Source organism: Cryptomeria japonica, chromosome 7, assembly GCF_030272615.1.
Source record: "Cryptomeria japonica chromosome 7, Sugi_1.0, whole genome shotgun sequence".
NCBI lineage: Eukaryota > Viridiplantae > Streptophyta > Pinopsida > Cupressales > Cupressaceae > Cryptomeria > Cryptomeria japonica.
In genome coordinates, this window is record NC_081411.1 from 675,734,567 (window position 1) to 675,806,655 (window position 72,089).

The 72,089-nt window shown below is 36.5% G+C and overlaps 2 non-coding genes across 2 annotated transcripts; one reads left to right on the plus strand and one right to left on the minus strand.

Moving 5' to 3' along the window:
• The first annotated feature begins 36,642 nt into the window (after positions 1-36,642).
• On the plus strand, positions 36,643-36,715 carry TRNAA-AGC (transfer RNA alanine (anticodon AGC)). The gene has a single exon. It is a non-coding gene; the product is annotated as a tRNA-Ala (tRNA).
• A 149-nt stretch (positions 36,716-36,864) lies between these two features.
• Positions 36,865-36,936, minus strand: TRNAW-CCA (transfer RNA tryptophan (anticodon CCA)). Its single transcript has one exon. It is a non-coding gene; the product is annotated as a tRNA-Trp (tRNA).
• Between the last annotated feature and the right edge of the window lie 35,153 nt (positions 36,937-72,089).

A 72,089-nucleotide genomic window follows, 5' to 3' on the forward strand; every position in this document is an offset into this window, starting at 1 on the left:
CCTATTAAAGCTACCCGGTAAAGGGATTTTCCAACTGTTGAAATGATTAGAAGACAATAGGTAAAACTTCTGATCTGATAATAACACTACATGCCACGGCAGATCCTTTTCATTTCCTCTACTCTGCAATCACACTCTGCAATTTTCCTCTTACTAGTCTGGAAAGTATCTCATCGCTCGGATACACACAACTTTTGCCAACAACTTTACAATAACAAACATCATCGACCTTATAGACAACAATCAGGTCGGTAGCATAAACCCTAAACCCTAAGCATCTTGTTGGCATTTTTGATGTTTATGTTGTGATTATCATTGATGGACACACACTTATATTGAGATCCCCTTTATATGTATGAGCTCATGCTCAACCGGTATTTCTTCCAACCGGTATGTAGTATTCTAGTCTTTAGACTAGTGGTGATTTTGTAGAATGTGTTTCCCGGTCTGAAGTGGCATGTCGACCCCAAGCGATTCGTAGATCACAAGCGGTACGAGGGAGCAAAGCGGCACAACACATTCTTACCAATCTTCATTTTTGTCAAACCGGCAATCGGTATTTTGTATGAACCGGTAATACTCTATGATGAGTTACCAACCAACATTTGTGATGAGTTACCAATCCACCGATTGTTTGATGGTGCCAACACATTGACGGTGCTTTTTGTGTTGTGTTACTAAGTATGTCTAGATTCATTGAACCTAGGAAATTGTAATGTAATCCTATTGGATTGACATGAAATCAGATTCCTTTAAAAGGACATCATGTCTAGGGTTTTGAGTTGTTGAAGAAGTTGTTGTTGTTGCTAGGGTTTAAGGTGGATGTTGAGTTGTTGTAAGAGCGATCTTATCTGAGAAGATCGAGTTGTAACTGTGAGAGAGATAGAGGAGAGTGAAGTAATGCTGGAATGCATTAACTATGAGCAATATTGGATCTAATCAAGCAGTTTGTGCAATTAGATAGATCAAACACTTGTTGATTACTCACATCTTCGACAAGTCTGTAGCCCTTAACTAGGTAGGCCTCAAAGCCTTTGTAAAATCCTCTAACAAGGTGGTTCACACATGTGAATCTAAAATCCTCTAACAAGGTAGTCTTTAATCGGACTTATCTCCTAACAGAGATTGAGATTCCTAACAGGATCTGTTCTAGTGAAGAACATTGTAAGACCTTAACCGGTCTGGTTTCTATTCTACAGATAGTGACGTGTGAGTTCCATCTCACCGTGGTTTTTCCTAGTTGGGTTTCCACGTCAAATATCTTGTGTTATGGTTGTATTGCTTTTGTGGGTGAATGCTTTATTCGCATTTTGGTTTGCATGTGTGGTAACCAGTTTGACTGTTAGACTACTTTACCGGTTTATCTTTAGACCATGTAAGTGTTTTAGTGCAGAGATTTTTGGCATACTAATTCACCCCCCCTCTTAGTATTCATCAATTGGTATCAGAGCCAACTTTTCTATAAGTTTAACCACTCAGAAAGAGATATGGGGGAATACACCTTGAGGGAACTTACTCAATAGCTCACTCAGTCTGAGCAAGCCTATGATGATCTTATGGTCAAATACAAGGCATCTCAAGCAAAAAGGAGAGAACATGCAAAAAAGCTGATGGAACTATCTGAAAGTAGTTCTGAAGATGAAGCTAATATGGAAGCCATGATAGCAGAAGTAAATAAGCTAAATGAATCAAACTCCAACCTGAGAAAGGAGTTGGAAGGACTGACTATCCAGTTTAGTCAAGAGCTTAAGAACCGGAGAAAAGCTGAAGATCGGATAAAGGATAGAGATCATGAGATCTCCAAGTTGAAACAAGAGATTAGTGCACTGACTGCTCACCTTCATGATAGCATAATGGAAAAGTAAGACATGCAAGGTGAACTAAACATAGCCATCACTGGAAATGCAAGTCTAATGGAGACAAACACTACTATTTCCAAAGAACTCTTTGAGTCAAAGGAAATACTTGCTAAGTTTGGCAAAAGCACTGTCAAGCTAGAGCAAAAGCTTGAGTCATCTAGACTAGCAAAGAATACCAATGGTCTTGGTTTTTCTGGACATGAGGAAGGAGAATCCTCAGGAACAAATGTTGAAGCATCAAATAAGCAATCGGCACTCAAAGGAAAAGGTAAGTAAAAATTCAAACCTGTTTTCTTTAACTGTCTTAAAGAAGGACACACTGCCAATGTATGTAGGAGCAAAGCCTACAATAATTTTTCTTATTTTATCAACAATGTACCTAGATCCAATAAGCTCAATGGCCATTGTTATGCATGCAACAAGTTTGGGCATAAAGAATTTGAATGTAGGTCTATAATGGATAACACTGGAAGATATCCTCAGAGGACCCAAGGAACTGGTCCTGAACCTTTTATGAATCGGAACCACAACCAGTTTAATGTCTTCAATCATCAATCGAGAAGCGGTGGTCATCAAGCGGCAATCAGATGGAGAGAAAGCTGTATGATCTATCATGGTCATGGTCACACTGCTGCAACATGTAGAAGGAAGAATGGAAACATGTACAATGGACCTTGGAGAGCACCTGGACTTGTTTGCTATCACTGCAACAAACCGAGTCACATTGCAAGATTCTGCAGAAGAAAAAAAAGTATATCTAATGATATACCGGTCACTCAGGAAGGAGAAATCGATGTTGAAAAGGTTAAAGGGGACATGAATAAAACATGGAGGAAGAAACCAATAATGTCAGAAGAGGAACCGGTTTCTGCACCTAGTGTGGAAATATCAGAACCAGCAAACTAAGCCTTAAAGGCTTAGAGGGAGCAAACGGTGAAATGCTTTCAAACCCCCGGTTTATATCGGTAAAAGACCTTAACTGGTATGCGATACATGTCACTTGGTAGAAGACTGGAAATGGTAAAAAGGCAAGTTAGGGTTTACACCCTAATAGAGGAGCATTAATGATGGTAGGTGAGAGACATGTATAAATGCATTTTTCAAATCATTTCTCACTATCTATTTTCGAGCTCAGAAAAGTTTTTAAGTGCAAAGCGAAGAAAAGGCAATTTGAGCTTAGATTTCAAGAAATTGAATAACCTTGAAAGATATTCAAATCCAATTTGCAAGCAGTAGTGGAGAACACAAAGCGGTGATTTGGCAACCGATGGAGAGTGGAGTGAAGCAGAATCAGGAAGCCCTAAATTTGTGTTTGAAAGGTATTTTTCGTGTTCTTGAAATACTCTACAATGGCTTCCGCATCTCATACCAGTTCGAGTACATCCATAGAGTCAGAAAGTTTTATTCAAAGGAAGTCTAAATATAATGCTTTATCACAAGTTCTAGCTGAAGTCATAGTTGAAGAAGGAATTTCTGATTATATTGATTGCAAAATAGAAGAGCTAGGGTCTTTAGCTATTCACACTCAATTAGGTCTATTTTGTGGCAAGGAAAAAAAGATCAAACTGGAGTTCAGTATCTTAGAGAAGAAGAAACTCCATAATGCAACATATTTTCTGGAAGACTTCATAGAGGATCACATCAAGATCATCTTGAGCAGAGTCCATGGTGACAAGATGTACCTAGAGAGGACGCATGATATCATGCCTCAGGCAATTCATGTAGTCACTGGTTTTTGCAACACAGGGGAAGTACCAGCCCTAAGAATGGTAAGCAAAACGGAAATGACCAAGCTCACTAGTTCGACAAGTGATTCACGAGGTATGACAGTTAATCCTATCAAGGATGATCTGGTGAAATACGCCTGTCTGGTGATAGGCTACAGAACATTCTCAGCCAGCAGGATCAATTTTGTATCTATTGCAGCGGTAAATGTCGCTTACCGGATGATTAAATAGGATAAATCATTTGACCTATGCACTGGTATGCAGAGGCAACTCCTGTTAAATCTAAAGGCAATCAAAAAGGACAATTCACTGAGGTTTAAGTTTGGACAACTACTAATAGGGTTGTTCTTCTATTTCCAAGGCTACTTTCTTGGAGTAGGAGATGTCCAGTGGTCTCCTGACCAACCGGTAACTAAGTAGATCAAGGAAAGCATACAAGCCATTGGAACCGGCTACCCTGATGTGTTGAACAAATATTTTGATGAGTTCAGAAGAAAGATGAGTCAAAGGGTAAGAATCTCAGGTGACATAGTGAAGAAATATGAAGATGACATATGTTTCACCATTCAGGTGGACAAATGTTTAATGGAGGCTGTTGAGCCTAGAATGGAGGAAGTAGAGCCAATGGGCTATGAAGTTATGTATGACATGCTGGAAGGGTATGCCTCAACCCTTATTGCCTCGCCTCTTGATCCAAAGGCTACGAGGACTGGAACCTACTTAGAGAGAATTGCACCGGTTGAAGAACCATCGGTGAAGAAGGGAAAATAACCAACAGCTAAGAAAGCTAAGGCAGTGCCTGCAGCATCAGCACAGGCTACCACTGCAACTCCAAGAGTGACCAAGCGGTCACTGGCGAAGAAGAAATCGGAGGTAACACTGACAGATGTCTTCGAAAGAAAGAGGAAGACTAAGGCAAATGAACCAGACTTTGAAGAAACTGAGTTTGATGAATAGCCAAAGAAGGCAAAACAGACAAAGAAGATGAAGAAGAATGAACCAGCAGCATCCGCACCGGTAAATATAGATATCTCCTCATACAAACCTTTGACACATTGTCAAAGAATAGTAAAAAATACTAGGAGAAAGTTACTTCATGATTTAGTAGACTATTATGATGAATTTAATAGTGAGGAAAAAGATGAAGTACTATAGGAAATCATTCTTTATTTATGTAAAAATGATCGGTCACCATCAGAGATTAAATCTCAGCCACCAGATTCATTATTTAAAGCATTAGATAATAAATGGCACATTGCCATTGAAAAGGAACAGGAGATTAGGGAGAAAGTCTTTGCATAGTACTTTCACGATCTCTCAAATTCAGAATTGTTTGATGTGTTGGATCAAAATAAAGGTCTCTAGAAGACTCTGGTTGTTGGAGGGAAGAGTTGATGATGTTGAAAAAGATACTCATCAGCATATGGCTCATGCTATTAGCTCTCACAAAGCACGAATGGCCAACCTCCAAGCAGAAAAAGAATCAGTTATTTGCAAACCGGATGAGGTCTTTGATGAGGAAGGAAACCTGGTGGAAGAACCAATTGACACTATCGATGTCGATGCCCTAGATGTAGAAGATGTCACTCAGGACATACCTTCTGAGGGAACTGAACAGGGGCAACAGGCCGATCAGGGTGGTGAACAAGCTGAGGACACACAGCAAGCGACAAAGGAATGGGAAGAGAAAAGGAAGAAGGATAAGGAAGAGAAGAAGAAGAAGGAAGAGGAAGAATAGAAGAAGAAGGAAGCGGAAGAGAAGAAGAAGAAGGAAGAGGAAGAACAGAAGAAGAAGGAAGAGGAAGCACAAAAGAAGAAGGAAGAAGAAGCAAAGAAGAAGGTACAAGAAGAGCAGAAGTAGAAAGAAGAAGAAGACAAGAAGAAGATGGAAGAGGAAGAGAAGAAAAAGAGAGAAGAAAAAGAGAAGGAAGAGAAGGAAGAGAAGGAGAGGAAAAAGAAGGAAGAAGCAGACAAGACAATTGAAGCAATGAAGACCACACATATGGAAACTCCTAAGGCAACCGGGAGCCAAGCCAAACCGACTGCTATCTTGAGTCCTATTGATCTCCAATCTGCAAGTGAGTCTGAGCTTATGCAGAGCATCAAGGTTGCCCAAGAGCACCTTGAGGTCATTCACAGGAAAAAGGAACAGGATATTATTCACGCGGTTGTAGACACACTTACCGATTTAATCCCCAGTACTAATCTTCCTGACACTGAATCATCACTTGCATGACTCAAACTACTATGTACAGTAGTGGATGATCAGGTGCAGAGTCTAGAAGAAGCAGTAGAGGCCAATGTAAAGAAAGAGCAGCAAAAGACTCTTAATGTTGCTCTAGTAAGATGAATGAGCTTAGGACTAAATTGTTGAAAGATCAAAAGGACATAAGGAATGCCTTGGATGAGGGAAACTTGCTACTCAGCAAAATCTATCAACCTCATCTATTTTGTGATGATGTGCTAGCCAAGAAGCAACAGCTTCAAAAGGACTTATAGTCCTACTTGGGCACATTCAAGACACCTTATGATTCCTTTGCAGCATATGGGCAAACCGTTCACTGGTTCCAGATCTAGTCAGCCAAGATGGAGCAAGAGATCAGCACATGGTCTAGGGATTTGCAGGATTTTCAACTGGTATTACTTCCATGACTGCAAATTCTTCAGAAGTGTTATCTGAACCTAGATGCCCTAATAGTCACATAGGAACTGAGCATAGTAGATGCCATGGAGGAACAGGTATCCCAGATGCAGATAGAGAAGGAAGTGGCAACCTCCTTACTTGAGTCCTGGTCCCTATCCATGAAACAATTTTTACAGGACTATAAATCAGTTTTTGACAAGTATTATTCATTATTGTCATAAACTTATATATATATATATATGGAAACAGGGTTAGTCAGCGGTACTTTGTCATTGTTGGCAAAGGGGGAGAAGTATATCTGGTTTTTGGTTGTAAAATTTTGATCTTCTAACACAGGGGGAGAAGTATCTATTTTGAAATTTTGATATATGTTGTGATATATGCTATATGCTCTGATGATTATGCTCTGTATGCAAAATTGCTATACACTGTGTTGATTAAGGGATAGTGTATATGCCTAGGGGCAGCAATTTTGTTAATGGCAAGTTTTTGTTGTAAAACACTTAGATGTCAAAATTTTATTTTCCTAAGTGTTGCCATCAATGCCAAAGGGGGAGATTGTCCGTGTTTTTGATGTTTATGTTGTGATTGTCACTGATGGACACACACTTGTATTGAGATCCCCTTTATATGTATGAGCTCATGCTCAACCGGTGTTTGTTCCAACTGATATGTTGTATTCTAGTCTTTAGACTAGTGACGATTTTGCAGAATGTGTTTCCTGGTCTGAAGCGGCATGTCGACCCCAAGTGGTTCATAGATCACAAGCGATACAAGGGAGAAAAGTGGCACAACACATTCTTACCAGTCTTCATTTTTGTCAAACTGGCAACCGGTATTTTGTATGAACCGGTAATACTCTATGATGAGTTACCAACCAACATTTGTGATGAGTTACCAATCCACCGATTGTTTGACGATGTTGACACATTGACGGTGCTTTTTGTGTCTTGTTACTGAATATGTCTAGATTCATTGAACCTAGGAAATTGTAATGTAATCCTATTGGACCGACATGAAATCAGATTCCTTTAAAAGGACATCATGTCTAGGGTTTTGAGTTGTTGAAGAAGCTATTGTTGTTGCTAGGGTTTAAGGTGGATGTTGAGTTGTTGTAAGAGCGATCGTCTCTGAGAAGATCGAGTTGTAACTATGAGAGAGATAGAGGAGAGTGAAGTAATGCTAGAATGCATTAACTATGAGCAATATTGGATCTAATCAAGCAGTTTGTGCTATTAGATAGATCAAACACTTGTTGATTACTCACATCTTCGACAAGTCTGTAGCCCTTAACCAGGTAGGCCTCAAATCCTTTGTAAAATCCTCTAACAAGGTGGTTCACACATGTGAATCTAAAATCCTCTAACAAGCTAGTCTTTAATCAGACTTATCTCCTAATAGAGATTGAGATTCCTAACAGGATCTGTTCTGGTGAAGAACATTGTAAGACCTTAACCGGTCTGGTTTCTATTCTGCAGATAGTGACTTGTGAGTTCCATCTCACCGTGGTTTTTCCCAATTGGATTTCCATGTCAAATATCTTGTGTTATGGTTGTATTTCTTTTGTGGGTGAATGTTTTATTTGCATTTTGGTTTGCATGTGTGGTAACCGGTTTGACTATTAGACTGCTTTACCGGTTTATCTTTAGACTGTGTAAGTGTTTTAGTGCAGAGATTTTTGGCATACTAATTCACCCTCCCTCTTAGTATTCATCACATCTTAGGTTTACAACACAAGTGGTCCAATCCTGACCGTCCAAATACATTGCATAGAGTATTACAATTTCAAACAGATCACAAGACAATTTGCATCGTTCATTCATCACCACTCATGAGAATCAGTAACCCATCACACTTTCTTCTCATACCACTAAGAAGAATGATCATTCCCAAGGTAGACTTCAAACGCAATCGATCTTCTCATACCTCAATCCTTCACATGCACAAAGCTGATGTGGCACCTTGATCTTACTCATATCTCTTAGCTAACTCATCATAGAGTATCACCGGTTGCATCGCACAAGCTGGATCACCAAACCAATAACCCTAGAGATGAGACTACCAACCGGTAGTCACACTTAGTGAAATCCTGACACTAGTTCACTGTATCTCTTCCTACCTCTTCATACTGGTTCACTTGAACTTATTAACATCAATGACAACATACATTATCATCATATCAACATGTCAGTTCATCAAATGCCAATGATATCCAACAATCATATAATATCTAAGTGGATTTAGTAGTTAAGCAATTAACCATAGAAAACATAACCACAAAAACATTCACCACTTGACACAATGATTTTGACATGGAAACCCAAATGAGAAAACCCATGTTGGGGATGAATACCCATAAGTATTCTGAACTCTTCTTAAGTTCACCCTGTTAGGAGCCAAGCCTGTTAAAGCTTTACAATAAGTCTTATTAAGAACATATCTTGTTAGGGACCACCCGGTTAAGGGATTGACTATAATGCCCTATTAGAAGCAATACCCTATTAGGAGTAACCTCGGTAGAGGATTTGAAATCCAAGCTAATGGATCACCTGGTTAGAGGATTTAGATAACACTAATCTTGTTAGAGCTTACCCAGTTAAGGGATTTGACTATTGTAATTGTTAGAGAACAACAAGGGTTTGTTGATCTGGTGAATAGAACTACTCTACTTGATCAAATCCTTTTCATGCTCCTATCTGCCTTTACACATACTATGGATACATCATCTGGTTCGACAACCAATCAATCTTACATTCAACCAAAATTTCCAACACTACAACAAAACAACTCATCGACCTTATAAACAACAATAGGTTGGTAACACATCACAAACCTAAGATCTCATAGAGATTACAAACAAATCAATTCAAGTATGAACATTGGATTACATAGCAATCATTGCACACCATTCAAGACAACCTCAACCACTCTTTGATCACCGCTTCATCGATCTATGTAACTCATCACGCAATTTCCATTACATGCAATGAACTTGCTCATATCTCTACGCGCCAAAAACCATTTGAAACTTATCTCATACAACATGCATATGTGGCATAATCATTACCACTCATCATTTGATCATAAACCAATACAATTGATTCACCAAGCTCCATCAGTTAGGGTTTATCATATCAACAAGTAGGGTTTACCGGTTGATCTCACTTCTTCTTTAGTAATACTAGTTTCCTTCACAAGCTCTCCTACCAGTTGCAAAACAACATTATTACAACATCATTACCAGTTATAATTAACATCAATGCAATCTTCATGCAAATGCCAACAATCTCCCCCTTTGGCATTGATGGAAATACAAGTATCAATATCCTCGATTGCTATGATTGTGAATAGGAATCCTGGTTTATATTTTCCCATGTATTCTCCTGAAGCTTTATAATAAGTCCTATTAAGAATAGATCTTGTTAGGGACCACCCGATTAAGGGATTGACTATAATGCCCTATTAGAAGCAATACCCTATTAGGAGTAACCTTGGTAGAGGATTTCAAATCCAAGCTAATGGATCACCCGGTTAGAGGATTTAGATAACACTAAGCTTGTTAGAGCTTACCCGGTTAAGGGATTTGACTATTGTAATTGTTAGAGAATAACAGGGGTTTGTTGATCTGGTGAATAACACTAATCTTCTTGATCAGATCCTTTTCATGCTCATATCTGCCTTTACACATACTGCAGATACATCATCTGGTTCGGCAACCAATCACTCTTACATTCAACCAAAATTGTCAACACTACAACAAAACAATAGGTTAGTAACACGTCACAAACCTAAGATCTCATAGAGATTACAAACAAATCGGTTCAAGTATGACCATTAGATTATATAACAATCATTGCACATCATTCAAGACAACCTCAACCGCTCCTTGATCACTACTTCATTGATCTTTGTAACTCATCATGTGGTTTCCATTACATGCAATGAACTTGCTCATTCCCAAGATAAAACCGTTATCTCTATGCGCCAAAAACCATTTGAAACTTATCTCATACAACATGCATATGTGGCATAATCATTACCGCTCATCATTTGATCATAAACCAATACAATCGATTCACCAAGCTCCATCGGTTAAGGTTTAGCATATCAACAACTAGGGTTTACCGGTTGATCTCACTTCTTCTCTAGTAATACCAGCTTCCTTCACAAGCTCTCCTACCGGTTGCAAAACAACATTATTACAACATCATTACTGGTTATAATTGACATCAATGACAACATAAAAGTTCATCAATTCAATCTTCATGCAAATGCCAACACTTCCTCCTTAGAATTCTTACCCATTTTTTATTTCTCCTAACTATGGTCCATCCCAAGTTTGCACCCATGGAGTGGTTCATTGTGCTAAGCTATTTAATGCCAACCCCTCCAGCTCCTGATGGTTTGCATATTTTCTCCCATGATATCAATGGGATATTTTCATTTTCATTTGTTCCATTCCAAAAAAAACTCCTCATAATGTGTGTTATCATACTTTTAACAACTCCTGGGATCTTCATGCATGACATTGAGTAAATCGACATAGTTGCCAGCACTATCTCTATTAGTAGAATCTTCCCAATCAAGGTCAACCACTTCCCTTTCCAAGATTCCATCTTTCTTTTGCAATTGCTAAATAGATTATCCCAATACCCTTTCTTGTTTGTTTCAACAAATAAAGACATTCCCAGAAATCTTTCAGAAAATTTGTCACTCTAAGATCCAAAATTCATGTAATCTCTCTTTGCAAGCTAGCTTGTGTTGGATTGGTTGAATGGACCGAAATACTGAGAGGGGGGTGAATCAATATTCTCACATATTCTAAAACATTCTCACAAGTTCTAAACCTTCCACTGATATATCAATTTTATTAGTTAAGCTCATCAACATGAAATAACAAATGCATAATAAACAAGAAACAAAGCCACAAATGGAACACTAGATTTAATACGTGGAAAACCCAAATAGGAAAAACCATAGAGAGTGTTAGCTTTCAAGATAATATAACTAGTTATATGGTTTTTAAAAAAGGAGTAGCTCAGATCCAGATTACAAAAGCGGCTCACTACCAGAATGCTCACTACAATATATATATATAAATGAACTAAGGAAAGTTGTATCTCCAAATGCATGAAATTAGTTCTAGATTAAACTTGGATCACAACTCACATAACCTAAGTAGATCCGAAAAAGTATCTTTGTACCTCTATCCACAAACACCTACAACAGATCTGGTAGAGGATTACTGCAATGTTGTCTGCACTCTGACTCTACTCCAACTACTTTGTTGTCCATAACTCGCACTACACGTGCTCTGCACTCTTTCATCTACCACTTCTCATCTTACATCTCACACTCTACAACTCTTCTTCATATATACCAGAAAACTTATACACTAGGATAATATGTCAGCCAAGCACAAACAATATGTTGCTTGAAACAACACGTTATCCAATAAATCCTTAACCAAAAACATGATAACAAAGTCGGCCTCCACAAGATCTCCACACACTTCCTTCACATATTTTATTTACCGATACATATACCTTAATTACTAAAATAGAACAGGGGTCAACCGAACCCATAGATACAGAGCCATAAGCACATAACTCTAAGCACAACATCTCCAAACTCCAAGATACAGATATCACACATGCCACAGATGCTAGAACATAAAATATCATATATACAACTGATATAACTAACATGACAAATGTTGGAACACACAACTGATACCAAGACATAATATAAACCAAAATAAGCATAACTCAAGATTCTAGAGATGAAGATCTTCCGGAAATAACTCTAGTAGATCATATCTCACTACATCACCTCTCGTACATACCTATCTTCCATCAATACAAAAAATTGCAATACCAACACTACAAGATCAACATCATACACCATCTGGTCCAAACCAGGTTTGACATCAATGTAACAATGACAATATTCACACATCTGACAATCTCTCACTTTGTCATTAATGGAAAAACATCTAAAAGAAACATATCTGCATATGACCCCCCCTAACTCATATATATCCTTATTTCTCCTACTACATTACCTTTCTCCTATTCCATTTACCTTTCTCCTCCTTTGACATCAAGGACAAATGATTCCCTTGATGAAAAAGAAAAGAAAGAAAGAAAATGAATACATTCAAATGCAAAAAGAATATCAAGATTGTGTACTAACCCAAAAGGATTTTCAATTGCTCTTCTTCTGAAATATTAGCTTGTACTTTTACTTCAGTTCCAGAAGAAGAATCTCCAAAGAGTGCGTAGCTAATTTAATGCTAACTAATAAACTTCTACATTCTACCAACAAATCAACAACATGAGAAAAGTTATTGGGAGCAAACAGTTTATGCTCATACTCAACTACACTATCAAGCAATGCCGAGAAATGTTCCAGTTTTGCTTCGACAATATCTTTCTCTTACCAGAAAACATTCACAAAATCTTCTCTTTGCCTTTGGAAAACCAATAATTGAACCTGAAGAGAATTTGTCTTTTTCCTCTGCTCTCCATACTTGCCACTCAGAAAGTCAAATGATTTACCTAAGGAGCTCAATTCATCTTCAACAACATCAATCTTTTCTTTATGTTTCACTGCAACTGCTAGCCAAGATCTGCTATCAATGGTGATATAATCTCTCATCTCATATATGCATACGGACATGGCTCTTTGTGCATCATTACACTTCTTTAGCATACTATGCATATCATCGTCATTTTCTTCTGAATCTTTTGCATCGACAAGTTAGTCAATTTTTCTTTTACAATCTCAAATAGGGATTCCGGAAGCACATTATTAACATCTTAAATCTTGATATTGTTATGGACCAAATGTCCATCAGGACACTCTCAATTCTATCTTCCTCAACTAAAGTCAACCACATCCTTCCAATCATCCTTATCCCATCTACACTGCCAATGATCTCCAGCAAATCAGACTCATCATCAGATTCGGATACCTTTTCTCTTTGTTCTCAAATAATCAACTCTCCCTTAGACATAGGAGATTTCAGATTTTGAATTACAACAATTTATTTCTCCTTATGATCCTTCTTGCTCCTCTTAGATTCTAAGGCACTAGAAGGCACAGACTCTCTCCTTTTCCTCTTTCAGGAGGAAGAACCTTCTCTATTATAACCACATATCTAGAAAATATTTGAAATAAACATTGCATGCATCCTATCTCTTGTCCAACTCGTTCAAATATCTAAAGATTTACCTCGTAACCAGGACTCTAGATTCCCATATCACATTATCCTTAGTCGGAAGGGATCCCAAACAATACCTAGACAAACAAACAATCAATGATCCAAACCAGAAGGGGTGACCTTTCTCTTTTGACATCTTGATATTTTATATCAATAAATCCCTTAGCAATTCACACAAGTTGAACACTCTATCTTCCATAACAAGCATATGTGCCATATATACAACAATAGCTAAAGTATAACCTTTCCTATTTTTAAAATAAATATTGTAATAAATTCCATATGCAACGTACCTCACCATCAGATTGATAATTCTGTCTATAATCAACACTCTTTGATTGCCCGTTACACCGGTTAGGGTTTCAACTTCTTTATTCTTTATAGATTTCTTAACCAGAACGGATCCACTATCACATAAACTAGTAGCAACCAAAATAATCTCCTCTTTGATTGGATAGGACTTATCCAACATGATGAAATCATCCTACACATGACTAATAATTACTCTGATCACCTCATCATCATCAAACTAGGGAAATTCAGTCCATAGATTGAGTCTTTTATGCTCTAATTTCTTGATCTTTTGTAAATCTACATCATTCAATCTCTTTTCCACTTTTTGGATCTTATCAGGATTAAAGTCATCTTGAAATACCTTCTCCACAATCTAAAAGTCTCTGGTGCTAGATTCTCTGACGATCATCTTGGCTTCCATGATTACTCACTCTGCTCTACGACTCTACAATTGTTCACAATCTCCTTAAGTATTATTAACATGATAAATAAAAATGATTTCAAACATCGATACTTATCTTGCAAAAAATATCCTTTAGGGTTTTGTCGCCAAAAAGTGTCTTGCCAATGATGTCAACACAAACCTCTAATTACCGGATAGCCTCTCTAACATAGTCATGTTGGACTGGTGACATGATCCACTTAGAAGGGGGGAAACAAATATTTTCTTCAAGAACTCCACCTGGGCCAAATAAATATGCTCAATTATCGGAGGAAGAGGTACCCGCACCAGTTTTTGGTACACCATACTCGCTTCCATTGTTCACTTCCTTATTTCTCCAAACCAAGATTTTTTGTTTCTTTGATCTATTAACCTTTACAACATTCTTCTCAGTAGACTTCACTTCTCCATATTTTCATTTACGCACTGATTAACATAATATCTGGATTGCTCGAACCTATAACAACTGATGTTCTTCTACATTGAGTTTATTTAATGTGTTCTAAATCTGCACTAACCAACTTTTTTACCATAACCATTGCATAGATGACAATATCCATGAAAGTTATTGTTCACCTTATTTGCTCTAACTAGATTATGATTCTGATAGCAATTAGCTTTATGACCAAACCTCTTGCAATTGTAACATTGAATGCTTCTACAGTTTATAGCCTTATGACCAAATTTATTGCATAAAAACAATAGCCATTAAATGATGGGTACCTTTGTGCATTTAGTTGACAAACTGGTAGCCTCCTTGCATTAGTACTTTGATTTTGGGTCTTTCTTGCATCTTATGATTTCTTCTCCCCTTCTGCCTTAACTTCTTTGCTTTTGTCTTTATCATTCTGATTTGAACATTCTTCAAGATGAAATCCAAGTCCAGTCTTATCTAAATGAGCTTTCTCCATGTTGATGAATTCTTTCAAGAGCTTACTTTTATCAAGGACCTTATTCTCTGCCTTCATCTTCTTCACTTCTTGTTCTAGCTTCTTACATTCTTCAGTATTTAGCTTGATTGATTTCTTTAGGATTTCCTCTATCTTATTCTTCTCAATTTTTTGCTTAAGATCTTTAACAGTCTCATTTTCTTGCTTTAACTGATTGTTAACTTCCTTATGCCTCAGTTTGAATTTTTGAATTTTCTCTCTCAGCTTCTGCACACATTCATTCACTACCTTCACTTTCTCTTTCAATTTCTCATTCTCATATTCAACACTTTCCAAATCTTCAAGGGTTGTCTGCAATTATTCATACATCTGAAATTCTTCGGTCATACTTATCGGTGCCATGATTCAACCAACAAGGATCTCCCTTAAGTGGTTAAGCTTTCAGGCAAGGGACCAAAGCTCTAATACCAATTGTTGGATTGGTTGAATGGACCAGAATATTGAGAGGGGGGGTGAATAAATATATATATATATAAATATATATATATATATAAATATATATATATATATATATATATTTCATTAATTAAGCTCATCAACATGAAATAAAAAATGCATAATAAACAAGAAAGATGATTGGAACACCAGATTTTATACATGGAAAACCCAAATGGGAAAAACCACATAAAGTGTTACCTCTCAAGATAATATAACTAGTTATATGGTGTTTACAAAAGGAAAGGCTCACTATTGAATGGCTCATTACTAGATTACAAAAGCAACTCACTATAGGAATGCTCACTACAATAGAGATAAATGAACTAAGGAAAGTTGCATCTCCAAATGCATGAAATCAGTTCCAGATTAAGCTCAGATCACAACTCACATAACATATAGTAAATCTAGAAAAGGACCTTTTTACCTCAATCCACAAACACCTACAACAGATCTAGTAAAGGATTACTGTAATGTTCTCCACACTCTGACTCTACTCCAACTGATTTGATATCCACAACTCACACTACACACTTTGCACCCCTTTCATCTACTACTTCTCATCATACATATCACACTCTACAACTCTTCTTCATATATACCAAAAATTTTAGACAATGGGATAATATGTTGGCCAAGAACAAGCAAGATGATACTCGGAACATGTTATCCAATAAAGCCTTAACCAAAAACATGATAAAAAAAGTCAGCCTCCACAAGATCTCCACACACTTCCTTCACAAATTTTATTTATTGATGCATATACCTTAATTACTGAAACATAACAGGGGTCAACTAGACCCATAGATACGGATCCATAAGCACAAAAATCTAAGAACAACAACTCCAAACTCCAAGATACAAATATCATGGATACTATAGGTGTCAAAACACACAACTGATACCGAGACAGAATATAAACCAAAATAAACATAACTCGGAATTTTGGAGATGAGGATCTTTCAGAAATAACTCCAGTAGATCATATCTCATTGCATCACCTCTCATGCATACCTATCTTCCAACAATACCAAAAACTACAATACCAAAACTGCAACATCAACATCATACACCATCTGGTCTAAACCAGGTTTGACATCAATGACAACAATGAAAATATTCACACTAGTTTGACTAGTTGTACATTTAGAAAGAAAACTTCTAAATTCCTCTAGTTTATACTCTGCCCTAACACCTCGTTCTATCTATCCAGTAAAATTTTGATCATCCTTGCTTCACTCCTGATGGCATTGGAAAAAATAATCATATCGTCTGCAAATTGTTGATGAGTTACAACTTCAATATCTAAGGTGACACTCATTCCTCTCCAGCATCCTTTAGACCTCTTTTGCACAATGCTTCTCCCTAGAGCTTCAACCATGATTATGAATGGAAAAGGAGAAAGGGGGTCCACTTGCCTAATTCCCCTTGATGAATCAAAGAAGCCTTGTGAGACACCATTGAACAGTACCAAAAATTTAGGATTTTTGATGCAACTTCCTATCCATTCCACGCATTTATCTCCAAAACCAGACTTAGTCATCACAGATTGGAGAAATTTCTTATCAACTAGGTCACAAGTCTTCAAAATTTCCAAATTTATGACCATACTGGGAGCCCTTAGTTTTCTTGATGAATGAATTATTTCATGGGCCAAAATCTTGACCTCCACAATAGATCTACCTTAAGAAAAAACCCTTTGTTCCTTTGAGATGATTCTGTTGAGCACTTTTTTCAGTCTATTGGCTATCACTTTTGTGACAATTTTATATGTTGTATTGCATAGAGCAATTGGTCGATAGTCTCCCATACTCCTTGCTTCCTTCTTTTTTGGAATTAGTGCTAGAAAAGTATGGTTGACTGCCCCTAGCATGATTTTCATTCTTCTTGATTCCTCCATGACAGTGGTTAGGTCCACCTTTATGTTCTCCCAGAATACATGATAAAATTTAGTTGGGAAGCGATTAGGCCTTGGAGCTTTGTCAGGGTTTAGTTGAAATGCAACCTTCTTTAATTGTTCCATGGATATTGGTTTGTATAGCTCTAGATTATCTACCTCACTGATAATATTCAGGATATCTCTTAAAAAATATTCCCTTTCCTCTCTATGGTCTTGTGTAGCTTGGTTCAATATAGTTTCAAAATACCCGATTGCCTCCTTATTTGCCTCTTCTATTGTTTGTGTCACATTTCCACCCCCCTTCTCTATTTCTACAATTCTCTTATTGCACCAATTGACATTTGTTGATCTATAAAAAAAACTCCCGTCTTTGAACCAAAACTCTCTTGATTTTTACCTCCAGTAGCATTCCTCCCTCACCATTAACTCAACCAATTCATTCTTTAGTTATTTTTCCATTTCTGCCAGTTGAATGCCTCTCTCAATGACTAAATTGTTCAAATTCTATAATTCTTCTTTCACCCTTTCCCATTCCTCAAAAATATTCTTGAAATGATCTCAATTCCAATCCTTCAATCTACACTTTATATGGGATACATTTTTATTGAAAATGAATTAGAGTGGTTTTCCAGTTTTATTTCATCCTGCCAAGTTTTCATTAGTTCTGCCAATTTTTGGTCTCTCAGCCACATATTTTCAAAGCGAAAGGGGGAACCTCCTTTGAGGTCATTTGAGTTGATTGTCAACTAAATTGGGAAATGATCTAAACCTGAAAATGGTAAAATTCTGGAGTCGTAGAAGTTTGTTGTCTTCTGTCGATCCCCACACAAGAAAAATTGAATCCATCCTTTCTACAATGTTTACAAACCCTTTTCCTTGATTGGTCCATGTATAGATCCTATTCCTTGTCTGCATATCCCAAAGATGGTTTTCATCTACAATTTTTTGAAAATCTAGCTCGACCCTTGTCAGACTTTGAAGACCCCCCCTGTTTTTCTATATTATCTAAAGTAGCATTGAAATATCCTCCAATGATGACTTTATCTTCCTTGTGGGGTTGCATCCATAAAGTCAATTCTTTCCATAACTCTCTTTTGCTTATTATTTATGTGGGACAATAGACATTAATTATCACAAATTTTCTAATTTGATGAAGAGATTACATCTTACTGCCATCCAATTCCGATTTTTTACTGACATATTGCAATTGATTGATAGAGGGTTCCAAATGACTCCCATACCTCCTGAGGCTCCATTAGCCTCTTTCAAGACTCCATTCCATTTTCTCCACGTGTTCATTCTAATCTAATATTCCTCCTTACTCCATTTTGTTTCTTGCATGCGAGCTATATCGACTTTGCTAGCATCCAATTGATGTTTGAATAGACATCATTTTCTAGGGGCATTTATGCCCCTATAATTCCAATATATTAGCCTCATGGCTCCTTGGGGATGAGATTATCCTTCCCTTGAAATAGTTTCCTCTACCCTTTGGCATTCCCTGCAATGGCCAATTTGGATTTGTTGGATTTTCTCCCCCTTTTTTTTCTCTTTTTCGATGAAACGGTTTCTCAATTTTGATTTTTTTTTCTTGATGGTTCTTTCCATAACTATGTTTTCTATGTCCTCTTCATAGTTACCATTTGCCTCAAAGTCAGAATCAAGGAACTCCCAATTTGAAAAATTAGGTCCATCCTCATTCTCAGAGAGTCCAACATCGATCTCTTTCCCTTCCTCAATATTGTGTTCCTAATTTTCATCTCTCCTTGTTGAATTCTCATGGTTTTCCTTTAGAACAAATTCCCTACATTCTTGTTGTCTGCTAGTTCTTTTGTCCAATGATTTGAGCGTTTAGTCCCCTTCTTTCCCTTACCTGTCTATATGATTTCATCACCAATATTTATTGTAGGTTTCCTACGCTCTGTGCTTTCCATTTTATTTTCCCCAATCTTGTCTACTTCGTTGTGCCATTCAATTGCCAAAGTCTCACCTTTTGAGAGCCAAAATATGATATGATTTTCAATTTCTTCTTGCAGAGATTTTGTATCATCTAATAATCTTCTAAGATCTTCTTTTCCTCATTCTTTATCGGTTTGATTGTTGCATGTCCCTAAAGGGAGATTTGCATCATCCACATTCTTTGCCCCCTCAGTATGTTGTATTTTCCTCTTTTTTTGGAGTCTGCCTATTGGGGGAAATAGTATTGTTGTTTCTCTATGTGTTTTCCTTCCTAGGGCTTTTGTGTAGGGGCCTTCCTATAGTTGCCATAAAATTTAACTCCAACCCATCCTCAAGCCTAAAAAAATTGAAGGGAGATGCCACATATCCTTTCCCCAAAATGAAATTACTTCCCATTTTCTTGGTGTTGAAAGATCCACCTTTTGTCTCTATACTCCACTGCCGGTTATTATTTCAAGATCCTCTATATTTTTTACATCATTATCCACTTCCACCAAAATTCTAGGGACTGCATCTGACTTTCCAAAAAAGAAATCTTCATCTATTATGATGAATACACCTATCTCTTCTATCTCTTCTCCTATTTTGGTGATGATTTCCATGGACCAATATTATGCTCGAAAGTTTTCTAACTTGAACCACTTAAGAGATCTAGATATTGTATATTTTTAGGGATCAAAATTTTCTTTCCAATCCAAAATGTGAAGAGTATATCACTCAAAAAAATAAGGAGCTCCCCCGATAATAGCTTTCTTCAGACACTTGTCATGCATTCTATAATGAAAAAACCTAGAGAGAGTGTTTTGACACTTACCAGGCCTTCAAAAATATTTTTCCACCATTCTATAATTTATTCCATTGGGAAAGTTGGTCCATGCCATTTGACAAAATAGGTGCATCTCTTTAGATGCTCCCAAACCAGAATCATTGTATTTCTTAGGATGATAAATGCTTTGAATTTGGGATCCAACTCTCTTTCCCCTTATCCTACACATTGAAATTTTCTGCCATTCTTGGTTATTGAGGATCTTGCGGATTAGGGTTTTTTGCAACCCATTTCTCTTTCTTTTTCCATGGCCTACTAGTTCTTCCGCATGATCTCCTCTAGCCATTTCTACTTCTTCAGTTGCTTTCTTGATCTGTTTCCTATGCATTATTTTCCCCAAACATCCCACTCCTATAATTTTTTGTCAGGCCACAGTTGCTTTCTCCTTGACACCCCCATTTATCCCTTTTAAAACCTTTGTGGCCATCGGTCCTTTGATTCTATGAGTTCCCATTCTCCTTACCTCTAGCCTCCCTGCTTCACCTGAATTCATCATGTTTCCACCAAGCCTTGTCCACCCATTTACCTCCTACATAGACCCATTGTGATCTATAGTCTTCATAACCTTTGTTTTTCCCTGGTTCTACTCTTTCCTCTACATCGAATTTGACTTCACTCCATCCCAAACCCTTCAGGTCACCTACGTTTTTTGCCCCTACTACAGGTCGAACTTCATTTTTTTGCTCCTTATATTTATATATGGTAAATAATCATAATTAATTAAATAACAAAATTATTTAATTAATTTTAGAAGAAGAATGGTTAAATGATTAGATGATTAAGAAAGAAATCTGAATAATTATTTAATGATGAAAAAGAAGATTATTAACTTGGAAGAATGAAATTAGATTAATTAATAGAAGAATAATTAGCGATGTTAGTAATGGGACAATTTTAAGTGTCTACACATGAGCATAAAACTAAGTCCACATACAAAAGTATGAGATGCAAACAACTAGATGGGAGGGGCATTACATGAAACTCCATAGGATTAAATAAAACTTTAGACGGAGTATCCTTCTTACCCATGAAAATGCTAACAAAAAAAACAACATTTCTTCACCTTCTAGGAGATCAAATGAAGTCATTTGAAAAACTCATTTTTTAGTAATTTTGTTATTTTCTAGTGGTTTATGCCTAGTCTTAGAAGCTAATGGGGGGATACCCATGCTAAGGGCTTGTTGTACCATATGACCATAATTTTTCATCTTTTTGTGCCCATGAATGCATTTAGGGTTTAGAAAGACTTATACTCTCTTATTTCAAATATGTCATATGGTATTTTGAGCCCACAACCTCCAATATTAAAAATATCCTTAGTTTTTTCATGTAGACTATGAATGATCTTAAATTTGAATAAAAGATTATAAAATTTCTATGACATAATGGATACTTGTAAAATAATGAGGATTGATCAATTCTTTACATTAACCTAGATCTTATTTTCAATGGCGTGTTATACTTATCAAAGCATGATTTAGTCTACAAATTTGTAGGTGTTAAAATATCTCAATCTTTCTTGGTGAATTGGGCCCATCAAGTCTATTAACCCAAAGGTTTCATGGAGCCTATTCTAGCAATGAATGGATATAGAATGGTTGGTTGTAGAATGGACTTGAAAGAAGGCCCTTATTTCTACAATCAATTAGGTGCATTCATAAACCATGTCATGTGGGTTTTGACCTTGTGGAAGAGCTAACTTCCCCAATTCATATCTAGATCTATCTTGTTTAGTTACCAATGGAGTTTTGAGACATAAAATTCTTCAATCAATTACTATTTTCCTTGGGAAACCCATGAGTTCATTGCATATCACACTGGAAAGTAAGGCATCTACTTATGCACATATTTGTGTTGAATTTGATCTAAATAAGAGTTTACCTAATTCTCCAACTATTAGATTAGGAAATATGCAATTCAATTAAATAAATGGATCATAAAGTCTTCCCCTTTCAATGGTGTATCTATCATGCATATTGGAATTTACACATAGGTTTTCCTAGAGGATTACTACATTGTTATATCTATTTTTTGATAATTCTACATAGAAAATATTAAAGAAAAAGGGAAAGTCCCAACTCATTCATATGGTTTAGATGTAGATGGATTCATACAAGTGAAAAGTTGTAATAAATAAAACCAATCAAATTAAAGGAAAGGAGCCTCATTAAGATGGAAGTTCAATAATAGATTTGAGTTTATTGAAAATTTTGGTTGGGTAGCCCCTAATGATTCAAGAAAAATATATTTATGTTCCTATAGTTCCTTCCTACTTAACGAAAATGCATGATACTTGAGATGTTCAAATACTATTGAATGTGACTATCCATACCTCTCCTAACTATGTGGGGGATTTTTCCATGCATCTAGAAGTTAATAATGTTCACTCCATTATGATTATTATCTCTCCTTTACTATAAATGATCTAATTTAGGGTACCTTTGATTTTTTCATGCCAGAGGGATCCTTGCCACATGACCCAAAGCTTGAGTCTAAGAAGAAAAAGCCTCTTCTTATAGGCCTTCTACTAGAAATTAGGATCTTAGGATAGTAATCATTATAAATAAGATATAAATTAAATGAAATGAGATTCACACATTACACAAGATATACACGGGGAAAAACCTTTCAGGTAAAAAACCCCATAAAGCATCATTTTATTAAAACACTTACAAAATATAGTCTATAACAAAATAGACTTGAGCCTAGGGATACTCCTCCAATAATTCCATATGGCCAATAATACCTCTTGTGTATAGTGATACAACTCACTATCAATCTCTAAATTCACACACCTCTCAAATGAGAGAGATCTGAGAACCTCCTTAAACATAGGAGGGGTGACTTCACTAGTTACCCCTTTTCAATAACCCCTATTCAGAAATTATTAATAATCTAACAATTATTATATTATAATTATTTCAAATGGGATATGCTTATAAAGCATATAATATATAAGGTTTTATAACCTTATGTTAGAATTGTATATATAAATGTTATAAGGGTATGACCCCTAATAACATTATATTCCAACACTCCCCTCAATGTTAATAAGGGACATCACATGTCAATTTCTATAAAATAATATTTGTACCTCAATATTGTAGGTCTTCTTTGATAGTGATAAACATGACACAAATACATGTCAACATGAAGATCATGCATTCTAGACTACATGAAACTCATCGTGTCATAATTATAATCGCAATATTTTGAAAATGATGCTATGAGGTCTTATGAAAAATTATATTAGAGTTGCAATCTACTCAAATTAGCCTCTCCCCAAGTTCATTACATAGTGCTTGTAGGACTTAATATAATGCTTTTACAAGTGGAAGATTTACAAGGAGAATAATTTGCAATATGGCTTTAGGACTTGAGCACAAATATATCTATAGGAATTACTAATGCTTACCTACAATATTTAAAACAATAAAGGACTTGCTTATGCATACCTATAGGCTTAAATGACTTTCTAATACCTATATATGTCTTATTATACACATATTAGGACTGATGCCTACTCAAAGGATTTAAAACTAGGATTTAGCTAGTAGGTGGTGTCATTGACATGCAAACTCTCTCTTAATGGCATCACCTAAGGCAAAGCATTGAGTTGAAATTGGATCATATAATTCCTAAAGGTATTGTGCCTATTGATTAGTAGCAAGGAGATCAACATATATTTTCATAAGTATGAATATTTAGAGAAGTAGACATACCACTACATATAGTAATGATCCATAGAGAAATTTTAAGGAATGGGTGAACTATTCTTTTTAGGTTTGCTCCCCAAACAATTTACAAGGATGATAACCATCGATTGTAAATAGTATGGTTGAAAAAATAGATCAAATACAAAATAGAAAAACAAATCTCTTTGATCTTGAAAAAAGATGCTAGTGAGCAATTGATCACATTTGCATTTACTTATGCATATTTACTAGCTTGTACATTTCATTAAAAAATATTATAAAATGCCTTTATAAGGGAATTGTGAAGTGTCAACACTTATAATAGATGATCTAGGAAATTACAAGTCTACGCCATCTCTTATAACATTGTGAAAGCAACTCCCCTTAAGAATATTCTTCATATTCATAATCTTACATTAATCATAAACAATGTGCTTTTCTTACATTGACCTCTTTTAATGATAAGATTATTTATATGTATGTGAAGTGTGCAAGTTTGGTGTGGACTTCTAAAGTATTTGACAACATGAAGGAATGAGACATGTCATAGAGTACATGGGATTACTCACGAGAAAATCACATTACTTCATAAATAATAGGTCATAAAATTTTAAAATTAATGTACAAAACTATGTTAAATATTTCTAATCTAATTTAACATTTTCTATGTTTAAAAAATGTTCAATTCACAAAAGACGAGGGCCATACATATTGGGTCACTATTGTTTTATAAGATACATAAGATGTTTCTCTAACATCCTTATAGAGATAATAATATCTCCCTTGCTAGGAAAAGAATAATCAACCTTATTCATGAGTTTGATGAGATCAAATATTCAAACTACTATGTATCAAGTTCCATTCATTTATAATATTTACATTTTAAACACACAAAAAATACTCCTAACAAGGCTTCACTAATATAACTATTTCAATGCATATTTGTCAATAAATTTATACTCTTTATGCCTTGTCATGTTCATTGCACTAGTGATTTGCATGCCAAATGAGATTTGAGATTAAAGACCCTTGAAAGTCTATAAACAATATTCTAATGAAAGGTTTCAAGATTGACCAACTTGTAATTGAGTTAGCAAGTATTCGCTCTTAAATCTCTTATGGTTCAATGCATGAACAATCCATCAATAATAGGCTCTCAATGGCAAAATGTACGATAGCAGGTTTCATGAGCACTATTTTGCATATGTTTATGTGTGTCATCAACCCTACAAAATAGATGATTATTAAATACCATGAAGAGTTTATTATTTCTAAAAGTACTCAATTGAAGCATTATTGACCACGAGAGAGGTAATAAAGATGGACCCCACTAAATTATATCCCTATTTAAAAATATGGGCCCATAAATATTATCTCATTTCAAAAGATCAACGTTGTGAGCTTAGAGTGATAATGTGACCTTCCAAAACTTAAAGGTAGGCCTATAATATGTTAAGGGGGTAAATTCAAAACAATATAAAGGCATTGTAACTCATTTTTCTACAACCTTAAATTCTTGCATTCGCTTGCTATATCCTATCCACTTGCCAATCTCCACAATATCCATTAATGGGTTATTTCTTTTTTATAGTATTGATACATATGCCAAAATCCCACAATTTATTAGTACTCTAAAATAAAATAAAATAAAATACAAAGGAGGACTAAAATTATGTCTTCTTTTTCTTTTGTGATAATAGTCCAAACATTTATCACCTCTTAGAAATATTTAATAAGATAACTCAAGATTTAAAAATACATATAATAATAATAATTTAGATTTTAAAAATTATAATAATCATACTCTATGTATAGAGTGAAATAGATTTTATCTTTACAATGGAAAATAAATCACTTAAAAAAATTATTTAACTTGATAGTAAATAAATTTTTACTTGAAAGTATAGTGAAAAATAAATAAGTTAAAAATAATATTTAACTTTATAGTGAAAAAGAATCACTTAAAGTAGTACTCAACTTATAGTGAAAAAATAATTAGTTAAAATAATTAAATTGTATTCTAAATCACTAAAATTTAATAAACTTATACTTCACAATAGAATTATCTTTGTAATAACCATCAAATTAATTATTTCCAATGACTAAGGACCGTTAGTTGTGAAATCACAAATATTTCTAAATCTCCACCATCTTCAACGTGATAGTTTAAAAGAAGCAACAAGAAAAATGCTAATTTAGTAGGTGTGCTTCACATGTAGATAGAGATGTCAATGCTAGGGATATTCTTGCAACATTCACAAAGTTTCAAATTTCCAATATTGTGAGAGAAAGAAATATGGTCACTGACACGCTTTCCAAGTTGGTAGTGATTTTTAATGGGGAGGGCGAGCATGATGTTTGTGAAGATCTTTGTGAATTCAATTTAGATTTTTGAGGTTCCCTGTATGCTATCATTTTTAAAATGACCATTTTGAGGAAATACATTTATGGTTACAATAAAGGTGGCATGATCAAACATTAAAGCAACCTTCTTTTAATATTGTTGAATACCACAACAAAAAGGCAAAAGGGTTGGTGGTGATGGGTGAGGAAGGCTTGCAACATGAAGGCCAACTTCACCCTCATCATAATGAAGAGTGACAGAGAAACAAATGAAGAGTGTACTCAAGTATGAGGACCTAATATTTTTGTAGATCATGTATGTCCTATTAGGGGAGGAATTTATGCAGATAGAGCATCAGAATCAAATGAATATAGATATCATCTTGATGGTGATGGTGTGGGGACTTGAGTTGGGGAAAAAGGAGGAAGGAAGGAAAAGGATCAAGGCATATTTGTAGAGGAAGGAAAAGGATCAAGGTGGTATAGGAGAATCAAAGATGGACAAGGGCAAGGTGAAAGTGGACTTCAACCTTAGGGACTACTGGGTGAATGGTCTAATCATGCCTCATGTGAAGGATAATTGAATTTATGGTGATAATGTTGATAAATATGGATAGTTTTTTGGATATTCTATGGACGATTTCAAAGCTTGTATGTATTAGGTGGGTGAGGCATTCTCAGGGCTTTGTATGTAATAGAATGTCAAATGGACTGTATGTTGGCATTCTAACAGACAAGGAGAGATTGTTGGCATTTCAATAAGGATATTGAGAAGGTTGTTGATGATTATGGATATAACTGATTAAGGATGTTGTACTATCTTAATATTATTATTTTGTCATTGATGTCAAGAAATTGATTTTCTAATTCAGTGTGATGTTGCCATATCTTAAGAAGTATAATTTGATGAGTATAAAGATATCGGTAAAAGACACAAAAATAATATAATGAATAAGGGGAGAAATAAGTTATTCAATGGGCAACTATTACCGAGTTAGACAATGATGAGATCATGATGTTTAGATTGTTTTGATATCCTACATATATTGTTGATTGTAAGGTTAATACTATACTATGTTACCGAGCAAAGAACCAAGTCGGTAAACCCTAAGGTTATCGCTATCGGTTAATGAAGACAAAGTGTCTACCGAGTGAAGTTTAGTATTTACCGAGTTGTAACTGAGCTGTAATAGAATGCATTAAATGATTACATGCGTTATTTAATGAAGGGAGCTGAAGAGCTAGAACTTATTAAAAGATTGGTATGTTGTGCATGAAGTTTGTTAAAGAATCTATGGCAAAGGAAAATCGACATGAAGATCTACAACACAGATTGAACCGCATTACCCTAGCACAAGTTTCAAGAAATGTATGCAAGTTCCAAGGAGGGGTAAAACGTTTTTCAGATCGAAGGATACATTGAACCTAGTCAAGTTTGAAGATCTGATGGCTATGATTGATCATGGGAAATGTGATCAAGGAGATTAAGTGGTTGGCGAATTGTTTATAAATAAGGAATTATTGATAAACAATGTATGCGGGCAAGTGTATGCACAGGGATGCTACATAGTGATTACCGAGCACTGAAGCTTGAAGACCTGTTTTGAATAACAGAGTATAGAGCCCAGCAAATGGACAAGATTAGTTCTATGTCTAGATTGTATTGAGCAAATAAGAATCTGCTTTAGCATTTTAGATGTGAAGTTGCAGATATATTTTTATTACTGTTATTTTGTGAAGTGACAGAAAATCTCTTAACCGAGTGGACTTAACAATCTTATTTGTAAAACCCTCTAGCAAGGTGACATTCTGATTAAGTGTTTGAAATCCTTTAACAAGGTCACCTCTAACAAGGTGAAGATCCTAACAGATCTGAGGGAAATCCCTTAACCGGGTCACATCTAGCAATGTGTTTGTAATCTTTAACAGGATTTGCTTTTAACCGAGCATACTCTAGAAGAGTATATTTCTTAGTGGGTCCGAAATCCCACAGTGGTTTTTTCCCTATTTGGGTGTCCACGTTAAATCTGGTGTTATGAGAGTTATGATGTTTATATGCTTTTGAGTTTGCATGTTTAGCAGTTTTGGTTATATTACTGAAGTATATGTTACCAAGGTTGAATCTGATGTTTTTATGGAAGATTAAGTTTGTATGATTCACCCCCCCCCCCTCTCATCTTGTTGGCTATTGGATCTGTACTTACATTAAGTATCAGAACTATCACTGTAAATTTTGTATAAAGTTGGTGGTTGGGTAGTTACAAGACTCAAATGTGGAGATGTTTTTGTAGAGCCCCTCCCTGATCAAGCTCTGGTTAACCTAGTTTGACCATGGTTGACCTTATTAATAGATGCTATAATTCAATAGGATGGGCTATGTTAGACGGATAAACTAGTAAGAAAAGTAATTGAACCATGTTATGGAATCATTTTACCTTGCGGTGCACATTTTGATGCGTTGTGGATTTAGATTCTATATAATCCACTAATTGGATAACCTTGATATGATGTATGTTATTTATCTCTAAATTTGCAGTACTTTATTTATGACATTATAAATTATGGATGCATGCCTTACGAATGATTGAATTTCATGATGATTATGATGATTCCATTGAGTAAATTATTTTATGTGGATTTTATTGGATAATTGTATTTTGATTGTTATGATTAAAATTGTATGCAAAGTGTCTAAATTTGTATTCTTTTCATATATTAATGTTATATGTGGTTAATCGAGATTACTAATGTGCAAAGTGAGATCTGCAGGAAAACTAATCCATGTGACCATGGAAACTACTCAGAGAATCAAGCTAAACCTATGTGCGTTTGTGAAGCCAAGGGGTTGTCTATTTGGAGAGACAACACCTCATGTGTAATGTGTTTTATTTGTAAATGAGAATGCTTGAATGTGTGTTTAAATTGAATTTGTTAAATTTGTCAATTCCAAAAAGGGACATTGCCATGTGCATTTAAGTATTGTGTATTTTTATGGTGCCAGTTGACACTTGTGTTGTGAAGTGAGTTGGCAGTGACATGTCCCTTGGAGGGAATTTGAATAACCAATACATTTTTCAAAATATCTTAGTATGGTCCCAAGAGAGTCTTGGATAGAGATCCATTAGAAAGGTCAAGTCAATTTTGACCCGTAGGTAAACTTTAAGTGAGTTTCTAGAGGGTCAAACTAACTCCTAAGGTTAGGTTAGGGGTATTTTTAAAGGTCCATATGTTATACCTATGGGTAAAGGTCAATTTTAGCCATGTGTCCACTCACATGTGACTGTCAAGTCACCTCAAAGGTTGAGTTTTCCAAGATGGCCGAAATTCAACTTCTCAGGATTTCTCCTAAGTTAGACAACCTTCCAATTGAGTGATAGTTGCTCTTCCCCAATTTTCTTTTACCTTTTTGGGTTGCCTTTTTTAGAGAGCCTGTAAGAGGTTGGGAAGACCAAGCTATGAAATCTCACACCCTTTCTAAGAGGTTGGAAAGTGTGAGAAGAGTCTACTTAGGGAAGGGATTCAAACTTAGGATTTTGATCACCCACTCTCAATTTTTGCGAGACTTAGAATTCTTGTTGGAAGTTTTGGTTTTTGAGTTGCATTTCTAAGCTTTGGAAAGAAAAGACTAGTGGATTGGGCAGCTCTTCTTCAACCCTTCCTCATTCCATTTGCAGGTTCAAGGTTGGTAATGTTCTTCCATGGATAATGAAATCCATTGTTAAGGTGAAGGAAAAATAGTTGTGAATTTAGCTTTTGTTGTTTAATTATGTGGTTTGTGAAGTTCATTGTTGGAGTTCTTCCTTGTGTTCATTTCTATGTGTTGTATGGTTTTATGTGTTTTGGGTGTTTCAAGGTCATACTCAACCTTGGGAGGGTAGAGTAGCCTTGGGGGTGAAGGGTTGCTCGATAGCCTAAGAGTGTAGAGACTTTCTTCTTAGAAGAGAGAGATACACAAGGGTTATGGGACCCTTGCTGCACTATCTTTATGTTTATCCAAAGGGGGTCATAAGGGGAGATATGGGCTTGTATGCCATGGGGGACATAAGGGTATTTTGGGACAAGTATGTGACTTGTGATGGTTTTACTTTGGTAGCCTTGTAAAGGCATTTGTTCCTCCTTCTTGCAAATCTCCTCTAGGTACTTGGTCCACCTTCACCCCACAAAAATAAAATAGTCACTTGGTGACTTTGTAAATCCTTAGGTTGGGAGTTCATATGTAGATGCGTTCTTCTTGCTTTTGTGGTTGAGTTTGTTTGTAACTCGTTTAGCCTTGGTTCTCCTAGCTCGGGGGTGGCTTTTTGTAAGCCTAGGTTGGGAGGTGAGCCTCCATGGTCATATTTCAAGCTTTATTTGCAGGTTTCTTGTTAAAGTAGGAGAAGAGAGAAAGAATGATATCCTTGTGGTATAATTGCAGAAATGTGTTCTACATGTGTATTGTTGATTAAGGTGAATTTTGACGGAGTGTCTAGAGGAAACCCAAACCCCTCAAGTGTCGAGTACATGGCAAGAAATAGGACAAGGAGCATTATTGTCTTTGGGGCAACAAAACTAGCAGAAGGAATGAATAATGAAGTGCAAGATCAGGCAACGTAGTTGGCAGTTAAAATGGCCAAAAAATTAAATATCTTCATGCTACATTTGGAAGGTGTTTCTCAAATAATTGTTAATGCATTGATCAAAGGGGAGATTGGAGTGTGGAGGCTTAAAAGAATATAGTAAAAATACTAGGGATATTCTTGCAACGTTCACAAAGTTTCAAATTTCCCATATTGTGTGAGAAAAAAATATGGTCACTGATATGCTTTCCAAGTTGGTAGTGATTTTTAATCAGGAGGGTGAGCATGATGTTTGGGAAGATTTTTGTGAGTTTGAGTTAGATTTTTGAGGTTCCTCGTATGTTGTCATTTTAAAAATGATCATTTTGAGGGAATATATTTATTGATGACAAGAAAGGTGGCATGATCAAACATTAATGTGGCTTGCTTTTAATATCATTGAATGCCTAAGCCAAAAGGCAAAAGGGTTGGTGGTGATGGGTGAGGAAGGTCTGCAAAATGGAGGCCAACTTCACCCTCATAATAATGAAGAGTGACGAAGAAACGAATGAAGAGTGTACTCAAGTATGATGACCCAATATTTTTGTAGATCATGTAAGTCCTATTAGGGGAGGAATTTATGTAGACAGAGCATCGTGATCAAATGAATATAGATATCATATCGATGGTGATGGTGTGGGGACTTGAGTTGGGGAAAAAGGAGGAGGTGTTGTGGGTGACAAAAAAATGTGTAGATGAAGAATGGCTTTATGACATGGAATGTCTTTTGGCGAAGGATCAATTTGGTGTGGGTTTCCTGGTTGATGGAGATGTTGTGAATTTGGAGGAGGATGCACCAATGCTACTCCTTCATTTTATTTAAAGGAGTCTCAATTCAAATAAGTATGAGCACAAAGCAGTGGCATTGATCAAGTGAGACAAACTAAAGGCAGATCTATAGAGGAAGGAAAAGGATCAATGCAACATGGGGGAATCAAAGATGGACAAGGGCAAGGTGAAAGTGGAATATTGGGTGAATGGTCCAATTGTGCCTAGTGTGAAGGATAATTGAATTTATGGTGATAATGTTGATAAATATGTGTAGTTTTTTGGATATTCTATGGACAATTTCAAAGCTTGTATGAATTAGGTGGGTGAGGCATTCTCAGGGCTTTGTATGTAATAGATTATCAAATGGACTGTAAATTTTGTATGAAGTTGGTCGCAGGGTAGTTATAGGGCCCAAATGTGTAGATGTTTTGTTCAGTAATGGGGTGTGACAAGGGGTTTGAAATTTAGGTCGAATGCTAGGGCAGGGCTTTCAAACTGTAATTCTCACTTTACGGATGTTATACTTTTTTATTATAATAATACAAATAAATATTTATTACCAAAAAAATATAAAAAATTGAATGTTTATTTGTATTTCTCTTTGTATCTTTGTCATTAGCACCAAACTCATACATGCATTTCCTATTGATGAGATAGAAAAAATTGTGGAGACTAAAAAATGGCTTATTATGAAAAAAAAATCTCAAATAAACCTAAAAAGTTTTAGTTTCATTTGTTTCAAAAGAATTTATACCTTAAGTTTATCCTTTTTTGTAAAATAATGTAAATGGTTGTCTTCAAATATTAATAAGGAAATAAACACATGAATGTAAAAGTAATTTTATGAAATGTCCATACTTACATGAATGTAGCAACTCGATTTTCCATATTCAACTTAAGATTTGTGGCATAGATTGTAGGTAGTCACCTTAAGATTTGTAGCATAGATTGTAGGAATCGACACACAAAGGTTTTCCATTATGTTCTAATATAGCTTGTAAAAATGACTAGTACTAGCCTAACAAGATATGATACTATGTTAGAAATTAGCATCTTAGGATACTAATCATTATAAACAACATATAAATTTAATTAAATGAGAATCATACATGCATAAATTAACACATTACACAATATATACATGAGGAAAACCCTTTCAGGTAAAAAGCCCCATAAAGCATCATTTTATTAAAATACTTAAAAAATATAGTCTATAATAAAATAGACTTGAACCTGGGATACTCCTTTGATACTTCCACTTGGCCAATAATACCTCTTGTGCATAGTGATACAACTTACTATAAATCTCAAAATTCACACACCTCTCAAATGAGAGAGGACATTCTTAAATATAGGAGGAAGGGTGACTTCACTAGTCACACCTTTTTAATAACCCCAATTCATAAATAATTAATAATCTAATATTTATTATATCATAATTATTTCAAGTGGGATATGCTTATGACCCCTAATAACATTATGTTTTAACACCTTCATTAAATTTGCAACACAAAGATGTTTGCACGATACACTATCATCCCATGAAAATTTATGGTTGTACTATATGTTGAGATGTTACACTTGTTGCATTTCAACAGTGTAATGCCTCTGCCAACCTGCACCATTATCAGGAATAATCGAACCTTGTTACTTTGAACTAAAACCTTACCTCTTTTCCTACAAGAAAAAGATTTGATCTTCATTTTATTCATTCTCGATAGATTCCTAAATTCTCACACCCTTGAACAATATTGTAACACTCTCATATTTACAACAACACTCTCACTTAGCTCTACACACTATTTTCTTTTTTATTTCTTTATCACAACTATATCTTGAAATTTTATTGCCATCATACAAAGGACATCGATGTCGCCTTGGAGACTATTGTTGCTTCCCTATTGCACTTGTAGACTGCTTGAATTATTTTACTTAAGAAGTGGAAATCTCTTACTTGTTTATTGAGAATATACTATCTCGTTGTCTTCAATAGCATATTGGTCATTTCATTTATATGTCTATTAGCTATCTTTTTGGCTTGGTTGTTCATGGAGGTGGAAATACAAAAGTGGACCTTTAACATTGGGAAGCCCTTATATAGCACCCCAACACATCTCTTTGGTGTTTTGCACATAGGTGTTGAAGAAGAAGCTATCTAGAGGAGGTCTTCAAGTTCACTCAATGTCTTTGGTGATATCTTACCTCTTTTTCAGTTTCTTTTTTTCAGAAATTGCACTCTTGTTTATATGATGGATTGTGGAAATCTCTTAGAACTATTTCAATAGTTTTACTTTATTTCAAATAATTCCTTTATGTCATTTCAATTCATTAGACATAATATTGAAATGTAATTTATCATTCCCTACTTTAAGGACATTGTACATATCATTATGTTGTTTTGTGTGACAATCATTGTTTACTATTTGTACAAGATTCCAACGCAACACATTGTCATCTGTAACCCACACAAACATCCTAGACAAAGAGTCAACTAAATTTTCTAGGAGACCTTTGTGGTCCATACTTCTCGTTCTTTAGGCCCCAAGAATTTAATAAAACCCTTAACACACTAAAAACACATATTTTGTTAATAATTAGACAAACCTGAAGGTCATAGTTCCCTTCAAATTTATATGACTGGAGGGTAGGAATTTGATCTCTCAAAGGATTGATTATCCTTCATAGTAGCTCACTTTTCCTACTCTATAAAGGTTGCATGGTTTTTATATCTATAAAAAATACACACAAATTAAATTTTAATTTTTTTCTCTTTAATTTGTTTAAATGACAATTTTGTAGAGTATAACTATTGTGTGTTCTCCCTATGATCATATCATATGTTTATTTGGCCACTAATAGAATCTCTATGAGAAATGATAGATCTCAACAATGATATAAGGGCTCTCTGATGTAAAGTGATTTTCATTAGATTTTTTTCAATATATCAATCAATATTTGGAGTTTATTTTTGTTGGTTTCAATTTGACCTAATAAAATTACTTGTATGTCACAAGGAGGTATATAGATAAATGGAGGATTTTCAAGGAAGTTAGGCTTTTCTTTCTCTTCGATAAGAATTTCCTAGGCACATGTTTTGGGGAATTATTGTTTGCGAATGTTGAGAGATTTAGAATTCATAAAACTAAGAAAAGTAAATGAAAACAAATGTAAACAATATTTTCTTTACCACTACAAACCAAAAAATATTACCTCCTCGACCTTGAGCATGTTGTGGCGACATTGTGTTGGCTTGCATTCGCTTGAAGATCTAACAAACACAACCACACCTTTTGTTTCTTGTGTTAGGGCCTGTGAGAAATTGGGTTTAGAGAAAATGAGTTAACCTATCCAAAAATAATTCCCTTATCCCTTGGTGTCGACACCAATGAATAGGGAATCTTTTGTAACTTTCATACAAGGTTGCATTGTTTTTAGACCTATAAAAAATATGCACAAATTTATTTTTTCTCTTTTACTTATTTAAATGATAATTTTGTGTAGTCTCATTATCGTGTGTTCTTCCTATGATAAGATCACATGTTTATTTGGCCACCAATGGAATCTCTATGATAAGTTTCCAACAATGATATAAGGGCTCTCTGATGTAAAGTAGTTTTCATAGATTTTTTTCATTATATAAATAAATATTTGGTGTTGATTTTTTCTGGTTTTAATTTGACCTAATAAATTTACATGTATACCATAAGGAGGCTTATAGATAAATGGAGGATTTTCAGGAGGGTTAGACTCTTCTTGCTATTCGATAAAAGTTCTCGACACATGGTTTGGAAAATTAGTGTTCAAGGATGTTGAGGGATTTTAAATTCCTAAAACTAAGAAAGGTAAATATAAACAAATTTTAATCTACTTTATTTACTTCTACAAACCTAAAAACCTTACCTCCTCAACCTTGTGCATGTTGTGGCGGCATTGTGTAACTGGCTTGCATCCGCTCGAAGATTTCACAAACACAGCCACACCTTTCCTTTCTTGTGCTAGAGCTTGTGAGAAATGGGTTGGGATAAAATAAGTCTAGCCTCTATATTTTATTTATTGTAATAGATAGATAATGTAAATGTTACGACTTAGTAGTGCCTAGCCTAGTCTCGATTAATACTAAACCATAATGCATTCATGTTTTTCTTTGCATGAACAAAAAAGTAGTTGTTGGCACATTTTGGTCTCCATATTTTTGCATATATCTACCTATGTTTTTTACTTCTAGGTATCAAGCATTCATTTGAGATACAATCAGATCCATATGCTCTTGGATGCATGTAACTTTGGCTTGTCATTCTAAAATATTTAATGATATATGTACAATCTTATTCTACTTATACTTATGGTATATTGCAACCTAGGAAGCAATGAAATAAGTGCATTCTCAACAAAGACACTATCATTCATTTCAACCATTAGTTGATTTAATTTCTACACACACATAATAAATTAAAAATACAAGGCATATAAAATAGATGAAATATCTATAGCAATTTCACATGATCGCCGACCATAAGAAGTGGTGCACTAACAATATTGTGGATGCTTTAGTCATTACCATTTCATGCATCTACCATTTTTTCGATTGGGATTAATATACTCCATAAATAATTATTTCTTCCAACATTTTAACATGCTCATACGAAGTACATCCATGAAATATTTCCACATTTCTAATAGGCTTCTCTACAAGCTAGGACATATTTTTGTTTCCCTTGGAATACGTTGACTATGTTCAATTTAGGAAGCACGCTATTCCAAAACCATTGGTCATTTTGGTATTTCAAAATTACTTATGAGGCTTTAACAAAAAAATTTAAAACACGTTCTATCTCCGTTCTCCGTTTTGTATTTATCAGACTTAACTACTTACAATTTGTTTCTCGATTATTACTAAATTTGAGGAGATGCTCGCTGAGGGAATTGAGGACGAAAGTAAATGATTTTATAACTCCTAAACAAACGATATTGTCACCTGGGGATGTAGCTCAGATGGTAGAGCGCTCGCTTAGCATGCGAGAGGTACGGGGATCGATACCCCGCATCTCCAAGTCTCTTACGGCACGGCTGTTGCTCACGTTTTCCTTTTTCACCTTTTGAATTGAGTTTTGTGTTGAAAATTGCAACAAAAAAGGAAGAGATTAAAATTTAAATTGAGAAAAAACAACAAAATTTTTTAAAATAAATTATTTTGAGATTTGAACCCGACGTGAATCGAACACGCAACCTTCTGATCTGGAGTCAGACGCGCTACCATTGCGCCACGGATCCTTGTTGTTAGCATTCTAAAATACAAGTTTTATATTGACAGATTTCTGGTAATCAAACCTGTTATTCCTACGGATCTTCCTCCCGTTCTTCTTCAAAGCGCTTCTGTTATAAACGGATAAACCTATTTATTCAATCTCCTTTAATTTTCACACCTCACTTTTATTATGATATTTAGGTTTTCAATTTTTATTGGGTTTTCATCTCCTAATTTTATTTTTTTTCATTTTGTAAAATATTTTTTTCCCACATTTCACATATTATTATTTAATATTATATTTTAACTTTTTCTTTTAAAACAATTATATATATGCATGTGTTTCTATTTCAACTTCTTGTGTGTTCATATACATATATTCTATGATTTTCTATTTCAATTTTAATTTTCAAATACTTCTAAAGATTTGATAAGATATCAATTTTCATAATTTTGAATCTAGTCGGATGACAGTGGTTCTTATAGTAAAATCATTTTGCTAGACAAAAACACACTATTACGCACTCAAGCATTGTATTCCAAAAGTGAAAATGAAATGCCATATAATTATCCTAAACATATTTAGTATACAAATCCAAAAATATATAGAGAATCTCAAAATAACTTCAAATATATATCTCAGAGAGTCATACATTAAAATGGTTAGTTAAAACGTAGAAACAATTCTTAAAACTATATGTGAAGCACGAGATCACACCCTAAAGTCAAACTAACCTAATCAATAAACACAAAAGCCATGCGGCCTCCCAAAATAAAAACAACCACAACAATAACATAATCAATATATGATCCCAAAGGAAAACATTTGTTATGTCACAAGTTCAAATATAGCTTAAACAAACATTACCAAACAAGGCATTAGGTAGAAAGGGAAATAAATTTTAGCCTTCAGTAGAGGGTCTTTTCCATTAGGATTACCCCACCCACCATTTTGAAAATATGTCATTGTCCACTAGCTCCTGGTTACTGAGAGTGGTTTTTTTTTAATCTTCCTCAAGATTATTTAGTGGTTCAAAATCCAATGCATCGTGACCCATTATTTGAAAATATATAACAAGCACCATATGAGGGAACTTTCCTATATAAGAGAGCCTATCCACACCATTGAAATGTCATAGGGGATTGATAAGCAAGTGGTGACCATCCACCCTAACGATCATTCAACAAGGTTAGCCTGAAGGTTGACCAATTAGAGGTGGAGAAAGGCCTCTCTAGAAACTATGAAAGTGGCACCAAGAGGAATCTGGATGATCATGCTACCACTCTCTATGGGGGATCTAGTTCGCAATTTAGTAAAGAGAATGGGATCCTATCTATAGTGCATAGAGCATTACCTCATTGGTCAAGTATGTTTTAGAAATGTTAAACTTCTAAAGCCACTTTATTGGCTTGAAATTCAATGTACCCAAGCACATTGGAAATCACTAATGGCTTGAATTGAATAGAGAGATCAAAATCCATTCTAAAGTCAAGAGAGAGAGAGAGAGAGAGAGAGAGAGAGAGAGAGAGAGAGAGTAGTAGAGTTATCATCTTTCTACATAAAAAAATATTTTTTAACCTAAAATAATGTTGTTAACTTTCCCAAACTTGTGACTCCACATTCCTAGATCATGAAATCTTGATGCTAAGGATTTATATTTTAGAGAAAAATAATATTTAATCTCATCAACAAAACATGGGTATCTTAGGCCAATTATTGAGAGTAGGCAATCTCTCCTTGGCTTTAGGCTTAGCTAAATACAAAAGGGTGTTCCTAGATGTATCTTTAACAAGCCATTGAAAATGAATGATATGAAAAAACTGAGACTATAAACAACTATATCCAATGCATGTTAAACCTCAATGGTTATTGCAAAGTCTATCACATGCTAGCTACTTGTAAGACCTCTCGTTAAGCTTAAAACGCCCTTTTGTATATGCACCATGTGATATATTAGTTTGTTTATCCCTTTAGTTGACTCCTCTTAAACTTTCATACATATGTATAAGAGGGCAAACCATACACACGTGATCCTCTTAGAATATTTCAATTTAAAGTTTCTTAAGATGAAACATGGTTTGTAATAGTAAATCATACAAGCATGGTGGAACTAAACCTATTTCTTTTTGCTAAGGATACAAGATGTTCTGATCAAAATATTTTTGATCCAGAGTAATATCCCATCTTGGGAGTTTTATATAATAGCCTTGTAATAGGTATTCAAAAGATATAAAATGATAGAGATGATATAGATGAGATAGGAGATATAGAGATTGAGATCCAGAACATGTAATGTATTTTGGAGAACAAAGATATAATAAAATGATAATGTTGTTGGTCCATTGTATGTGTTGTGTTTATGCTTTGTGATTTGTTAAGGTATAAATGGTTTATTGTTTTGATTTACTTCCACATCTATTGATTTACTTTGTTGTGTCCTCTTGTATAAAGACTGCATTAAGATACATTTGGGGTACAAATCTTTGGACTTTAGATTCCCCATTCCTCTTGCTAACACAAACCATGCATATAAGCAAGATTGCATGCACATATACGCCAAGGGTAAATCTTAATGCAGTTGAGCATACTTAATAATCTATCACCAAATTACAACAATCCACATGAAACAACGAAAAACCTATTATAAGGGGGTGACAGACTTGATAGCGTATTAAATTAGGCTAATTTTATATTTTTAATTTTTGATTTAAACTTTGGTACAATTTTTTTAATTTCATAAAATTGTAGGGTATACTGCTCTCAAGTGGTACTAGCAAAGCCAAAGGGAGAGGCCTGTAGACACCCCACAAGTGCCTAACTATTTTTATTGTAATTTAAATAAAATTGAATTTATTTTTGTGCAAATTATTTTTATTAATCTTCTTGTGATGCTTATCTCTACAACTCGTATGGTTGTACAATGAGGCAGGATTCAATAATAGTCTATCTTCCCTAGGGTATCTCAACGCCACTACTTAAACTACACATTAAACAAGTCCTAATCATGATAGCATTTTACTTCCATAATCCAAGTGAAATCTAACTTACTATCATCAATTCCTTTCCCACAACCATATTTGATTCATTACTCAATCCTATAATGATTACATCCATTTATGAATACTCAACCATCCCATAAGGTTCATTTTAAAGCACCAATACCAAAATGTTCCTAATCCCAACCATTCATTTCTTTGAACATCAAATAACCATTTCAATACCAATTACCACATTATTAAACCATAGCAATATGAACTAATTACATCATCTCAAGCACAACACTAAGTACACATCCATAGATTCAATATCCATTAATCTCATTATTAAACATTCTCAAGATACGCATGATACATCATTTTCCTAATAACATCTACTAGATACATGAATACAATGTCTTTTACAACAATGATCATAGCTCTCAAATATAATTACATATACATGTCTAATGAATCATGATCAATAAGCTGCTATGAATATCCATCCACGAGCTGAAGAGATAAGAGATCCACATCCATGCAAAGCATCCAATAAAAGCATCCACTGAAGAACATCACAATGGAAGAAAGGCACCAACCATCCGACCATGTGCAACCTAAGGAACCACCCCCCATGCTAGGAGATGACACAAGATCCCACACACACTCTAGATCTAAGATTACACCTAACAACCAAAGAGGAAACAACTCTAACACAAACCAAGGAAAACATACCAAACAACCAAGAGACCTCCAGAGGTGACTCAACAACAAGACATAAGGAACTAGGACCAACATGTAGGGAAATAGTGTCATCACATGATACCACATAGGATACACATGCGGAACTGTCTCAACCTTTGAGGAAATCAAGGTAGTACAGTTTACCCGGTTACCAGATCTACCACCTCACTTTGATCTTAGATCCATGAGATGGGTATTACAAAACACATTTATTATCTTGCTTAGATGAGTTACTCTACCCAACCCACCTAATATTACTTATTATGTTATCACTTATCAATTACAATGGAAAAGCTCCAATGAGCTATCCAAATGGTCTAGACCCCGGCTCTATCCTAGCAATCCATTCCTTGTGACCTCGACAGACTCACAAAAGCCCACTCCCCCTAATTATGCGTCTAGGCCTTAACAACATAAACAATCAAGCAAGAAGGCCCACAAAATACAATTCGACTATCCAAGATAGAACATCATAAATGCACAAGAACCAATAATGTATACCACATAGGCCACATAGGCCACACAACGTCATAAGGAAAAGAATCCATAGCAAGGCATCACTCCTCTTGCAACAATACAAATTATCAAATAACTCATCAAAACATTACTCCAGACATCCTAGAGTCATTGAAGACCAAGACACAACCTTTGGAAAGACATCATAAGGATCTGAGAAAACCAAAATAACCAACTGAAATTATGAAAACATAGAAACCAAATAAAATACCTAGTTTAGCGCATACACCTGATTGTGCGACGCTCATACCTAATTAAACAACGCATCTGTAACATCCTGCAATGCATCTACTTAGACTTTTACAATGCATTTACAGAATGTTTCAGTGCATATATAAAGTTTAAACGCTTTTGAATTATTATGCAGCACATATAAGACACAGAACATCGCATATGAAAAATAGAACAACGCAAAATCTAAGGGAAACAACTCATATGTAGATATAGCAAAAATGCTCAAAATCTCAGACGGAAATAAAAAACTTACGACGACAATATAAAATCAAAGGCTTAACCAAAAGACTCGAAAATATAAATAACAGGAACACAAATACAGTACAAAACTCCAGAACAGAGTTTCAAGCTTGATAATAAACATATAGGCACATACATGATTTTGAAACATTAAACTGTCGCCAATGTCCGGTTAGGGAAATACACAGAAACATAAACAAAGACTCCCAACTTTCAAACTTAAAACAAAGAGATTATAACCAAGAACCAGACCTGAGAACTTATGCAAGAATCAATCACACGGAGAGCCAACAATCACAGATTCGACACTCATAGTGCCGACCATTCACGACCATAACCAAATTCACAATAAAAAGTATTTTCCCCAAACCAAAGTTTTAACTATATAATTATTTCATAATCAAACTATAAAACTATATTAATTATTATTTTCCCAAAATCTCCTAAGAAAGCATGACGCAAACAATCTTTTCAAAACTGAAAAAATGCAAGAGGGAGGATCCTCCAACCTAGTAATATGCAGAAACAAGAATTTGATGAAGAAAATCCACAAGGCAAGCAATCTAAAATTCCTTCAAAGATCCAAAATCCAACTCTAGCAAAATGCATCTGAAAAGCCAACCCCCATGAAATCAAAGGAAAGCGAATAAATAGAAAACAAGACCAAAACCATAGAATATGTCAGCCAATCAAAATAATATTTCTTACCAACCCTCTCCAAAACCCGAGGTAAAAAATAATAAGATATTATTTAATTAGCTTACCCAATAATTCAGCCAATATAATAAGAGGGTAGGTAGAAAGAATATATTAACTATCCCAAAGTGTAAAAAAGAGAAATAATAATAATATTCATGGGCACAATATATACAAGGCCCAATAAATATAATAAACCAAGGGCTATAAATAAATTAAAGCCACAATAAAATATAATCAAAGGCTATATCAATATAATTAAATATCAAAGCCTTATTTATTACAAAGCAATAATAATAATAATACCATTTGATGCCCTCCTAAATAGCACAAGGTTAGTTCAAGATCAAACAACACAAAACACACAAGATGTTAGAGTTAGTCAATCGAAAACTAATCTAAAAAGGCATACCAAAAGAGAGACTATAAGCATGCAAGCATATTTAACTATCAAAGCAAACATGATGAGGCATCTCCAAATACCTCCTAACATACTCCTAGCTTCTTCTCCCTTGTTCCTCTCCTCTCCAAGTTCCAAAATAGTGTAGCTCTCAGCAGCTTTTTGCACTATGGATGCTTATGGAGGATTGAGATTTATAGAATAGCTCTAAATATGAAATGAAAAGCTATTTTTAATGCTAAAATGAAGTGTTTTAACCAAAAAGACAATATTTAGTTATGCTATGCTAAATGCTCTTCTAAAATGGCTATAGTCTAAATGCTTACAAGTTTTCAGGATCTGAATTATGAAGGAATGGGCTCTATTTATAGGAAAAATGGAGCAATGGATGGCCAGGATTGAAAGGTTTAATCAAGGGTCAAGCTTGAAAGTTGGGGATCCATGTGCACAATTGGCACCAATGAAATAGTGACAAGTGTCAACACAGGATTGGGTTGAGAGAAGAGGTTGGAGGCATTAAAGGCTTGAGAAGACCTCATGGTTATCTAAAGGCTAAGGGTCAAGCCTAAGTTAGGATTACCCACTGGATTAGGAGTTAATTCAAGGATAAACCTTTGTGCAAATGATTAAGAGATAATCATGGTCAAAGCATTAAAGGCTTGATGAGACCCTTGGGTTGGGTAGAGGTTGAGTCAAAACAAATGTTTTAACCATGTAGGAGGGTTTGGGTTAACCATTAATGGTTATTGGAGACTTTGGGGATTAAGTGGTTGAAAGTTGGAAGCCTTTAATGGTTTTCAAAGACTTTGGGGTTTTTTGGTGGTTGAAGGTTGAAAACCTTCAATGGTTATCCAAGACTTTGGGCCATTTGAGAAGTGACTCCATTTTGCTTAGGAATGTGACAATATTTAGGGGATGGATTAGGCTAATTAGGAAGGGGTTAGAAGAATCTAGAAGGGGATTAGATTTTGCAAGTGGATTTGGTGGGTGAGGGAAAATAGGATTTTATTGAAATAAAAATTCATTTATTTCAATAATGTATGCAAGTTGCATTTGTAGGAAAATGCAAGTGGGGGAAGTTTTAAAATGATTTAAATAAATGTTAATTTATTTAAAAGAGGAATAGGGGGATTTTAATTAAATAAATTGATTTTATTTATTTAATTGATTGTAATTGGATTTTAATGAATTAATTAAAATAAATTGAATAATTTATTTAATTAATAGAAGAATGCTTGGGGATGAATTAATTAAATATTAATTTAATTAATTGATGGCTAGTGGATTTTTAATCAAATAAATACAAAATATTCATTTAAATTTGCCCCTCTTTGAGACGGTGCAGTTTATCGCATCGTTTCAAAGAAAGAAAAACTGGTGTGAAGAAATGCCCCATTAAAATGTAAATTTAATGGGTGGTATGCCCCCTCGAGAGATGGGCCGAAAAATTTCGAAAAATCGGGCGATCTCTCGAAAAAGAATGAAAAGTGGAGGGGATGGTGGAATAGAAGAAATTAGGTATACTGGGGAAAAATAGAAGAAATTGGAGGAAACATGGAGAAATGGGGGGCTCGGGAAGTTCACGGGGACCACGGCGATGAGCGGGGCGAAGTTACGGTGACGGCGGGGGGTATAAATGGAGTGAAAGGGGGTAAAGTAGGATCATTTGTGACCGCGACCAGTTGAAAACTATAGCTCTGACAGTGACATTTGGAGGAGCAACGAGGAGCGACGATGCCGTTTCCGATCACCGAGCACCGATTTGAGCGAGTCCGCCGGTACCAGCGCCCAGCCGACTATGGACCAGCGGTACGCAAATTCGAAAACTCACTTTTTATGCATTTTTGGTATGTTTTTAGCTAAGTCCAAGTCAAGTCAGAGCAAGAGCGCTGGAACTAGGTTTTTAGCGCTTTTGCTCCATGAATTAGCGCTATTGTGCCGCAATAGCGCTTTTGTAGCCTAGTTTTAGCGCTTTTGCAAGCAAGTTTGAGCGCTTTTGATAAATTAGCGCTACGGTAGGGTCAATTGAGCGCTATTGATGTTTAATAGCGCTATTGTATAAAGGTTTTAGCGCTTTTGATTAAAGAGCGCTATGGTGTAGTTAATTGAGCGCTATTGCATTTTAATAGCGCTATTGTAGAGTGGTTTTAGCGCTTTTATTTTTGTAGCGCTATTGTAGGGCTTTTTGAGCGCTATTGATATTGTTGTAGCGCTATTGCTTTAGGATACAAGATGCCCCAGTTTCGGACAAAATAAGACTCCGGATGCCTAACGATTGATGGATGGTGTGGTGAAGTGGGAGTTGTTTTGAACCATAGCAGCCCGATGAGACTTAGGTCATTTGTTAGGAGAAATGCCTGTTGAAGTCTAGGCGGCCATGATTGCTTACCTGTTGAGACTCGAAGATACTTGATCAAAGTATCTGATGATAGTCTAGGTTTAAACTTAAGAAAGTTTGATAACAAAACAACTGATGGTGGTTTGATGAATGTCTATGTGCAGGAGGATCTACGCGTGTTGCAATTACGCGAGCGCCACCCCGCGACACAGGGGTTGCGAGATCGTTTGACTCAGATCGAGATAGATTGTATTGCGGCTACTGGACTCTATGAGGTGATGCATATGCCCGTGATTCGGATGAATCACGGCCTGATTACAGCTTTAGCAGAGCGATGGCACAGTGAGACATGCACGTTCCATCTGGCGCAGGGCGAGATGACGGTGACTTTGGAGGACGTGTGGCGTATTCTTCGGATTCCGATTCGAGGGCAGCTGGTGACGTATGATCGATCCTGGGGGACAGTGTCTTGCCAGAGGATTTTTGACGAGGACGTATTCATTGATGATGGGTCGATTGCCTGGGAGGATATAGCGGCACTATATGAGCCCCTTCCAGCAGTATTGTCAGGGATCGTGGGAGGGCTTCTGTGTCCAGACAGGCGGTCACATGGATTGGCGGTCGGATGGGGACAGGTTATTGAGATGATGGTGACAGAGGGGACCCGATATGCCTGGGGGCCGTGCGTGCTAGCGCACATGTACCAGGAGCTGCACGAGGTAGTGTATCGGGGGAGAGGTTCGCTTGCAGTAGGCATGACGCTGTTGCATGTGTGGGCATGGGAGCATCTACCAGTGACTCGACCAGTGAGTCTGAGATTCCGAGCCGTAGACCAGCCCTATATGTTCATGTATAGTGGTATGATGAGCCAGCCCCACTTGGGGAAGCTAGAGTGGTGGCGGCGAGCATTAGATGATTTGGATGCAGTGATCTGGCGGCCATACTTGGAGTGTGAGCCATGGGAGGATGATGCGGAGGCACTACCTTATGTCTTCATGACCCGATTCCTTATTGGGAGGACCTCTTATCACGTAGAGAGACAGGTGCCAGGACGGGTTATGAGGCAGTTTGGACGGCAGCAGGGACTGCCGAGCGGATCAGGAGAGTATGCTCGAGTTATTCGAGAGCGGTATGCATGGGGTCCAGTGCTACCGTATGATCAGGCATTGGCAGAGTTCCAGACATTGCAGGCGAGGCCATGGGATCTACGACCGAGGGTCGTTGATGCAGGGGTTACAGCAGAGTATACCCAGTATCGGGCGGCGCACCCGATCCGACGGATATCAGATCCAGCGGAGCCGATCCCAGCATTTGAGGATGAGAGGGGACGGGGACGGAGAGGAGGGCGAGGAGGAGGGGATGGAGGAGGAGGTGGAGTAGGAGGAGGAGGAGGAGGAGGAGGAGGAGGTGGAGTAGGAGGAGGAGGAGGAGGTTTGGGGATGCCGAGGCAGCGGAGAGGGAGAGGTGGACTACCTCTGCAGATATCACAGGGACCATTGATGCAGGGAGGAGTGCAGCTGAGTGGGAGGGGGATGGAGAGAGAGATCCCGATGGATACAGGTGCAGGAGAGGGTGGTGCAGGGGAGTGTGGTGTAGGGGAGGGACCTAGTGGAGGGGGTGATACAGGTGCAGGAGCCATGGATATAGGGGAGTGTGGTGCAGGGGATCTGCGGGAGCATATGATAGGTTATTTGCAGACCCGGGTAGAGAGATTAGAGGCGGAGGTAGCAGCTAGAGATGTGCAGCTATTTGCACGTGAGTCAGAGCTAACAGTGGTGCTGCGGGAGAGAGATACTGCGGTGGAGAGATTGGCAGAGCTGCAGGAGAGAGTGCGGACTGGTGCACAGGGGCCTTCAGGAGAGGTTATGAGGGAGATACGGCGAGCACAGGCGGAGATAGAGTACTGGCGGGGGTTATATGAGCAGGTGGTACCGATTAGCCAACGAGCTCTCAGTTACTCACAGATGCGGCAGGCCAGATCTGAGCGATCACAGAGGATGCAGAGCAGTGGGGGAGTGATGGGTCTTTTGCGGCAGGATAGATCAGGAGATGTAGGAGGGAGTGGGGGTTCGATGAGGCCTCCACGGAGAGATGGATCAGGTGGTGCCGGTACCAGCGGTGGAGCAGGTAGGGGTGGGGCAGGTACAGCATCTGGCCAGAGCGGCATCTGAGAGAGCATTTTTGCATACATGTGTTGTATCATTGTCTATGTTTTGGACTGTATCTTGGATGGCTCTTGGTAGCCGATTTTGTAGACTTCATTGTACTCTGATATATGAGATGATATATATGAGGAGATCCCATATTTGTGATGATATGCATGTGATTATGTATGGACGCTTATGCATGATGATGATTTATTGCTTAGAGGTATATGTGTTCATGGATGCATTTGATGAGATGTTTCTTTTATGCATGTTTTTTATGATGATTTATGATGTGAGATACTGGCATATGAATGCAGGATGATATGTTCTTATGATGAGTTATGATGTGAGATACTGACATATGAATGCAGGATGATATGTTTATTGATGTTTGTGAATTTTGATGTGCTTCATGTATGGAATGCTATGATGATATGTGCTTATGCCGGATTTTATGAATAGGTTTTGATGATGTTTCCTATTGCAATGTAATGATGAGATGATTTATTTGCAATGGTTGAATAAATGATTTTATGTATAAATATACTAGGATGATATATGCTTATGTTTTTGATGGATGAACAAGATTGTATGACGTTTCCTTTTGCGATGTAATGATGAGCTGATTTATGTGATGATGTCAATGCAATGGTTAGATGAATGATTTTATGTATGGATATGCATCTAGATGTGTTTAGATGAATGTAATATGGATAATCAAAATGTTAAGTTCAAATGTTGAGATGATGATGTCGAAATGAATGCAGATGGATAAACAAATGTAAAGTGCAAGTGTTTATATGATGATATTAAAATGAATGTAGATGAATAAACAAATGTAAGGTACAATTGTTTATATGATGATATTAAAATGAATGTAGATGAATAAACAAATGTAAGGTACAATTGTTTATATGATGATATTAAAATGAATGTAGATGAATAAACAAATGTAAGGTACAAATGTTTATATGATAATGCCTAAATGAATGTTTCTAAATGCGTTTTAAATATGTTGGTAAGTGCAAATGATATTGGGATGATATGAGAACTAATGGGGATAATAACTGCTCCTTAATGTAATGATAATAAATGCAATGTGAATGAATTCTAAAATGAACATAATAAGATGCTTATTAATGAATGAATGAATGCACTGTGTATCTAAATGGATAAATGGATGTGTGTAATAATGAGTTGATAAGATGATAATGGATAATTTACACTGGATTTAGTAAATGATTTAAAACAATCAAAGACAATTTGATCCCATGAATGAATCTAATTATTTATGATTGGTGCAATGATGAAAATGATTTTGTTTAATGAAAACTAATGGCAACAATGAACTATATGCAATGTTTAAGTTTAAAAATGACATGAATGGTCGCAATGCCAGATGCACCTATATGCAAGGATGATATGATTATGCAAGGTTGTTTTAAGACTTTGCATAATGCATTGATGATGTATCAGAGTACTCGGTCGTGATTGTATCCAAGACCAGCTTTTATTAATCATTTTTACATGTAAAAGCCTATATATGAATGAATGGATGGGTGATATGCAACGGAATGCAAGATATAAACAGATGAGGTGAAATGACGATCCATAGTGCTCTATTTTCATCATTGAGCTTTAAAATGTTGGAAGAGAATACAAGCATCTTGACATAATGATTCAAGATGACCTGAGTATTTCTTTCATGGATTTTTAATATAGCAAGTTAATACAAATGACTTGATATAAGGGTCAAGTCGACCAGAGTATTGCTTGCGGAATAGACAAGGATTATCTCCTTTCGTGCATGACTTGGATCGTCCTCCTTGATCTTAGGCTGATCAGATCCTGAGACAAGTGCATACCGTACTAAGAAAATAAAACCTTTAGCCAATTTGGAGGAAGAGGAAATCAAAGGATGAGCATTGTACCTGCAACCAAACAGTATATATACATAAAGAATAAAGAATATGGATCCTTGGTAATGGTTCATGTTTATATAGTCGAGGTATACGCTGTAGTCAGCAAGCCGTAGTGATCTATGACTGCATTTTGCATAAGATCACGTAGCTTAGTGAACTTCCCACGTAGACACCATTAGTACATGCCCCAGAACTTCATCGGAAATGATGCGCAAACAAAACAAAACAATGCTGAAAAGATCCCGATACAGATAAACAAACGATTGTACTCACAAATCAACCAAGTATTTGATAGCCTAACATAATTTTCTTGTCAAAGAAAATGTCATCTTGTCTTTGTTTTGGTAAGGAAGGATGCATCCTTGGTTAAAGACAGGTTTGGATTGTTGATGTCGATTGTTTTGGTGTGATTGGTAAATGGTCATTTGTGTGAGTAGTTTGTCAATGTTTGTTTTGCATCTGATTGGATGAATATGTACAAGGTGTTGTCATGTTTTTGTGTGATTTTTGATGGGTTTTTCGATGTTTTTGGATTTTGTGAGTCATTTTTGAATGTTTTTGTATTTTGTGAGACATTTTTGAATGTTTTTAGATTTTGTGTTGAGACATTTTTGAATGTTTTTGTATTTTGTGTTGAGACATTTTCTGAATGTTTTTGTATTTTCTTCAGGACATTTTCTGAATGTTTTTGTATTTTCTTGATGATTGCTTGAATGAAGAGCGTAATGATATATAAGACAATGTAGAATCCACTTCCATTACGAGGGTAAGGGTATTGCCCCCAGTTTGTAGACCTGACTATGAAAAGGTGGGATGCTAGACGCATGGAGTACTTTCTTAATTGCAGATCAAATAACGAGCCATGGTTGGGATGGATGGATGTATATGTGCATGAATGTGATCGCAACAAGCTTTGAAAGATAATGGAGCTATTGCCTTTACGAGTGGCGCCTGTTTGCCAGGTTTTCACCATCGCACTTACCCAAGGTGCCACCGGAGTGGTTGTTCACCGTTTGGATGCATGATTTTCCTTTACTTTTTTGAATGTTTTTGTATTTTCTTCAGGACATTTTCTGAATGTTTTTGGTATTTTTCTTGATATGTAGGGGAACCTGATGCTCTGTATACCTTAGGTATAAAACCGTTTGAGGTGCATGCTATTGATTGGATCTGCGAGCGGTTCTCCTTCTGGTGTAGCCAATTGATATGCCCCGGACCCGAACACAGCAGTGACAACATATGGGCCCAGCCAGTTTGATTCAAACTTGCCTTGATGTTCTCTGTTTGGTTGGTTGCGAGGATTCTCTCGTAGAACAAGATCGCCTACCTCAAATGTACGAGGTCTAACTCGGTGATTGTAACTTCTACTCATGCGCTGCTGATAGGCTTTGAGGTGATTGTATGCAGCTTGTCTTTTCTCATCAAGTAACTCTAAGTCCTGAAGGCGTGAGACTCTGTATGCGTCATCATCGATGAGATTATGCAAGGAAACTCATAATGATGGTATCTCGACCTCAATAGGCAAGATAGCTTCTGCACCATAGACCAATGAATAAGGAGTTGCACCTGTAGGGGTTCGAATGCTAGTTCGATATGCCCATAATGCTGGATTCAATTGAACATGCCAATCACGACCGGCATCATTGACTGTCTTCTTTAGGATTCTCAATATGTTTTTATTGGATGCTTCGGCCTGACCATTGCCTTGTGGGTAATAGGGAGTGGAAAAGCGATGTTGGATATGAAATTTCTCACAAAGTTCACGGACATCCTGATTTTTGAAAGGGAGACCGTTATCTGTGACAATAGACATGGGTACACCATACCGGCAGATGATGTAATTGAGGATGAATGAGGCGATCTGCTTGCCGGTAACTTGGGTAAGTGGAACAGCTTCGATCCACTTGGTGAAATATTCGGTGGCGGTAATAATGAATTTATGGCCATTGGATGAAGATGGATGGATTTTACCCACAAGGTCAAGGCCCCATTGACAAAAAGGCCATGGTGTTGTGATTGGTTGCAGTTCCTGGGCCGGTGCATGTATCAGGTCGCCATGAACTTGACATTTCTTGCATTTCCTGACAAAATAGTAGGAATCCTTTTCCATAGATGGCCAATAGTATCCAGCTCGCATGATCTTCTTGGCTAGTGATGGACCACTTGAGTGAGTCCCACAAATTCCTTCATGTACCTCTTCCAGAACCTTTGTTATCTCATCTTGTTCCAAACATCGAAGGAGAGTACCATCAAGACTACGTCGGTATAGGGTTTCGGCAATAATGGTATATCGAGCAGTTTGGCGAATGAAGGTTTTTCGTTGGTTATTCGATTGGTTGGGAGGAAGGGTGTGATCGCGAAGATAGGTGTAGAACTCACCGTACCATGGGGATTCGGAACCGACAAGGCGACATATTATTTCCGATTCGGGGATATCATAAGCAGGAATCCAAAGCTGTTCTACCAAGAACTCGTAGCGTGTTGAATTCTGTGGAAGATCTAAGAGAGATGCGATAGTAGCCATAGCGTCAGCAGCTCGATTCTGATCTCTTGGTATCTGCTCAAAAGTAATAGTAGTGAATGATGTCTTTAGAGTGTCCACCATTTGCTTGTATGGCATGAGTTTATCATCTTTGGTCTGATATTCATCTGTTGCTTGTCGAATGACCAGTTGCGAGTCGCCATATACTTGCAGTTCTTGTAATTTCCATTGTATGGCTAGCCTGAGTCCTGTGATCAAAGCCTCATATTCTGCTATGTTGTTTGTGCATGGAAATGTGAGCCTGTAAGACTTCGGGATGCTATCACCTTGAGGTGTGATAAACAGAATGCCTGCCCCCGAGCCATGCCTAGTGTATGAACCATCAAAATATAGTTTCCATGACTGTGCTTCTGTAATCATGAATATCTCTTCATCTGGAAAATTGGAAATGAGAGGATGATCACCTATGAGAGGCGCATCGGCCAACTGATCTGCAATGACCTGCCCTTTGATAGCTTTACGGTCCACATACTCGATGTCAAATTCACTTAGAATCATTACCCATTTGGCTAAGCGACCTGTCAATGCTGCTTTGCTAAGTAAGTACTTGAGTGGATCAATCTTTGCAATGAGTTGCACCTTGTGTGTCAATAGATAGTGCCTCAGTTTAGTGGCTGCCAGGATTACTGCTAGGCAAGCTCGCTCAATAGGTGTGTAATTGAGTTCATAGCCAACCAGTGTGCGAGAGATGTAGTAAATAGCACACTCTTTTCCTTCTGCATTATGTTGTGCCAGTAGTACACCCAATGTTGTACTTGTTGCTGAAATATAGAGTAACAACGGTCTACTTGGATCTGGTGGCATCAACAATGGTGGATTCATGAGATAGTCTTTAAGTGCCTGAAATGCTTGCTGGCATCTGTCATCCCATTGAAAGCGTATGTTCTTGTGTAGCAGGTGTGTGAATGGGTGACACTTATCGGCTAATTGTGCAATGAATCTGCGGATGGATTGAAGTCGTCCTTGTAATGTCCTTAGCTGACTGATATTCTGTGGAGGTGGCATGTCCATTATTGCCTTAACCTTTGCTGGGTCGACCTCAATACCTTTGCTTGAGACAATGTATCCTAGAAGTTTCCCGGAGGTCACTCCAAAGACACATTTCTTTGGGTTGAGTCGAACATGATATTGTTCCAGTCTATCAAAGATTTGATCTAAGATATGGAGATGTCCTTCTCTTGTGAGTGATTTTGCTAGTAAATCATCCACATAGTCTTCCATCATAGTATGCATCATGTCATGGAAGATGGTGGTCATTGCTCTTTGATAGGTCGCTCCTGCATTCTTTAGACCAAAAGGCATTACATTCCAGCAGTATGTGCCCCATGGACATGTGAAGGCTGTCTTATGTTGATCTTCTGGTGCGATCTTTATTTGATTGTATCCTGAAAAGCCATCCATGAGTGAAAGCATGGCATGTCCTGCTGTTAGATCCACTATGATGTCAATATTTGGAAGGGGGAAGTCATCCTTAGGACATGCCTTATTCAGATCTCTGAAGTTAGTACAAATGCGGATGCCCCCTTTTGGTTTGCCGACTGGCACTATGTTGGAGATCCATTCTGCATAATCAATTGGTCTAATGAAACCAACATCTAGGAGTTTCTTGAGTTCTGTTTTGACTAGCACGGCAATCTGAGGATGCATCTTACGAAGCTTCTGCTTGATAGGTTTGGCTCCTTTTGCTACGGTGAGGTGATGCATGACTAAATCAGGATCAAGCCCAGGCATGTCTGCATATGACCATGCAAAGTTGATCTGACGCTGTTGGAAGAACTCTATAAATTGAGGCTGTTCCTCTGGAGTGAGAAGAGATGCCAGATGTATGATATGAGGGTTTTCAGGAGTCCCCACATTGTATTCTTTGGTCTCCTCAATGAGAATCGTCGATCGTTCCTGTTGTGTACTAGCAGGGAGAATGTCAAATCCTTCATCCTCAGGCGCCTCAGAGAGGTTTTCACCATTGGATACGCTCTTTCTTTTTACTTTTGTCGGATCAAACAGTGCCACAGTGTGGTTTTCACTGGAAGATCCATGTTTTATTGTTATATTTTTGCAGCTGAAGGGTTTGGCATCCGCCCCGAAGTATGTTGCGCTATTAAGTTCAATGGCGAATCCAGCTTTGTGATCCCCGCTTGGTAGATTATCCCTTAATTCCAAAAAGTCAATGATAGCCTCATCGTTTTGGAAGAGGTCAAGACATGGGGGATTTGGTTGGTTCTATTCGATGAGTTCAGGGTGGATAATGGGCATTACTTCATCGATTAGATTGAGTTCATTAGAGGTATCAGTGAGGGTTAAGACAGTGTGGTGAAGGTCGTTGATGGTACTCTCCCTGTCAGAATCAGGCGTAGGATGAGACGTAGGGTCTGTGGAAGATGTTTCCAGCTCAGGTACCCAAGTGGTCTTTATCTGTGCTTCTCCGTAAACAGGAATGTCTTTGCGTGGCGGAGGTGGTGATGTGTCTTCCTCATCTGAAGTGTTAAGCTGTACAGAATCAAATTCCCACTCATGTGAGTCGGTCTCTGAATCACTTTCCAGCATCCGATTGCTATACCATACTGGGATGTCTTTGGAGTTAAACACTGCAGGCGTGATTGGTTTATGTACTTTTGTGGTGATCGATGCTGCAGGAACCGTGATGGGGTTTAAAGGATTTGTTACTGGAAGTATTGGTAATGGTGACTCAGTGGCTTCTGCTAGAACTACTGGCGCCATAGATGTTACTGCGGGTTCTGATACAGTTGTTGCTACTATTGGTGTTGCTGATGGGATTACTGGTTCGTTTGGTGGTATGTTTGGCACTGGTGATGGTTGCGGTGGAGTTGTGAGCCTTGATGGGGCAGTGGGGATAGTGCTTGATGGTGCTTTGATTATAAAAGGTGTCCTCTTTGTAGTAGGTGGGCAATATGGTTTGCTAGGTTTTCCTTTGAATCTGAGTTTAGGAAGGACTTCTTTTTCAAAACCTAGGCCTGTATTACCTTTGGGCTTGAACTCTGGCAGCAGCGGTTCATGTCGTCCTTGTTTGCAGGATCCCAAAGCACTCTGACCATCATATCCCATTCTTTGCATAATGAGGAGGCCTTTGCCATACTGTTCTGTAGGAAGCGTAACTCGCGGTTTATCAGTGGTAACGGGGTCTTTATAGATCCAGTCTGCTAGGTCCTCATCTTGTGTTTCTTCCTCTTGACTCTTTCCAAGGACGAAAGGTGTTAAAGCACATGCGGGCGTGACTATGGATTGTTGGAGCAACTGCTGGGGTTTACCATGCGTTCTAGGAGAAGTGGGCATTTGTCCCACACAAAAGAGCTGACTTAAGTTATATTCCCCGGGACCTTCCTCTGTGACTTTCATCTTAAGCTTTTCTTGCTTGGGTATAGGAGTGTTTGAACTGGCAAGAGAGGCGGGATTTACATATGATGTGGAGGAAATGGCTTCCCTATTATTAGGAACAGTAATCTCTGGTTGATGGCTGATATTATGGCAAAATGCAAAGGGATTTGCATCACCCAGGATTGTGATCTCTGCACCGTTATGTGGGAACTTGATACATTGATGGTAGGTAGATGGAACAGCTTGCATGGCATGTATCCAAGGTCTCCCTAATAATAGATTATATGGCAGAGGAAGGTCCAGAACCTGACAAATTATGTGCTTTACCACGGGGCCCACTCGGATTGGTAGTACCACAGCTCCTTTGGATGAACGTTCTGCATCATCATAGGCCTTGATGGTGATCTTCTTGCGAGGATCCACTGATTCTACTGCATAGCCCAATGCTGTGACCAACTGTAGTGTACAAATGTTTAGGCCTGCTCCATTATCAATCAAGACTCGCTTGATCCTGTGTTGGTTGACAAAGCCTTCAATGTGGAGTGAGGCGTTATGAGGTTGCTGGAACGAAGAGTTGTCACTTTCGGAAAAAGTGAGACAAGGTGATGACTTTAGACTTCCAACCATGGCTTGAAATTGGTCCGTGTTCAGGTTTGCAGGGACTGACGCCTCTTGGAGTGCTTGATCCAAGATTGTTTTATGAGAGGGTGACAGATGCAAAAGCTCCAAGATGGATATAAGCGCAGGGGTTTTGTCTAATTGTTCCACAAGATTGTACTGCTTTGGGATGGAGGTGGTGCCTTGTGGAGCTGCCTTGATGGTAACTTTGCCGCGACGCGTAACAACATTGCAATTTGGGGTGGGATTTTTGAAGGTGATAGTTGCAATTTGTTCACTAGCATCATACAGGTGATTGACAGTGTAGTTATACGCAGCTTGCGTATAATCAGTGGTATCAGGACCTCGTCTGGAAGTGGAAGGACCCCTTTGATCTTGCGATGGAAGTGGATTTTTGAACATCTGATGATCATTATTGGTCGTTTTCGGATCATGTCCTTCAATCTCAATTTCTCCTCGATCAATAAGATCTTGAATGAGATCTTTCAATCGGTGACAATTACTTGTCTTGTGTCCTCTTCCTTGATGAAACTCACAGTGTTCAGTATCTCGCCACCACGCTGGTTTGACCTGAGGTTCATAGTTGGATAGCTTAGGTAGAGTGATCAAATTCTGAGAAATGAGTTGTCGGATCACTGTTTCAATGGGTTCCCCTAAGGGAGTGTATGTGCGTTTTTGTTTTTGTGGACGGGGTCTTGGTTCATCTTGAGATGTGATGTGACCTTGATTAGGAAGCACATTTGTGTTATTTTGAGGTGGAGGATTTTGTCCTGCAAATCGAACCACAGGTTGTGCATTTTGGACAGTCTGAGCATCCACCACTCCATCGTTAACGATATTCTTATTCTTGTTCCAGAAGTTCGGTTTATCACTATTGAAGCGCGGGCGAGGACCATCTTTGGGTTCATTAAAGATTTTGATGAGTCCTTTTTTGATGAGTGCCCTTTCACATTTTATACCCTTGGTGATCATATCGTTAAAAGAATCGGTGTCTTTGACATCCAGGTGAAATTTCATTTCTTCGTTTAAGTTGGAAATGAAAATTTCCACTAGTTCTCGTTCAGGTAACTGAAGAGAACGTCTGCTAGACATTTGGCGCCATCGTTGCAGGAATACTGAGAATAATTCACCTGGTTTTTGTTTGGTGTTGCATAGATCAGCCATGGTGATGTCGCGTTCAATATTATAAGAGTAATGAGATAGGAACTTCTGGATGAGTTCCTCAAATGTTCTAATGCCACCTGGTAGTCGAGAAAACCATGATGTGGTTGTTCCTCCCAAGCTTTGGGGAAAAAGGCGCATTAGGTATGTGTCCTCATAAGCCACTTCAAGACAAGCGGAATGAAATTCTCGGACATGATCGCGGGGATCTCCCTTTCCTCTATATTTTTCAAATTTTGGTGTTTCGAACCCGCGTGGAAAAGGTGGCATATAAAGATTCCTATCAAACGGATAGGGACAGATGTCGTTAAGTGAGAATTGATTGGTCTTAACACCACTATGAAGTTGTTGGGCGAGATTCTCAACTTGTTGCCGCAACATCTCTATTTCATTAGGAGGAGGAGGTGGTGGGTTACCTCGAGGGATGTTATATCTGATGGGATCTCTACGCCTTTCCTCCTCATGGCGACTTTGTCTTTCTGATGCTTGTCTTAATTGGGCAAGATCAAAGTCTGAGGGGAGTTTGGCTCCTTCTTGAGCGAGTCTTAAAAAGTGAGCATCCGCATTGCTCCTTAGTATTTCATCGAATAATCTGTTAAAATGAGGGTTATGCTGAACCCTTTCGATTGTTGAAGGAGTGGGAGTACTTGGGTTTTCATCATTCACATTTCCTCCAAGTGCTTCTTGAAATTCATTGAGGTTGTCCTCTTCTTCCTCAATTTCTATTTCTCGCTGCCTTGATCGTGATCGGGTTTGAGCCATTTTGTTTGCAAATTTGTTTTTTGAAGTTGATTGAAGATGATGATGAGTTGGTGATGAAGGATGGATGTTTTTAGTGGATTGGTGGTATGTAGGTCTCTAGCACTCTAAGGTAGATGTAACCAAAATTCCTTCTTTGAATTGCTTGCTTGTTTTGATAAGTTTTGATGTGATAAGGTGTAGAGAAATCTGAGATGTGTTACAGATTTTGACTACCTAGCAATGAGAGGATTCACTCATGAACTAGTTTTAACCTGCGTAGATGTGTCTCTTAGGATGAGCTTATCCTAGATGTAGAAACAATCTAAAAGTGATGTGATGTGTTTGATTTCAAGCAATATCTAAAAAGAGAATTTGGGACAAGAACCTCTGAATGTTTTGAGAGTTGAGATGGTTTGATGATGGAGTAATGATGTATGAATGAGATGATGGATGTTTTGTTTTCAACTTCAATAAAAACTTTGTGTCACAAATGGGACAAACTCTATCTCTTCCCTTTCGGGTGTTGGTGGCACTTCTCGAGCTGTGTTGTAGGTGATACAGATGTTTGGGAAGAATTTGGGGTTAATCTTTCCTCCTTGATTTTTGTGATAACTCAGAGCTCTATATTGCATAAAAGCTCTGCGGTTCAATGATTCGGAATCAAACTCGTTTGTTTTACCTTGAAGGTATAGACGCATGCGATGTAGAAAGACTCTATGTGAGACAAAGATTTGTCTATTGAGATAGAAGAATTTCCTCCTTTTGATTAAAGCCTTTGAGCTTAGTGGTCTCCTTTTCAAGGTGATACTCTGATGACACTTCTTCTTTCGCAAGATGTGAAGAATGGTCATAAATTTTTGACTCTTTGTTTGTTTGTACTTTGTTTTCGGTATTTTTGATTGTGTTGACAGATGTTGGATGAGTACTTTGTTTTTGGGATTGATTTTTCTGATTTTTCTTTGACAAGAAAACAAAGCAAGCACACAAACACAAAATTGTAGCCTTAAAGGCACAAATGAGTATGGGTCTAGATCAACCCAATCCTTTGGACTTGTTTTTGACCCTTCCTTTAGATGTATTTTAAGGTGTAATTCCAAAGCCTGAAGTCGGCTCAATTTGCTCTAGGTCTGTAAAACGAACACACTTCAAACACTCTTTATCCCTAAGGTCAAATGGCCAGTTGTGATAAATTTAGCCCACATCTTGATATTTCTTCGACTTTGGTACTACATACCTTATGAATCCCGCCGTGGCAGGTAAGGATGTGATATACTAAGTCTTGCACGAGCATAACAAATAGATGATCCCTATGATGGGGGAGTCACCACTTTTATCAAGCCACAAGTGACTTTTCAAAAAGCTATGTTTCTACTCAAGGAAATATGTATGGTGAGTATCTTGGGAGCAAAACCTTCTATGCTCTTGCACTAAATTATACCTCAAATATCCTCAATCAATAGAACAGGTGGGCTACTACTTAAAAGTGTTTAGTCATGTTCGATGGCTTTGGACATAAGTTCATTCTGCAGTGACTCACTTAAGAGCCTTGTAACTGGTGGTGGGGCCCATTTGTCCTTTCGGCCAGTTACACTGTAGGAACAGCTATACCCAAGGCTACAGCTTTCGCTCTCACCTGATTTCTATAGCGGCTCGAAGGATTTACCGCTCGAGGTCGTTCCCAAGAGTATCGATCCCTTGGCAGGCCTCTCTTAAAAAGATAAAATTTTGAGCGTTACTAACACTTTTCTCTTGCACCTAGGACCACGAGAGCCAAGGGAGAGGATAGTGTGTGTTAGAAGTAGGACCACTCGACTGACTTTTTGTGCACAAGCGTGCCAAACACGTAAAACACTTGTTCCTTTTAATCCAGCTTTTGCAAATGTGATCTAACTATTTGGAGATGTTGCTCCAACAGCCATGGTGTTCTTTTTAACTTCAAAGCAATATGTTTTGTAATCTAGAAGTTGAAAGTCCTGGTCAACTTAATGAAAAACACGATTGCATGAAGGAAAATTTGTTTTTGCCAAAATGAAGACAAGTGGATTGTGTATTTTATTTGCACCAAAATTTGAAGTGTGGCTTGTGATTTTTAGATTTGATGCAAGAAAATGGAATTGTTTGGTTTTAAGCACCAAATAAAGTGTGTTTCCTAACTTGCAAGAAAACAAATGTTTGAATTTTGTTGTTCTTTTTACCTTGCAAATAAAGAAAGATGAATTTGTTTTAAGCACCAAAAACAAATTTGAGGTTCATTTTATGCACTCCAAAATGAGATGTGAGGTTTATTTTAACTTATGCAATAAGGGAAAAATGAATTCTTTTTAGCCAACTTTTTAAAGAAAGTAAAAAGAAAGATTTTTTTAGAGCATCTACTAACTCCTTTCCCTGCACACAAAAAGATTAGAACCTGCACCTGGTCAATAGTCAAAGCGTTAGTGTGGGCTTACACAAGCCTAAATGCTGATTTTGGGTTACAAAGCGAATTGGACAACACTCTGTCGCAATAGCGCTATTCTGCTTTTTTTTTACAAAAGCGCTAATTAATACAATAGCGCTAGTCTGCGGTCGCAGAAGCGCTATTTTACACAGTAGCGCTGAAATAATAGAAAAATCCGGAATGTCAAAAGCGCTAAAATAGTTGCAATAGCGCTAGAACTGTGACAAAGGCGCCAGAATGGAATCAATAGCGCTAAAACTTTTTCATTAGCGCTATTATATTGACAATAGCGCTAAAAGAAAATGTTGCAATAGCGCTAGAACGTGTTCAATAGCGCCGAAGCGCGACCTGTGTGGCAGTTTCAACAAGCAAAAATGTTAATTTTTAAAAACAAAGATCAGAAGGTTGCGTGTTCGATTCACGTCGGGTTCACCAAATGATGCCCTCCTAAATAGCACAAGGTTAGTTCAAGATCAAACAACACAAAACACACAAGATGTTAGAGTTAGTCAATCGAAAACTAATCTAAAAAGGCATACCAAAAGAGAGACTATAAGCATGCAAGCATATTTAACTATCAAAGCAAACATGATGAGGCATCTCCAAATACCTCCTAACATACTCCTAGCTTCTTCTCCCTTGTTCCTCTCCTCTCCAAGTTCCAAAATAGTGTAGCTCTCAGCAGCTTTTTGCACTATGGATGCTTATGGAGGATTGAGATTTATAGAATAGCTCTAAATATGAAATGAAAAGCTATTTTTAATGCTAAAATGAAGTGTTTTAACCAAAAAGACAATATTTAGTTATGCTATGCTAAATGCTCTTCTAAAATGGCTATAGTCTAAATGCTTACAAGTTTTCAGGATCTGGATTATGAAGGAATGGGCTCTATTTATAGGAAAAATGGAGCAATGGATGGCCAGGATTGAAAGGTTTAATCAAGGGTCAAGCTTGAAAGTTGGGGATCCATGTGCACAATTGGCACCAATGAAATAGTGACAAGTGTCAACACAGGATTGGGTTGAGAGAAGAGGTTGGAGGCATTAAAGGCTTGAGAAGACCTCATGGTTATCTAAAGGCTAAGGGTCAAGCCTAAGTTAGGATTACCCACTGGATTAGGAGTTAATCCAAGGATAAACCTTTGTGCAAATGATTAAGAGATAATCATGGTCAAAGCATTAAAGGCTTGATGAGACCCTTGGGTTGGGTAGAGGTTGAGTCAAAACAAATGTTTTAACCATGTAGGAGGGTTTGGGTTAACCATTAATGGTTATTGGAGACTTTGGGGATTAAGTGGTTGAAAGTTGGAAGCCTTTAATGGTTTTCAAAGACTTTGGGGTTTTTTGGTGGTTGAAGGTTGAAAACCTTCAATGGTTATCCAAGACTTTGGGCCATTTGAGAAGTGACTCCATTTTGCTTAGGAATGTGACAATATTTAGGGGATGGATTAGGCTAATTAGGAAGGGGTTAGAAGAATCTAGAAGGGGATTAGATTTTGCAAGTGGATTTGGTGGGTGAGGGAAAATAGGATTTTATTGAAATAAAAATTCATTTATTTCAATAATGTATGCAAGTTGCATTTGTAGGAAAATGCAAGTGGGGGAAGTTTTAAAATGATTTAAATAAATGTTAATTTATTTAAAAGAGGAATAGGGGGATTTTAATTAAATAAATTGATTTTATTTATTTAATTGATTGTAATTGGATTTTAATGAATTAATTAAAATAAATTGAATAATTTATTTAATTAATAGAAGAATGCTTGGGGATGAATTAATTAAATATTAATTTAATTAATTGATGGCTAGTGGATTTTTAATCAAATAAATACAAAATATTCATTTAATTAAAATGGACAGATTTATGTGACTACACCATTAATAATTCCAAGAGCCAATAAATAATAAATAATAAACATCCAATGATTATAAAATCATTTACCAATATTACTTCAAATATTATACCAACCATTTCTTTATTTTATTATTACCAACTATATATATATATATATATATGTATTTGTTTTATTATTATTATAAACTATATAAGTCTATTAATTTAATTTAACATTATTAGACTATATAAATTACTTAATAAATTAATAATTAAACCAATCAATACATACAACATTCTAAGCATACCAACAAGAGACAACTCAAGAGATCACTGAACACTGAACTACAACTCGCACAAAGACTGACAAGGGTAATCACTCTTAAACCTAGAGTGTAGAATGGGATTTTATGTCATCTCCAATCAACTTGCCATTGGGATAAGACACACTCAGACCTGTGAAGGCAGGTGGAGTCGATGTTTGGTACCTGCAAATCCTGGATCCACAAAGCCATAATACAACATATAATATATATAATGCAGGCAAGTGATAGAGAATCGCAATGGCACATCCTGCTCGCAATGAGTGATATGGCATCGTCCCTATCATGAAGACAATAGAAGACACTCGCAAACAATCAAGCAATATCATAATCGATCTCACATCGTGAATCAGGGTTAGTACATCATAAAATATCCCCATATCATTGTAAGAGAGTATAAACAACACATAGAATGGGTACATATATGAATCATCAAATGAGCACCTACCATCATAATAACCCATATAAAAATCCATAATGTCATCATCCTCATGGAAAAGTAATGTCAAATGCAATATAATATGTCCAATATCCAAGATAAAGCATCTAAATCACATGTAAATCCATAACAGTATAATCCAAGCATCACAAGATAGTCTATGCTATGACAAAATAGTCTATCGAAGCACAAAAGGAAAAGATAAATTAGGGAGGGACACAACAATAACGTTGTTTAACTTTCCCAAACTCGTGACTTCACATTCATAGATCACGAACTCTTCATGTTGAGGATTTTTCTTTTAGAAGAAAATAATATTTAATCTCGTTAACAAAACATGGATATCTTAGGCCAATTCTTGAGAGTAGGCAATCTCTCCATGGGTTCAAGCTTAGTTAAATACAAAAGGATGTTCCTATATGTATCATTAACAAGCCATTGAAAAGGATTGATATGAAAAAACTGAGACTATCAACAACTATATCCAATGCATGTTAAACCTCAATCGCTATTGCAAAGTCTCACATGCTAGCTACTTGTAAGACCTCTCGTTAAGATTAAAACATTTGTTTGTGTATGCACCATGTGATATATTAGTTTGTGTATCCCTTTAGTTGACTCCTCTTAAACTTTCATACACATGTATAAGAGGGCAAACCATACATGTGTGATTCTCTTGAAATATTTCAATTTAAAGTTTCTTAAGATGAAACATGATTTGTAATACTAAATCATACGAGCATGGTGGAACTAAACCTATTTCTTTTTGCTAACGATACAAGATGTTCTAATCAAAACATATTTGATCCTTCTCCTTCAAAATTGGTGCCTACTCTAATAGGCAATTTAGGAGACCACAAATACAAACTATTAGCAGGGATTGGATTAGGAATGGGGTCTACTCAGGCTACCACATTTGGTCTACGGTATAGATATAGACCTCTAGGATGACTCTAGGAGTAATATCCCATCTTGGGAGTTTTATATAATTTAGCCTTGTAATAGATATTCAAAAGATGTAGAATGGTACATATGATATAGATGAGATATGAGATATAGAGGTCACAAGTTCTAGAACATGTAATGTATTTTGGAGAGCAAAGATATAATATAATAATGTTGTTGTTGGTCCAATTGTATGTGTTGTGTTTATGCTTTGTGATGTGTTAAGGTGGGAGTGGTTTGTTTTGATTTACTTCTGCATATGTTGATTCCCTTTGTCGTGTCTTGTGGTGTATAAAGACTACATTAAGATACATTTGGGGTACATATCTCTAGACTGTAGTTTCCCCATTCCTCTTGCTAACACAAACCATACATATAATCAAGTTTGTATACAAATACACACCAATGACAAATCCTTATACAATTGAGAATATTTAATAATCTATCACAAAACTACAAAAATCCACATGACGCAAGGAAAATACCATTACATAGGGGTGGTAGACTTGATCGCATATTAAATTAGGATAATAGTCAAGAGTTTAGTGTGTCTACTATACTTGTATTTGATACCATAATCATAACAAAGAGTGTGCCTTTGGCTTTTAGCTTTCATTAGCATAATAAATCAACCTTCATTGTTGCATTTTAGCTTTATCATGGCATCTTAGTTGTGTATCAATATCTTCATATTATTCCTTCATTAGCTTTTATTTCACTATCATTTTAGTTTTGCATGGTAGAATAATTCACATTGCACATAACCAACAACAAGTCCATTATCCTTGTACCCATCTTGAAACAATAAGTTCATTTTTCAGAGCATTATCATAAACAAGATCTCAAGAGATAGGACGTGATGAAGTTGGAAAAAGGAATTTGTAGCTAAAAGATATAAATTTACAATTTGTTTTAAAGTTTTCATTTTTCTAGTTGTTTCATTGGTGATTATGTTTTACTAAGATTTGTAGAGTAATTTGTGGTAACTTAGTAGGTTCTACATTATTTTCCTATTCCATCATCACACCATCTTAACTTAGTAAGATCTCCTAAATATTGTTTTGCATTTTGTAAAATATTTTTTCTCAAATTTCACATATTATTATTTAATATCATATTTTTACTTTTTCTTATAAAACATTTATATATATGCATGTGTTTCTATTGTATCTTCTTGTGTGTTCATATATGTATTTTCTTGTGGTTTTATATTTCAATTTCAATTTTCAAATATAAACTTCCAAAGATTTGATAAGACATCAATTTTCATAATTTTGTGTCAACTTAATCTAGTTGATTGATAGTGGTTCTTATAGTAAAATCATTTTTCTAGACAAAAAAACATTATTACGCACTCCAGCATTATTCCAAAAGTGAAAATGAAATGCCATATAATTATCCTAAACATATCTATTATACAAAACCAAAAATATATAGAGAATCTCAAAATAACTTCGAAAATATATATCTCAAAGATTCATACATTAAAATGGTTAGTTAATACTTAGAAAAATTCTTAAAACTATATGTGAAGCACAACATCATGCCCTAAAGTCAAACTTATCTAATCAATAAACACAAAAGCCATGCGGCCTCCCAAAATAAAAACAACCACAACAATAACATAATCAATATATGATCCCAAAGGAAAACATTTGTTATGTCACAAGTTCAAATATAGCTTAAACAAACAATTACCAAAAAAGACATTAGGTAGAGTGGGCAATAAATTTTAGCCTTGGGTAGGGGGTCTTGTCCCATTAGAATTACCCCATCCACCATTTGGAAAATCTTTTTCATTGTCCACTAGCTCCTAGTTACTAAGAGTAGCTTCTTTTTTTTCCTTCCTCAAGATTATTTAGTGATTGAGAATCCAATGCATCATGACCAATTCTTATATTACCCTAATTTCAACTCTCAAAGCATATTTCATATATCTACACATTATTATTTGAGCCATCGAGTTGGAATTTGCATTAGAATCACGATATATCCCATCCCTAGAATTTTTTTAAAAAGTTGGTCAAACCAAGCAGTATACTACCTGGTCTTGAACTTTTTTCCCCAAATTTTGGAAGCTTAATTAGGCAGTCTTATTCTATTCAAATCTAGTTTTGTGTGCAAATATATCAATTCTAAGTTAGCCTAAAGGTTATTTCAATTATGAAATCCCTATATAAGACATCCTTCTCAACTCATTTTCATCTAAGTGATATATCCAATCTAACATTTTAAGTGTATGCAGGGAATATGGTGATGAAAATGAATAACTCAAATCCAGAATACCCACACACCAATCAGACTCTTGGTGCAAGTATATGAACTAGTTCAATCAGTTCAACTTCCCAAGGGGTGTCCCATTGTTCTCCATCTCACAGGATCCCTAAATTCAATGTTTTGCTCTCATATCATTGAGCAAAGTGACATAGGAATGACAACTCCAAGAACGAGTGATGTTTGATTTATATGCATGAATGCATTCTAAGATGTATGATATTGAAACTATGATGATTAAGCTAGCATAAAATGATGATATGATAAAAGATTAGCAAATTATCCTAGCAAATGATATACTATACTAACATGAATATTCTATGATGTATTTAAATGCTTCTAAATGCTATTATGATGATTTAACAAAGAGAGACTAAATGTTTAGTAATTTAGGCTATAATGTAGATGCATGAAAACTTGGAGATTGTGAAAATAAGGAATGAGAGCTCTATTTATAGGGAAAATAGGGCAATGCATGGTCAAGATTGGATAATCTTAACAAGAGTCGGGATTAAAAGTTAATCAATCCATGTTTACAATTCTCACCAATGAAATGGTGACAATCGTCAACAAGAGGTTGCTTGAGAGAAGATCTAAGAAAAATTAAATTCTTGGGAAGACATGAAGGTTACCCTAGGAGGTAAAGGTTAAGGTTAGGTTAGGGTTATCCAATGGATAAAGCTTTTACCCAAGGGGTAAAATCTAGTGCAAGGGTTAAAGGGATAACCAAGGTTAAAGCCATGAATGCTTGATGAGACCCTTGGGTTAGATGAGGGTTAAGTTAGGGAGAAAGTCTCTAACAATGCAAGAAGGTTGAGTTAACCATCAATGGTTAGGAAGACTTTGAGGGTTAACTTGTTGAGGACATAAAGCCTTTAATGTATTTCAAAGACTTTGGAGGCTTTGAGAAGTGACTTCTCTTTGCTTAATAATGTGACAATAATTAGGAGATGAATTAGGCTAAATTGGAAGGGATTAGAAGAATCTAGAAGGGGTTTAGGAGGCAAGTGGGAGATGTAGGAAAATGCAAGTGGAGGGAAAGGGATTTAATTAAAATAAAATTACTTTATTTCAACTAAAATAGATGCAACTTGCATAAATACAAGTGGGGGATTTAATAAACAAATTAGATTTACTTATTTGCAAGGATTAATTTAATTAAAAGTAAATTTAATTAAAAAGGGAGAAAGGGGAATTAATTAAATAAAGTGATTTATTTAATTAAAGGCTAGAAAAGGTTTAGGTGAACTTAATTAAATAAATTGAGTAATTTATTTAATCAAATAGATGAATGTGAAAAAAATAATTAAATAAAATTTAATTAATAGGAGGAATGGGGTTAAAATAAATATTAAATATTCATTTAGGAAAGTGGTCAGATTTATATGTCTACACTAAGCAATTAATTCCTAAAAAGCAATCTTGCATTCGTGAAGCATTAATCAAGAATTTTTAGAGATCTTTGAGGATGAATTTTTATCCTTCAATCATTGTGGAGCAAAATTACATCAATCTTATGCAAGCATGTGTGTGTGATTAGGGTTTTTTGTTTGTCATACCATTTCATACAACATATGTGATTATATTCAAAGAGAAAAGCATCATTGTCAACAATAGCATATATGAGACCTTAAATCTTTCCAGTATTTATTTTAGTATTTGCATTAAATCATTTCAAGGTTGATTCCAAACTGGGGTTTGACTTGGGGAAACCCCTATTCCCAACATATTTCCCCTTTTCTCTCTATGTAGGAATAGGTGCAAAGTTGTGTTTTTTAGGATCAACATAATTCATAGAGACGAATAGGTTCCCCTTTGGATGACAAAAAGTTTGGAGGACCATGGCGACCGGTGCCATGGTCCTCACAATTTAGGCCAAATTTTGGGGAGCGGATCCAAATCATATTCTTTTGATCAGATCCAAGTTTGTGGCTCTGCACAATGACTATAGTTCACTGTTTATGCTCGATCTCTTCAATATTCACTCATTTACCCTAATTCCAACATTTTCACAATTCAATTTAGAAAAGGGAGTCAAAACCCTAACCAGGTGAATCTAATTATAATTCTTAGCCCTTCCTTAGTGGTATTGAGGCTAGATCTATTTGTTGGCCATTTGGTGGAATTGATTATGTGTTGCATTGATGTTTTGTCATTGATGCCAATACTAGCTGTTTGGATGCTTTACCGACACCCTTTTGGTCCTGGTAGGTTGAGTGGTTTCTGGTTAACTTGAATCTGGCATGATCTGATAGGCTCCGGTATAGTCTGGTGATGGAATTGGCTTGTTCATGATACTCGTACTCATATTTGGTCAATTGGTTTTGGTCTGGAGATCAGATGCTATCCTGCTTGCTTAGAAGATTGGTTTCTGATTCCGGCAAGGGTTTCACCGACAGATCTTTTGGTGGAGATCTTTGATGAATTGCATAAGTGGTGTTGGTGCAACTTTTGGTGGAATTCTAGGATGTTGTTGGTGATCATGTTCAAGACTTGGCGGATGGAGATCATTATTGTGGTGTGTGTACCTATACTTGGTCCCGGTTGATCTAGGTTATGGACCAACTTTAATGTAACGTGTGGATAGAACCTATTAATGTATTTTTGGGATGTCTTATGTGTTGATATTATTTGTTTGGTCTAAGGCCGACATGTTTTGTAATTATGTAATTGGTTTATTATCTGGTGGCTGACCTGATTGTTTATGGTCGAGGGTTTGTATAAATAGATGTAAAATCTCACTGTAGATCATCATGGTTGTTGTTAGAGGTCATGGTCAAGGAATGTAATGTGTGAATAATGTAATGTCATTCAGGAAGAGGAGTTGGTCGATCATTGGAGATCGAATTGGGTTTCTGTAAGAGGATTTAGTCTTTCGGTATTGAGCTTAACCGGAATTGTACTCAGGCATAGGAGATGCTATCTTTTGCAATTCAACACTTCTCCAAATTGTAGTCTGGATTTATACATAGTTAGTGAGGCTCCTTTTGTGATGAGCAATGCGCTCTAGGTTGTTGGTGTTAGGGTTTCAAGCAGATCCGAAGCAAATATGAACTAACAATTATATGCAGATTTAAATACAAAACATAGAGAAATAAAATAGGACATAGATAACATAGAGATTTAACGTGATTCACCCAGAATGGGTTACGTCCACCATACACAGTCATCCAATCTTTCTTATTATCCAGCAAAAACAGTACATCAACCTTACAATGCCTTAAGCATCCTAGCCGCTTATAACATGCGTTTTTAGGACAACAAACAAAGTCAACCTTTTTAGGGTTTTATTACAATGTCGGTTGCGTGCTGAGTGTACAGTACTTTGTTGATCAGTCACCACATATCAATAATCTCCCACTTGGAGACTGATCAGGCTCCACACCAAATAATCTCCCACTTGGAGACTGATACTAGACGACACCATTGTACTAGCAACATCCATTGGACAAAACCACTGGGACTCGATTGGTATAAATTCCACACTTATCAATCAAGAAGACCAACAGAAACTGATGAAGAAATCAACTTCTCCTGTGGAACTGCCTTCGTGAACATATCGACAGGATTCTTACTTGTGTGAATCTTCTCAAGCCATAACTAACCCTCCTCCAAAACAGTCTGGATGAAGTGGTACCTGAAGAGGGCAAAACAGATTTGAAAGGTAAACTGATCAAAACATAACGAAATAAACATGCAGAATGCTAAAATATCATAAAAGACCATTTCACCTTGTTATTTTACCTTCTCCTTCAGATTGAGCTTGATGAAGTGAAGGCGCCCCTTGATAATGCTCCACTTGATGTGCTCCTTTGATTGCTGGATGTGGATGGCTCTCCAATATTGTGCACAAATGATAAGGTTGAATGATAAGGATGAGATGATCAAGTTGCCAAGATGATTTCCTGGGCTCAAAAGGGTAGCATAAGCTTACTGGATTTCAAGATGTTCTGAATGAAGGGATGGAGCCCTATTTTATAGGAAGAGGAGAGGAAAACGAATGGCTAGGATGAATTCGAGATGAAGGGCTACGATTTACTTGTGAGCTCACACAAGCTCCAAGAGAGGGTGTGGAGACCAAGAAATGTGCCCTAAAGGCATTTCGTATCTCCACACTCTACAAGATGCATTGGAGGAATTAAAAATTCTCCAAAAACGGATATTATGGGGATTAGAAGAATAAAAAGGAATTAAAAATTCCTTGGGAGAGGCAAGTGCCTAGAGGAATGTGAGATTTTGAAAATCTTACATTCATCTAGAAAAAGAGCATTTAAAGCTAGTGGCTGGATGAAAGGACAAAGAGTTGACTTTGTGGCTAATCATGATGATTAGCCATTAACGACTCATTAGGAGGGGGATTAGAGGAAATGTTAGGTGGGATTTATATTTGTAGGAGAATTTGACTAGGAGAGAGAATGAGTGGAGGGAATAAAAAATTAGAAGAATAATGTTAAGTGAGTTTAGGGAGTTTCTAGAAGAATTTATTAGGTTAATGATGAATTAAGAAAATGATTTGTAGGAATCATGTAGGTTAACTAATTAATTGAAATTAATTAGCTAAGAGGAAGATTTGTGAGGATTTGATTTTTTAGAAGAATAAAGAAAGGGATTGATTTATTAAATAAATCATATGCTATAGTGACAATATTAATTATATTTAATTAATATTGAGAATAATTTTAATTAACATAATTAATTAATTTAATTATGTGAGGAATTAAAAATAATTATTTTTAAGTGTCTACATTTTGCCCCTCTTTGAAGCGAGGTGTGATGACACATTGATTTAAAGAATAATCTTGTTTTGATGTTGATATTGGTTTGATAGGATGCCCTAGCTCTTGATTTATAGATTACGGTATGGTGATGCCCCCTCAGAAGATCAATTGAGGTATTTGATCTTTGGAGTTTTGCGAAATTGATATCCTGATAGATTTTATTTGATTGATAAGATTTAGATTCAGTTTGGTTTCAAGAAGAATTCATCCTGTATAAGACAAAGATGATCAAAGTGTCTAGTTTCAGGAAGGATTCATCCTATATAAGACATGATTGATCACAACGTCTGGTTTCAGGAAGGATTCATCCTGTATAAGACATGATCGATCACAACGAACATCTGGTTTCAAGAAGCATTCATCCTGTATAAGACATGATCAGAGCGTCTGGTTTCAGGAAGGATTCATCCTGTATAAGACATGATCATATCGTCTAGTTTTAGGAAGGATTCATCCTGTATAAGACATGATCAGATCACAACGTCTGGTTTCAGGAAGGATTCATCCTGTATAAGACATGATCATATCACAACTTCTGGTTTCAGGAAGGATACATCCTATATAAGACATGATAAGAGCATCTGGTTTCAGGAAGGATTCATCCTGTATAAGACATGATCAGATCACAACGTCTGGTTTCAGGAAGGATTCATCCTGTATAAGACAAGATCAGATCACAACGTCTGGTTTCAGGAAGGATTCATCCTGTATAAGACATGATCAGATCACAACGTCTGGTTTCAGGAAGGATTCATCCTGTATAAGACATGATCAGATCACAACGTTTGGTTTCAGGAGGGATACATCCTGTATAAGACATGAATCAGAATCAGAATTGATTATGTGAGGAAAAAAAAAGAAAAATAGAAGAAGAAAAATTAGGGTGGAAGGGATAAATGAGGAAGATATATGAAGTAGTCGTGAGGTATTTGGAAAGAAGAATAAGAGATGTGAGACCACAGAGGAAAATGGGGGCAATTGAGAACTCCATGGGATTATTGAGTTTAGGATTTGATGGAATGATGGTGAGATTTTGTGCACAATAAATGTGGAGAGACAACCTAGTTTGATGTTGCCCTGAGTGACTTGCACCACTGATTATAGAAATCAGGATGCCATGAGAAACCCAAGGCATGGACTGACTCTGCAGACAAACAGGAATTTCTTGCACACAACAATGCAAGTGTTAAGAAACACTAATACAAAGTTGTGGGTTCGTGCAAGGAAACCCTCAAACACACCGATACCTCTTGTACACGAGAAGGTAAGTGTTGATAAACACTAGTACCAGGTCGCCGGTTTATACAAGAAGGATCCAAAACATGCCATACTATGAAATATGCCCCAGTATGCACCTATCATAACATACCTGGATATGGAAGAACCCAGGCAGTCGTAAATAGTGGCAGTCGTAGGGCAAAAGATGCAAGCCTATATGAAAAGATCTAACAAAATCTAACAAGTCTCTTCCTTGCAACCAAATGATACCTCTTGCCAAGAGTAGAACTAGGATGGACTTGGAATTGTTTCTCAAGACTTCTT